General features: G+C 48.6%; 1 protein-coding gene, 1 long non-coding RNA gene and 1 pseudogene across 4 annotated transcripts; 2 read left to right on the top strand and 1 right to left on the bottom strand.

The window, feature by feature from the left end:
* Positions 1–31,535: 31,535 nt before the first annotated feature.
* On the bottom strand, positions 31,536–34,740 carry LOC103634874 (uncharacterized). Its single transcript, XR_556976.3, has 2 exons — positions 34,544–34,740; positions 31,536–33,649 (listed from the first exon to the last, which is right to left on the bottom strand). It is a non-coding gene; the product is annotated as an uncharacterized lncRNA (long non-coding RNA).
* A 223-nt stretch (positions 34,741–34,963) lies between these two features.
* On the top strand, positions 34,964–36,532 carry LOC100281890 (PCB2). Its single transcript, NM_001154810.3, has one exon. The coding sequence runs from the start codon at positions 35,097–35,099 to the stop codon at positions 36,300–36,302; it is 1,206 nt and encodes a 401-aa protein (NP_001148282.2). The 5' UTR covers positions 34,964–35,096; the 3' UTR covers positions 36,303–36,532.
* Positions 36,533–37,147: 615 nt separating this feature from the next.
* LOC100273629 (Phosphatidyl serine synthase pseudogene) lies at positions 37,148–39,909 on the top strand (annotated as a pseudogene). Of its 2 annotated transcripts, NR_158602.1 has the most exons (3): positions 37,148–38,045; positions 38,283–38,368; positions 38,529–39,909. The product of NR_158602.1 is annotated as a Phosphatidyl serine synthase pseudogene, transcript variant 2 (transcript). The 2 variants fall into 2 exon arrangements; NR_158601.1 differs by lacking the exon at positions 38,283–38,368 and having other exon boundaries at positions 37,227–38,045; positions 38,529–38,780.
* The last annotated feature ends 32,180 nt before the right edge of the window (positions 39,910–72,089 follow it).

The following is a 72,089-nucleotide window of genomic DNA, read 5'->3' as shown; positions in this document are numbered from 1 at the left end:
GCTGGTAGACCACACAGCGATACTCGACGGACCAAGTATGCCGGTCAAATGCCCGACGTAGCAGGGTGTCGAGCGCATCGTGGAAGTGACACCCGCGAGCAGCGTCGCGAGTGATGGGTCGAGCAACCCATCCTTCCGGCTCAAGGTTAGCAGAGAAGTCGGTGTCGTGGCTCGAGCTGTCGTCGCCATCTCCGTCGTCTGGGTCTCCTCCAGCAGCTACTCCAGAAGCTGGGGCGCCCAGTGGTGGTGCAGGGGGCGCCTCCAGGGGAAGCACAGGGGAGCAGCTCCTCACAGACTCTATCTCCTGGTGGAGCGAGAAGGAAGAGCTCTGCTGCTCCTGTCGTCGACGCTCCTGCTCCTCACGCAGGCGGTGGTGTAGTCTCTCCAAGTGGCTGGACTGTCCGGCCACGGGACGGCGAAGCGGACGCTCAGCAAGGTGGGAGGGTAAGAAGGGGATGACTGACTTTCGTGCAGTGTGTCTAAGTCGAGCCATCTACAAAAGACATCGCAAGCAAAAGGGGTGAGAATAGAATTAATATGACCAGCAAGTAATGAATCATAAATAAATGAAGGATCAGAATAAAACATAATTTTCAGCAAGGTATAATATGTAGTAGAACATAGGTTTGGTCAGTAGGACCAACTTTTGAAGGGATATCAAAGTCAAGGAAGAGACAGAGGTCTATAGTCCTTAGAACGACCATTCTACTCTAGGTTAGCGGTCCTACAGTCAGCACGGCTTTGATACCACTTATGTCACACCCGGTTTTAGAAGGCAAACCGAATGCGAACCATGTACGTGCCAGGATCAGTTATTCACGTACACAGCAGTTACATAACATGGACATCATCACACAGTGCTCAAAATAGTATTAATAAGGGAAATAGTCGATTACATCATACGTCTGAGACGTCCATATAGTTCTTACAATAAATCAAAGTGCGGAAAAGAAACGTAGATAACGCGGCCTTCACAGGCAGCCGACTGGGGGTTGCCGCTAACCCACACCTAGAACTCGTCGTAGTCTTGGAACTCCTGGAAGTCTCCTTCCACAGCTTCATCTTCGCCTGAGCAGTGGTTGCAATGCTGACAACCTGGGGGGGGGTTTGGTGTGTAGAGCAAGGGTGAGTACACATCAACATACTCAGCAAGTATCCTGTTTGGCTGTAGTGGACTAGCTTTATGTGGGGATAAGTCAAGCAGTTGCTTTTAGTTGGTCAGATTATTATTTACTAGTAGAAAGCCAAGTTTTAGCATTAACCCAAGTTATTAACCCGATGTACCCTTTCCAAACGGAAAGAATACCACTTACCAATACCATAATCATAACCAGAACCATCAATCTCATAACCACCTGTACCACAATGTCTCTGATCAAGTACCACTAATCACTGGAGCTCCCTTGGCCGCTCATAACCGTGAGCACGGCTGATATATCAGTTTCATAACACTCTGCAGAGGTTGTGCACTTTACCCACAAGCCGTGATTCCCTCTTGCCTCGGGCCGATCAAACCCTTAAACACTACCAAGGTGAATAGGCAGGGTTTCACTACGTAGCCTTTACAAAGATTCCCCGGGACTGTAGCCACCCGTTAGGTTTCCTAAATGCACCGCACTCCTCCCCAAGGGGCGAACCCAAACTTGGCAGAGCGAGCCGCATACACCGAGCCCCATTGACGGCACGACGGCTAAGTGAACTACATCCCGGATCCTCTAATTATTCAGCTAAGGGCACCCCATTCCACCCTCATGGTTGCATTGTTTTCCCGGGCGGTCATCCATAGAACAGGTCCTTACGGAGAGGCACTCGAGAAACCGCTCGAGTCCCCTTGAAAACCACAAGTATGATCATAAAGAAGAACGGGAAAACAGCGTATCATAGATAACCACATCATGTTCATTGATTAGAGTTGAGCAATAGCATAAAGCTAAACAGTAATAATCCAACCCAGATAGGTAAACAAGGACATGGATAACAAAAGCTAGTCAATCCTTAGGCATAAATGTGTAAGCGGGAGGTGAATTAAATAATGAATAGGACAGAGATAGGTCAAAGGACACTTGCCTCCACCAACCGACTGCTGCTCAGGGGCTTCTCCTGCGAATTCCTCGGGCTCTTCGACCGAATCGTTCTCTATGCGAGCGCAAACATACATACATCCATCCACATATTTAATACAAAAGAACAGTACACCATACAAGATAACAAATAAAGTGAATATGCATCCAGTATGACATTCGATATCGCATTTGTTATGGTTAGAAAGAAACAGGAAAGGGTCTCGCAGGGGGTTAAATCTTATGCACTAATGACACAATTGGTTTTTAACAAAATAATTCTGTTATATATATTTATATATACTAATGGAAACCTAATCACTTTTAGTTGATCAACATTGCACAGGGTAAACAATTAACTACGTGAATCAATAGCATAACGGAATTTTAAATTAAACTTCCTATTTTCCCATAGCATGAACAGTGATTAGCCTACTTAAAATACAGTAATTATAATCACAGAAAGTAAATAAAATAAAATAAAAAATAAATAAAAAACAGAGGGGGGGGCGGTTGAACCGGCCCTAGGGGCGGTTGAACCGGCCCGGGGGCAGGCGGCCGAGCTGGGGCGGCCGAGCGCGGGGGGCGGCCGAGCTGGGGCCGGGGGCGGCTGAGCCGGGGCCGAGGCCGGCTGAACCGGCCCGGGACAGGGGGGCGCGGCCAGGGGGCCAGGCGGCCGGGGCGCGGGCTAGGGGCGGCTGGCGGCCGGGCGGGGCGCGGCTGGGGGCGGCCAGCGGCCGGGCCAGGGCGGCCAGGGGAGCGGCCGGGGCGGGCCAGCGGCGGCCGGGGCCGGCTGGGCGCGGCCGAGGGCCGGCCAGCGGCGGCCAGGGGCCACGGCGGGGCTGGGGCGGCTGCCGGCGCGGCCAGGGGGCGCGCGGGGGTGGGGAGAGAAGAGGGGAGGGAGGAGAGGGAGGAGGGGGAGGGGGCTCACCGGCGGGGATCGACGGCGAGGGGCGGCCGGCGGCAGGGGGCGGCGCGGCGGCCTAGGGTAGGGGGCAGGGGCGGCGGCGGCTTAGGGCAGGGGTAGGGGCGGCGCTAGGGAGAGAATGAGAGAAAATGAGAGGGAGAGGGAGAGGGTTTGGGGAAAAAGGGGAGGTGGGGGGGCGGCTTGGGCCAATTGGGCCCAAGGGGGGGGCGCCAGGGGGCGGCTGGGCCGGCCGGGGTCGGCCCAGGGCGCGGGAGAGAGAGAGAAAGGGGAGAGAGAAAGAGAGAGAAAGAAAGATAAAAGATTTTCCGCTTGTTCTCGAAATCCGATCTTTTAGATGAATGCGATTGCACTTTCAAACAACCAAAAATGCAAGGGCGGCATGGTGCATCAAACAACATAAAGTATTTAGGGTTTTTATACATACGGGAATTCCAAACCGAATCCCGCTAAACTTTGAAAAAGGTCAAGGTTTAGCGAGGGGAAAAAGAAAAAGAAAAGGTAACGCCCGAATTTTGGCGAGTAAAGAAAGAAAAAATTCAACTGCAAAAAATTCGGGGCGTTACAAGGGGTCCTTGGAAACACAAGGGAGACACCCCCATCTTGGTAAGATATGATGTATTTCAAAATTATCAAATGTGATCGTCATGAATCTCCTAGTGTGGACTCATATCTATGACATCCTGGTGGGCATGATGACTAATTCCTTTGTTCGAGTGCTTGGCAAAAAGAAGAGTCCTATTCTAGAGGTTGTGGAATTCATAAATGATTCCAAAAGAGTGAAGATCAACCTTCCCTTGGCTGATCCACTAAATAAGAACATTCATATCAAGGTGAAGTGTTGTGGTGTCATGGAGATATGGTTGAAAGGACCTTGGTAGCTAGAGGGGTGTGAATAGACTATAAAAATTATATCCACATGGCCACAAACACTATAGCAAAGTGATTAGTATAATATGAGGCCGTAATAGCTTCTACTTTGCACTCTATGTAATTCACCAAAAGAAAGCCCCTACACAAAGCTAGTAGCTTGGTCTCTAGTCTATGCCACACAAACAAACAAGCTAGTAGCTACCATCTAGAAAAAATAGGTACAACTAATAATAGTAACTACAACTAGTTACAGCTACACAATAAGTATGGATGTGAATGTAAGAATGAGTAGATTGGAAAGCAGAAGAAGCAAGAGATGACACAAGATGTATCCCCTAGCTTTAGTTGCATGCTTGCCGACAACCTATATCCTTGTTGTGGTGAGTCACCACTTAATGATTCGTGAGCTAATACGCATGACAACCTTGAATGACTAACAGTGCCACAAGAATCACTCAAACTGTGCACACCAACTAGTCATGATTCCATGAGTTGTTCTTCGTGATCTCCTATGGGGACAAGCATAAGAGCCCCTTACAATTGACCCATTCGAAGTCGGCAACAATCACCTCTCTCTAGTCATGTAGATCCTTTCAATAGAGTAGTCCATGAACTTGTCCATTTAGCTACGCATAACATTCTGACCGCTACATGTGTTAAACAAGGGCGTGCATGGGTTGTATAGCTCTTAAACAATGCTTATAGTTCTCGTGCTTGGTTAAATAAAATCCATCTTTTATCCCTCATGAAAATGATTAGATTTTATTTAACCTAAATGCAACATATCTAGTGTAAAAAGGATTAGGGTGCTAACATATTAACACCAAATCATGTCCATCGGATCCATGTTACGACTGAGTGCAATCCCACCTCCTCTATTACACTATTTTCCAAAAAATACGTTTTTACAAAATAGAGCAACCATCTGCAGGTATGATAGATTGCACTTAGCCATAGATGGTGAATCCGAAAGACAAGATCTGATGTTAGCATCTTAATCCTTTTTATACTAGATACATTGCTCAGCCTAAAATCCTACAAACTTTCACGCCCTTCGGCTGGTTTTCTGATAGCAGCAGTGTTGCAGCTGATGAAACCACTCTATCTAGAATCTACATGATTTTGTGTCAGTCTAGCTGTCCATACAGCTAGATTTAAGTCAAGCCGAATAGCTTGTTTGAATATATTCATAAATACTCGTGTTAAATTAATTAATCTTATATCAAAATTTGCGGAAGAATGATTCAACCTAAAGGCAACTATTATGTTATGTTATGTCTTGTTTTGTGCTCTATTGAACTTTAGTGACTATTATATCATGTTATGATCTAAAGAGCTCTATCCAACTTTAGCTTTAGCTCCTTCGTATACTATTATAGCAAGAAACTACTTTCATCGATTTTTTTCCAAAAAATAAAGTAGTCGCTAGTGAATATTTCAGTAATTCTTTAATTTTTTACTGGTTTCATCTCTTTCGTGCACCCTATTACAAGAAACTAAGTCGTTCCAAGTCATACTAAATAGAGAAGTAAGTTACCTTGAGGCTATCTCCGTCCGTTTTTCTATCTCACTCCCTATTTTATAACTTATTTTAAATTTTAATATATAAATAATATAGTCTATAGTGTAAAATAATATTTTATATGACTATATGTCTGAGTGAGTCGTGTGCTACGTTTTTCTACAGCGTGCTCGGTTTGCGGGTGCTGTAGTGCTCTCCACCCAGATGAACAAAAACCTAACAAAAAAACTAGGTGCAACCTTAATTTGTTGGCTAGGTGTTGCGGAAGAGACCGGGGCAGAGCCGCAGAGCCGATGGTGCGAGCAGTTCCGCCGGGTTGTGATGAATCATCCAAATAATTCAGATAATTCTTCACAAAATATCAATACTTTAAATAAAATTTAGTACAAAAATAAATATAAATAGATCTTAATGTAAAATCCGCGTAACTTCCGGTCGCTTCACCTGCCTTTTGTTCCCGTGCGTTTGGTCGTTCCGCGTCCGATCCATTGCGTGAACACTAGAAAGTTCCGCTTTCTTCAGGAACAGCAACCGATCAGCAGCGTGCATGTGTTTTTATCGTCATGTGCAGCTGCAGTGCATCCAAATGAAAGGTAACGTGTGAAGCTCGTAATAGACTTACTTTGTTTTTTTAGAAGCTTGAGTACTTAAGGTGAAAAGCTAGTTTTAGAAATTGTATAGGCTAATGTCTTGTTTGAAAGCAATCTGGTTTTACAGAAACCAGTTTTTTTATCTAGGAGATGATACTATCTTGTTTTTTAAGAAACTATGAATCTAATCTGTATAAACTGAGTCATAAACTAATATGTTTAGAACCACCTTAGTTTCCATAAACCACTTTTTTAAAAATTGGGAGGTTCCAAACAAACCCTAAGTTACATGAGAGAATTCCATGTGTGCCATTGGAAAAAAACTCAACTTTTATGTGCCTCTAAAAATATTGACTTCTCTTATGTGACAGTAGATCAATGTTTACCGGTCCTTCAATGCGCCATCCACATAAACTAAGGAGCTAGAGTGACTAATTTGCTCTCATTGAAAAAACATATGATTTTTTTGTTATTCCCTTCCATGCCACTGTTTAGAGAGCATCTCCAAGAGTTCTCTTAAAATGTCTCCTAACTTAAAACTAAAGAAAAATAGAAAAAAATCAAGCCTCCAACAGGTCTGCTAAACCTTCTCCAATTTTTCATAGCCCCAGAAATTCTCCAATTCATAGCTCAAATAGGGGAAGTTTTGATCCCCAAACGTCTCCTGCTCGCCCATTCAATTAGAGTTGGAAAAGATCAGGGTCTTTGTGGTCTCCTCAATGGGGAGTAGTGAAAGAGAAATGTGCCCTTGAGCCATTTCTATTTGTTTTGGTGATTAAATGCTCAACACATTACTATAAACTAGCATATCCTCATATGAGCATAAGCACATGTGGTTGTAAAGCAAATTGAGAAATATAAGAAAAGGCATCTTTGGGCTTGACAGTGGGCATACTACAAATCTTTATGGTTCGAAGTGATAAATGTATGTTTCTAGTACTTAGTCAATTGTTTTAGATACTAATCATGTTTGTCTAAGTGCTAGGAATCATATGAAGTCAAGCCAAGAGAAGCCAAAGGAATTTGGAATGAAAAGCAAAAAGACGGGCTGGTCTGGGCAGCACTGGATAGTCCGGTGCCACCCACCGGATAGTCCGATGTACGTCCGGCCGTATTGGCCACTCTCAGGATCGACCAGGTCCCTCTGAATAAAATTCACTGGATGGTCAGCAAGGAGCTGTGGATAGTCTGGTGTGAAGATAGCCAATGGCTATCAGCCATGTCAGCAAGCAGCCAACGGTCAGATGCAGCATCAGACAGTCCGGTGCCCCCAACGGATAGTCCGGTGCCCATCTACAATGAAAAGTGACCGAGTAGGGACATGTTGACTGTTGCAGTATGTAGTGTCCGGTGTGCCACCGGACAGTCTGGTGCACCCGCAGATATGTAAGGCTGGGTCCAATGTCTCCTAGGTCCCTTGGGGCTATAAAAGACCCCCTAGGTGCCTTGGAGCAGAACCCAAGCATACTTTGAGCACACTACAACTCCAAAACTCTACGACCATGCTTTTGATTTGTTAGAGAGAGATTTGAGCGTGTTCTTGAGATGTGACTCTATCATTTTGATTCGTGTGCTCTCTTCTTTGCTTGTGTGCGTGTTGTTGCTACGTTATGCTCTTGTGTGCGTTTCTACTCCCCCTCCTTACTCCAGATTTGATTGTGATCATTTGTGTAAGGCGTGAGAGACTCCAATTTAAGGAGATTCCTCACAACAGGATATTGATATAAGGAAGACAACTGTGGCACTCAAGTTTGATCTTTGGATCATTTGAGAGGGATTGAGTGCAACCCTTGACCAAAGGAGGTCACCACAACGTGGAGTAGGCAATGGCCGAACCACGGTAAAAAATGTTCTCTTGTTCATTTTACTTATGCGATTATTATCTTCTTGAGTTCTCTACTTACTTGCAATATTGCTTCTAAGTTTAATACTCATCTTAAAGGAGCGATAAAGTGAAGAGTTCTCATTTCTTCTCTCTTCTCATCCTACTTAGTTTTAGTTCTCACTTACATTTTGTATAAACTAAGTTTGTGTTGTTTAGAGTTAATTTCGTAGGATCACCTATTCACCCCACCCCCTCTAGGTTCTCTCAAGTAGGACACCTTTGTGGTGTGACCAAACCTTGAGATAAATCTCGTGCCTTATGTTCTTGCTTGGATTCGTGGTTGTGATTCATCTTTGGCAAGGAAGGCATCGTGTGTGGTTCTTGGTGTGGATCTTGTGGAGCCTCTCCACTTGTATTTCTCACCATCCTGCTTAGTTTATCCCCTGTGCTCTTATCTTAAAGAAATCTCTCATTGTATCTGTCGGGGACCATAATTAGGGGTACCCCCAAGACTCCTAACCTCAGCTGGTAATCCCCATCAGCACAAAGCTGCGAAGGCCTGATGGGTGCGATTAAGTCAAGGCTCGGTCCACTCAAGGGACACGACCTCGCCTCGCCCGAGCCCAGCCTCGAGCAAGGGCAGCCGACCCCGGAGGATTCACGTCTCGCCCGAGGGCCCCCTCAAGCAACGGACACACCTTCGGCTCGCCTGAGGCCCAGTCTTCGCCGAGAAGCAACCTTGGCCGGATCGCCACACCGACCGACCGTATCGCAGGACCATTTAATGCAAGGATGGCCTGACACCTTATCCTGACGCGCGCCCTTCAGTCGACAGAGCCAAAGTGACCGCAGTCACTTCGCCGCTCCACTGACCGGCCTGACAAGAAGACAGCGCCGCCTGCGCCACTCCGACTGCTGTGCCACTCGACAGAGAGAGGCTGACAGCAGCCAAGTCCAGCCTCGGGCGCCATAGGAAGCTCCGCCTCGCCCGACCCTAGGGCTCGGACTCGGCCTCGGCCCTGGAAGACGACGAACTCTGCCTCGCCCGACCCCAGGGCTCGGACTCGGCCTCGGCTCTGGAAGACGACGAACTCCGCCTCGCCCGACCCCAGGGCTCGGACTCGGCCTCGGCTCCGGAAGACGACGAACTCCGCCTCGCCCGACCCCAGGGCTCGGTCTCAGCCTTGGCCTCAGACGATGGTCTCCGCCTCGCCCGACCCGGGGCTCGGACTCGACCTCGACCTTGGAAGACAAACTCGACCTCGACCTCGGAGGAGCCTCCGCCTCGCCCGACCCAGGGCTCGGACCGACCACGTCACAGGGGGGGCATCATTACCCTACCCCTAGCTAGCTCAGGCTACGGGGAACAAGATCGGCGTCCCATCTGGCTCGCCTCGGTAAACAAATAATGATGGCGCCCCGCGTGCTCCATGACGACGGCGGCTCTCAGCCCCTTACGGAAGCAAGGAGACGTCAGCAAGGACTCGACAGCCCCGACAGCTGTCCTTCCGCAAGGCTCCAGCGCTCCTCCGACGGCAACGACATCACATGAACAGGGTGCCAAGACCTCTCCGGCTGCCACGACGGCATGTACTTAGGGCGCTAGCTCCTCTCTGCTAGACACGTTAGCACACTGCTACATCTCCTATTGTACACCTGGGCCCTCTCCTTACGCCTATAAAAGGAAGGTCCAGGGCTCTCGTACGAGAAGGTTGTCCGCGCGGGGGAACGGGACGATGCGCAAAGTCTCTCGCTCTCTCCCACGCGGACGCTTGTAACCCCCTACTGCAAGCGCACCCGACCTGGGCGCAGGGCAACACGAAGGTCGCGGGTTTCCCCTTTCCTGCCTGTCTCCCTCTTTCTTGCCCCCCTTCGTGCTCCGCCTCGCGCCGACCCATCTGGGCTAGGACACGCGGCGACAATTTACTCGTCGGTCCAGGGACCCCCCGGGGTCGAAACGCCGACAGTTGGCGTGCCAGGTAGGGGCCTGCTGCGTGTTGACGAACTGCTTCCCGTCAAGCTCCAGATGGGTAGTCTCCAGCAACCTTTCCAGCCCGGGACGGTGCTCCATTTCGGGAGTCTCAAGTTCATGTCCCTCGACGGCAGCTACGACATGATACTCCTTCCTCCGCCGCGCGACAGCGACAATGGCGGCCGACAACCCGCCCGCCGGCGGCGGAATCAACGACGTCTTCCCCACATGGCGGAAGAACAACAACCGGGTTTGTCCCGTCGCCTCCCCCGCCGACGGAGGAGGAGGCGGGGCAACCAAGGCCAAGCAGGAGGCGGCACCTCGTCGGCTGTCGAGCGAGTCGACGACGCCGGCGCCCCAACGGGGGACACGTCGGGCGTCGACCTCGCGTCTGAGACAAAGACGAGCGTCGTTTCCCCGCAACGCGCCAACTCCAAGCGGACGGACGACGCCAGCACGCTCGCGAGGGATTTGCTGGGCGTCACCCTCGTACCTGAGACGACGGTGCAGTCTGCCCCTGACGCGACTTCGTCACCGCTCGTCGACCAAGAGGTACCAACTGATTCCCATCTCGTTCCTTTCACATTCAGTCTCGACCCACCAAGCGACTTCGCTTCGGTGGAAGCCTTCATAGAGGCATGTCCAAACCCTCCGGGGTATCATATGCGGTCACCCTGGGACCGGCTGACGGCCGTCTTGACCTACGGACCCTCGGGTTTCGAGGAAGATGACGAGCCCGACTTTTGTTGGGATTTCTCCGGACTCGGTAACCCCAGTGCCATGCGGGACTTCATGACTGCATGTGACTACTGCCTTTCTGATTGTTCCGACGGTAGCCGCAGCTTCGGCGACGAGGACTGCGGCCCAAGTCGTGAATGTTTCCACATCGATCTAGGGGTCTCGGCGAAGGCAACCATCTTGGTATACCGGAAAACGGTGATCCTCCTAGGCCTGCGCCTCGCGTTGACATCCTTCGGGAGCTAGTTGTGGTCCCAGTCCCTGCGGGGGGTCAGGACTCACAGCTCGAGCAAATCCGCGAGGGGCAGGCCAGGCTCGACGAGGGAGCAGGAACGCTTGAGCAGTTCCGGCGGAACACTGGGCAGGAATGGGCAGACCGAGCTCCGCCCGGAGAAGCGCGTCATCTGCCCCAGGGCATCCAGCTCCGTTGCCGACGACGTCAGGGCAAGGCCGCCACCGGCTTCTAGTGGGGTCAGCCAGAACCTGGCTGCAGCAGCAATACTACTCCGCGCGATGCCGGAGCCATCGACCACCGAAGGGCGGCGTATCCAGGGAGAGCTCAAGAATCTCCTGGAGGATGCCGCGGTCCGACGGGCCGAGAGCTCTGCCTCCCGAAGGCAGGGATACCCCTCGAAGCATCGCGCCGCGACTTCCCGATTCATGCGGGAAGCCTCGGTCCACACCGGGCGCACGCGCAACACAGCGCCTGTGGCCCCGGGTCGCCTCGACAACGAGCACCACCACCGCAACCGTTGAACCCACCTCGACGAGAGGGTGCGCCGAGGCTACCACCCCAGGCGAGGGGGACGCAACGACAGCGGGGAGGATCGGAGTCCCTCGCCCGAACCACCCGGTCCGCAGGCTTTTAGCCGGGCCATACGACGGGCGCCGTTCCCGACCCGGTTCCGAACCCCGACTACTATCACAAAGTACTCGGGGGAGACGAGGCCGGAACTGTGGCTCACGGACTACCGGCTGGCCTGCCAACTGGGTGGAACGGACGATGACAACCTCATCATCCGCAACCTCCCCCTGTTCCTCTCCGACACCGCTCGAGCCTGGTTGGAGCACCTGCCTCCGGGGCAGATCTCCAACTGGGACAACCTGGTCCAAGCCTTCGCCGACAAATTCCAGGGCACATACGTGCGCCCTGGGAACTCCTGGGATCTCCGCAGCTGCCGCCAGCAGCCGGGAGAGTCTCTCTGGGACTACATCCGGCGATTCTCGAAGCAGCGCACCGAGCTGCCCAACGTCACCGACTCGGATGTCATCGGCGCGTTCCTCGCTGGCACCACCTGCCACGACCTGGTGAGCAAGCTGGGTCGCAAGGCCCCGACCAGGGCAAGCGAGCTGATAGACATCGCCACCAAGTTTGCCTCTGGCCAGGAGGCTATTGAGGCCATCTTCCGGAAGGACAAGCAGCCCCAGGGCTGCCAGCTGGAAGATGTCCCCGAGGTGTCCACTCAGCGCGGCACCAAGAAGAAGGGCAACAAGAAGTCGCAAGCGAAACGTGACGCCGCCGACGCGGACCTTGTCGCCGACGCGGACCTTGTCGCCGCCGCTGAGTACAAGAACCCTCGGAAACCTCTCGGAGGTGCCAATCTCTTCGACAAGATGCTCAAGGAGCCGTGCCCCTATCATCAGGGGCCCGTCAAGCACACCCTCGAGGAGTGCGTCATGCTTCGGCACCACTTTCACAAGGCTGGGCCACCTGCGGAAGGTGGCAGGGCCCACAACAACGACAAGAAGGAGGATCACAAGGCAGAGGAGTTTCCCGAGGTCCACGACTGCTTCATGATCTACGGTGGGCTAGTGGCGAACGCCTCGGCTCGGCACCGCAAGCAAGAGCGTCGGGAGGTCTACTCGGTAAAGGTGGCGGCGCCAGTCTACCTAGACTGGTCCGACAAGCCCATCACCTTCGACCAGGGCGACCACCCCGACCGCGTGCCGAGCCCGGGGAAGTATCCGCTCGTTGTCGACCCCGTCATCGGCAATGTCAGGATCACCAAGGTCCTCATGGACGGAGGCAGCAGCCTCAACATCATCTGCGGATTGATCTGTCCTCGCTCCGGGCGGGCGCTGCGCCTTTTCACGGGGTCATCCCCGGGAAACGTGTCTAGCCCCTCGGACAACTCGATCTGCCCGTCTGCTTCGGGACTCCCTCCAACTTCAGAAGGGAAACCCTCACGTTCGAGGTGGTCGGGTTCCGAGGAACCTACCACGCAGTGCTGGGGAGGCCATGCTACGCCAAGTTCATGGCCGTCCCCAACTACACCTACCTCAAGCTCAAGATGTCGGGCCCCAACGGGGTCATCACCGTCGGCCCCATGTACCGACACGCGTACGAATGCGACGTGGAGTGCGTGGAGTACGCCGAGGCCCTCGCCGAATCCGAGGCCCTCATCGCCGACCTGGAGAGCCTCTCCAAGGAGGCGCCAGCCGTGAAGCACCATGCCGACAATTTCGAGCCTGCAGAGACGGTCGAATCCGTCCCTCTCGACCCCAGCAACGATGCCTTCAAGCAGATCCGGATCGGCTCCGAGCTCGACCCCAAATAGGAAGCAGTGCTCATCGACTTTCTCCGCGCAAACGCCGAAGTCTTTGCGTGGAGTCCCTCGGACATGCCTGGCATACCGAGGGAGGTCGCCGAGCACTCGCTGGATATCCGAGCTGGAGCCCGACCCGTGAAGCAGCCTCTGCGCCGATTCGACGAAGAAAAGCGCAGAGCCATAGGCGAGGAGATCCACAAGCTGATGGCTGCAGGGTTCATCAAAGAGGTATTCCATCCTGAATGGCTTGCCAACCCTGTGCTTGTGAGAAAGAAAGGAGGGAAATGGCGGATGTGTGTAGACTACACTGGTCTAAACAAAGCATGTCCGAAAGTTCCCTATCCTCTGCCTCGCATCGATCAAATCGTGGATTCCACTGCTGGGTGCGAAACCCTGTCTTTCCTCGATGCCTACTCAGGGTATCACCAAATCAGGATGAAAGAGTCCGACCAGCTCGCGACTTCTTTCATCACACCTTTTGGCATGTACTGTTACGTTACTATGCCATTTGGTTTGAGGAATGCAGGTGCGACGTACCAAAGGTGCATGAACCACGTGTTCGGCGAACACATTGGTCGAACGGTCGAGGCTTACGTCGATGACATCGTAGTCAAGACGAGGAAAGCTTCCGACCTCCTATCCGACCTTGAAACGACATTCCGGTGTCTCAAGGCGAAAGGCGTAAAACTCAACCCCAAGAAGTGTGTCTTCGGAGTCCCCCGAGGCATGCTCTTGGGGTTCATCGTCTCCGAGCGGGGCATCGAGGCCAACCCGGAGAAAATTGCGGCCATCACCAACATGGGCCCCATCAAGGACTTGAAAGGCGTATAGAGGGTCATGGGATGCCTTGCGGCTCTGAGCCGCTTCATCTCGCGCCTCGGCGAAAGAGGCCTACCTCTGTACCGCCTCTTGAGAAAGGCCGAGTGCTTCACTTGGACCCCCGAGGCCGAGGAAGCCCTCGGGAACCTGAAGGCGCTCCTCACGAACGCGCCCATCTTGGTGCCCCCCGCCGACGGAGAAGCCCTCTTGATGTACGTCGCCGCTACCACTCAGGTGGTCAGCGCCGCGATCGTGGTTGAGAGACGAGAAGAGGGGCATGCATTGCCCGTCCAGAGGCCGGTCTACTTCATCAGTGAGGTACTGTCCGAGACAAAGATCCGCTACCCACAAATTCAGAAGGTGCTGTACGCGGTGATTCTGACATGGCGGAAGTTGCGACACTACTTCGAGTCTCACCCGGTGACTGTGGTGTCATCCTTCCCCCTGGGGGAGATCATCCAGTGCCGAGAGGCCTCGGGTAGGATTGCAAAGTGGGCGGTGGAAATCATGGGCGAGACAATCTCGTTTGCCCCTCAGAAGGCCATCAAGTCCCAAGTCTTGTTGGACTTTGTGGCTGAATGGGTCGACACCTAGCTTCCGGCAGCTCCGATCCAACCGGAACTCTGGACCATGTTTTTCGACGGGTCGCTGATGAAAACGGGAGCGGGCGCGGGCCTGCTCTTCATCTCGCCCCTCGGGAAGCACCTCCGCTACGTGCTGCGTCTCCATTTCCCGGCGTCCAACAACGTGGCTGAGTATGAGGTTCTAGTCAACGGGTTGCGCATCGCCATCGAGCTAGGGGTCCGACGCCTCGACGCTCGCGGTGACTCGCAGCTTGTCATTGACCAAGTCATGAAGAACTCCCACTGCCGCGACCCGAAGATGGAAGCCTACTGCGACGGGGTTCGGCGCCTGGAAGACAAGTTCTACGGGCTCGAGCTCAACCACGTCGCCCGACGATACAACGAGACTACGGACGAGCTGGCTAAGATAGCCTCGGGGTGAACAACGGTTCCCCCGGACGTCTTCTCCTGAGACCTACATCAACCCTCAGTCAAGACCGACGACACGCCCGAGCCCGAGAAGGCCTCGGCCCAGCCCGAGGCACCCTCGGCTCAGCCCGAGGCACCCTCGGCCCCCGAGGGTGAAGCACTGCGCGTCGAGGAAGAGCAGAGCGGGGTCACGCCTAATCGAAACTGGCAGACCCCGTACCTGCAATATCTCCACCGAGGAGAGCTGCCCCTCGACCGAGCCGAAGCTCGGCGACTGGCGCGGCGCGCCAAGTCGTTCGTCTTGCTGGGGGACGGGAAAGAGCTCTACCACCGCAGCCCCTCCGGCATCCTCCAGCGATGCATATCCATCGCCGAAGGCCAGGAGCTCTTACAAGAAATACACTCGGGGGCTTGCGGCCACCACGCAGTGCCTCGAGCCCTTGTTGGAAACGCTTTCCGACAAGGTTTCTACTGGCCGACCACGATGGCCGACGCCACTAGAATTGTCCGCACCTGCCAAGGGTGTCAATTCTATGCAAGGCAGACCCACCTACCCGCTCAGGCTCTGCAGACAATACCCATCACCTGGCCGTTTGCTGTGTGGGGTCCGGACCTCGTCGGTCCCTTGCAGAAGGCACCCGAAGGCTACACGCACCTGCTGGTCGCCATCGACAAATTCTCCAAGTGGATCGAGGTCCGACCCCTAAACAGCATCAGGTCCGAACAGGCGGTGGCATTCTTCACCAACACCATCCATCGCTTCGGAGTCCCGAACTCCATCATCACCGACAACGGCACCCAGTTCACCGGCAAAAAGTTCCTAGACTTCTGCGAGGATCACCACATCCGGGTGGACTGGGTCGCCGTGGCTCACCCCATGACGAATGGGCAAGTAGAGCGTGCCAACGGCATGATTCTGCAAGGACTCAAGCCGAGGATCTACAACGACCTCAACAAGTTCGGCAAGTGATGGATGAAGGAGCTCCCCTCGGTGGTCTGGAGTCTGAGGACGACGCCGAGCCACGGGCTTCGCACCGTTCTTTCTAGTCTATGGGGCCGAGGCCATCTTGCCCACAGACTTAGAATACGGTTCCCCGAGGGCGAGTGCCTACGACGACCAAAGCAATCGAACAAACCGAGAAGACTCACTGGACCAGCTGGAGGAGGCTCGGGACTAGGGATGGCAATGGATGTCATTTATCCGCGTACCCGCGGATAAAAAAACCCGTTGGGCACGGTTTTGGGTACGAGTCTGTACCCATGGATACGGATACGGATAGCACTTGATATCCGCGGATATTTTTAAAACGGATACGAAAAATCAATATCCATACCCAAATACCCGAATATCCGTTAAAATTACACCCGTCCCACGGGCCACATCGCCACAGCCCACAACGCCACAAGCGTTCTCTAGGCTTCCAGCAATCCAGCGAAGCCCTCGCTCGGCTAGTCGGCCTCCATCTCTCATTCTCTCCTCCTCTGTCCTCTCCCACTCGGCCATTCCTACCGCCGCCGCCCACTCCATCTCACCTCTCCCAGACTCCCGCTGCTGCTGCCCCGCTACCGGTCTGGGTCCCTGGCTCCCTGCGCGGCTCCCGGGCACAGAGCGCAGATCTCCAGCTCGTCCTTAGTCCCTGCATCGCTGACTCCCTGCACGCTTGGCCGCCTGCGGCCTGCTCCCCTCAGTCCCTGTGTGTGCTACCTCCCCTCAGTCCCCGGCTCCTGCGCGGCTGTCCCGGTGTAAAGTACAGGTTATTCCAGATGCAACGACTTGTTGATTGTTTTTTTCACCCAAATGCAAGTATAGGTTATTCCAGATGCAACGACTTGTTGATTGTTTGAATTTGCTGGATTTAAATATTTTGTATGTGTAGTGGGCAAACGGATATACCCGCGGATATCCGTTACCCGCGGGTAACGGATGTGGATACTGTTTGTTATCCATGGCGAGTAACGGGTACGGGTTCGGATATCGGATATAAGTCGCGGATATGGATGTCCAGAGACACTATCCGTGGATATTTTATCCGTTGCCATCCCTACTCGGGACATGGCCTTACTACACTCGGCGCGGTATCAGCAGTCCCTGCGACGCTACCACGCCCGAGGGGTTCGATCCCGAGACCTCCAGGTGAGCGACTTGGTGCTTCGACTGCGACAAGACGCCCGAGGGCGGCACAAGCTCACGCCTCCCTGGGAAGGGTCGTTCGTCATCGCCAAGGTTCTAAAGCCCGGAACATACAAGCTGGTCAACAGTCAAGGCGAGGTCTACAGCAACGCTTGGAACATCCTACAGCTACGTCGCTTCTACCCTTAAGATGCTTTCAAGTCGTTCGTACACCTCGTTCACATACAAAGTCTAACCATCAAGGAAGGGTCAGCCTTGCCTCGGCAAAGCCCGACCCTCCCTCGGGGGCTAGAAGGGGGGAACCCCCTCTGCGTCCAAATTTTCCTCGGAAAAAGTCTTTTCCGCCAGAACGCCTTTCGTGCTTTTTGACTACTTCGAAAGTGGGATCCTGAAAACGACGGAGTACACGTAAGCAGCCAAGGCTGACCGAGCCGAGGGACTCCTACGCCTCCAGGATACGGATACCTCACACATCACCTTCTACGATAAGTAACTCACGCTCGGATAAGCGATTCTACGGACCGAACAAGTCTTAACGCTCGAAAACTCTTCTCCTGAAACGATTTTTCGTACCTTCTCGACTATATCGATAGCAGAATCCTACGGACGAGTAAGAGTACATGTAAGCGGCAAGGCCGACCGAGCCGAGGGACTCCTACGCCTCCGGGATACGGATACCTCACTCATCACCTTCCGTGAAAAGTAACTCTTGCTCGGACAAACAATTCTATTACCGACGAATAAGTCCAGATACTCGAAACAAGAGGAAAAGAAACACAGCTTTACAACGCGACGACAGTATGTTTGGGCCTCGGCGGCCACAGAAAACATACGCACACTACAAGATGAACCGATCCCGCAGGCTCAGACGTCGACGGAGGGGGAGTAGCAGCACCCTCGGCGTCAACTCCACCTTCGGCGAAGTCCGACCGAGCCTCGGACGACAACGCTGTCGGAGGATCTCTGCTCCGAAGGACGACATCGGCACTGCGCCTGGGCCATCGCCGCCAGGGTCTTCTTCAGGAATCCAGCCCGAGCAGACGCCTCGGCCGGCCGCCCCGAAGCCTCAGCCAGCTGTCCCCCGAGGACATCGGCCCGGCTCATGGCCTTGGCAACCCGACTCTGGCGCCGGTCCCACCAGTGGACGGCCCGGCCAGGCTCCGGCCGACGAAGCCTTCTTTTCGAACCAACTCTGCCCCTGTCCATGCTAACACTGCTGCCTCCGGCTTCGGCTCATCGAGGAGCGGCCGAGGGTTCCTTTAACTAAGCAAGAGAAGCCTCGGGCGGCAAGGCCGACTGAGCCGAGTGTTGGGGGCCTTCGGCTTCCGAAGGTCCTCAAAAACGTGATTTGACAATGTTTTCTAAGTATGCGAGCAGGTATCTTCGGAATCAGGTTGTGGGTATACAGAAGCATGGTCAAGACGAAGTTTGACTGAAATGGAAGACGATCATGACGAAGGATGAAACGATCACGAAGCTATGTGTAGAGGAGCTTCGGCATGACAGCAGAAAGGGGAAACCGACTTAAAGATGAAAAGTCGAATCAGCCCTCGAAGAATTACTATAGAGTTATTGATAAAAATAAAGGGCATTAATGTAATTTTATACGGGCTGCGCCCCGTGCCTATAAATAGATGAACAGTACTCCTGTACTGTTCACGCTGACTTGGCATTGGTATCACGCTTGTACCCTTACTTTCCTTCAAGCCGAAGGTACATTTGTTATTGTCGTTTATATAAGCGAAATAAATGAAAATGAATTAATGTTTAAAGTAATCATATTATTTTATGCACGAATCCTCCTTATTTTTTCATTATGATTATGAAGGTATGACCTTCATAACCTTCGTCCGAAATCCATTATATCCAAAGGGAAATAATGCTTCGAAGGACGAAGGGATCTGATATTTAACATTTTATGTTGCCTTGTTCTTAATTCATAGCATTTGAGAACAAGTCCCCAACATTGGCGCCCACCTCCGGTGAACTCACTTCCATTTTTTGAGCTCTGAACACCTACGGCAAGCATCACCTTCGTCATGCCGCCGAAAAAAGCTTCAGCGACAGGGGCTGCTACTCTGCAGCCGTTGGATCCCAATCAGGATGTCCTTTCTCTTAGGGAGGCCCGAAGCCAGAAGAGGAAGGCTGTCAGCCCAACGCCTCCGGAAGATGACTTGGATCAGGAGATCCAAAACCTGGAGATCCTTCAGCAACAGGTACAACGAAAGAAGGAGAAGATGGCTCGTTTAGCTGACCTTCAGAGACAGATAGATGAAGCTTCCGAAGAGGTTCGTCATCTTGTTCAAGATGATCAGAACCGAAGGCCTCCGCGCAGAGAGCTCCATCAGGAAGGCTTCTACAATGAGGACGACTGGTATGAAGATTTCCATCATGGAAATTTTGCTTTCGATGATGCTTCTCCTCTATCAACAGAATTGCAGGCTACGCCATGGCCCCAGTCTTACAAGCCACCCCAGCTCCCCATGTACGACGGTCATACAGACCCGAAGCAATTCTTGATGAGCTATGAAGCAACCATATCTTCGTATGGTGGCAACACTGCAGACATGGCAAAGTCTTTTGTCATGGCCGTCAAGAGTGTCGCTCAGACCTGGTACTCCTCTCTCCGGCCAGGGACAATCACCTCTTGGCAGAAGCTGAAGGATATGTTGATAACCAGCTTCCAAGGGTTTCAGACGAAGCCAGTTACTGCTCAAGCTTTATTCCAGTGTACCCAGGACCACGAAGAATATCTCCAGGCGTATGTCTGAAGGTTTCTCCGTCTGAGGGCACAAGCGCCAACAGTGCCCAATGAAATTGTCATTGAGGTCATGATTAAGGGGCTTCGGCCGGGACCTTCAGCGCAATACTTTGCCAGAAAGCCACCACAAACTTTGGAGAAGCTGCTCCATAAGATGGACGAGTACATCCGGGCCGACAATGACTTCCGCCAAAGGAGGGAGGAGGCATTTAGGTTCTCTGAAATGACTAGGGGCTTCGGAGGAAGATTTCATACGAGGCATGTCAGGTCAATCCATAACTCCACTCAAAGTGATGATAGGGGGAGCCAACAGCAAAGGCCACAATACTCTTCGCAAGCTTCGGGACAACAACAAAGCTCTGTTCGGCCGCCAGCGCCAAGGGGCAGAGGCACCAGGGGCTTCGGGGGAAGATTTGGGGATCAGCCAAGAAGAATTTACTGTCTATTTTGTGGTGAAGACAAGGGTCATACCACCAGGATGTGCCACGTCACCATCCAGAAGCAAAAGGAGATAGCAGAAGCTGCAGCACAACAGAGTCAGCCGAAGCAGGTCATGCACACTGCTTCGTACCATTCGCCTTACATCCCAGAATATGTAGGCAATCACTCTGCAGTTTCTGTTGCTTCAGCAAGTCAACCCCAAGCACCTTGGCAACAGCCTCCACCGCCACCACCAACGCAGCGAGGACAGCAGCCAGAAGGGAGTCAACACACTCACCTTCAGAGGGACTTCAGAGAGGAGTCCGAAGCTCGCACAGTCAATAGCACTGTGCCAGAGTCGAAGCACATTTATTGACAAATATCCTACCTCGACAGCAGTTTTTTCGCATTTTTACATTCAGTATTACTTTTTTGTTAACAAGGAACAATTATGGGAAGTCTAAGTGTCGTTTATCGTTTTCAGTTTCTTGTAACAGTTTCGTCTTTTATCATAATAAAAATATGTCTTCTCCATAGGATTGAGTTCCCGAAGCATACGAATTTATGGTGGCATGAAGGACCTTTGTATTATCAAAAATTTGTTCTAAGAGACACACTGCAATTTATTCGAAGCAGTAAAAAAGTCGTTCCTAAGGGAGCGCAGTGTAAGTTTTCTGAGCCTACAGCGAAAAGTCAGCGCTGATTCCGCCGAAAGTAAAAGGCGAAGAAGCTCCTAAGGGAGGCTTACAGCGAAAAATAAACGCTGATTCCGCTGAAAGTAAATGGCGAAGAAGCTCCTAAGGGAGGCTTACAGCGAAAAATAAACGCTGATTCCGCTGAAAGTAAAAGGCGAAGAAGCTCCTAAGGGAGGCTTACAGCGAAAAGTCAGCGCTGATATAAAAAGTGTGTGTGCTCTATTGCAGGGATGTGTATCTTCGGCACAAATATTATTTTGCATAACATAACATCATCACATCATTTTGCATAACATAAGCATCATACAACATATTGCATGTGGAACAAGAAGGGGATACAGAATTGAACTTCGGAGAATGTTTTGAAAAAGAGAAAAATGTGCTAAGGCACAGGATAAATTGAGAAGTGCAGCTTCATTAGAGAGACAACATAAAACTTTTTTATAGCTTCGGAGAATATTTTCACGAAGCTTGGATATTACTCATCAGAGAAGTATGGAAATTCTTGTGATATATAAAAGATTTTCTTCACGAAGCATGAAAAGAAGGGAAGATGTTTTTTCGCCGAAGGCTCAAAAAATGGTATGTATGCAAGATTTCATGCATCGTAAAGAATTGAACTACAAATAAATTATATATTACATTCAAAGTTACAATATATTATACATGTTACATTCCAAATATTTTTACAATAGTATCTAATCTTCCCTAAGAACTACTTCTGCAGCTTCGTTCAGTAGCTGATCGACAACCTTGTCCATGATGGCTTCGACCATTTTTCTAATTTTATCGTCTCCCTTCGGGTGGGGGCCCGGAGGTGCCTCAGCAGGTTCTGAGGGAGGAGAAGATACGGCTATATCACTATTACAAACCGCGAACAAAGTCTGGAATCAAAATTACAACAGAATAAAAAACCACTAGTTAATACCTATTTGCCCTTCGGGCTCTGCGCCTTTCTCAGCAGCCTCTGCTATTTTCCTAGCATCATGGATGCCTTTTTCGCTCCTTTGAATGGTCTCTTGAGCCATTTATCGGCTGCCATTGTCCCAAATGTCGGTGAAAAATTTTCCACCAACCAGGCTTGATTCGGCCGAGGGGTCCTTTATGTCTTCGGGGGACAAGGCGGTTTCAGTTTGTGCTAAAGATGTCACATGATTACATCCCTTTCTTTCCAACACAGTAGCAATCCCCCTGGCGCCTGAAAAAGCACATATATCTCCACGGCTATTCAGGATTTCTTCGAAGGCCTCAGCTTCGTGACTGATCCATTCAATCGGGCCTTCTGGATTCCCCCTTGTGAAATTCTCTTCGCTAGAGAATGCGCCAACGATGGCGAAGCTGGATTTTATCTTCTTAACACACTCTATGGATTTATCATAATATCTTTTCTTGGAAGCACGAAGCTCTTCAACATTTATTTCCAAATGATTGGCCCATTGATCACTAAGTTCTCGTCTTGTTTCTTCTAGTATGCGTTCTTCTTTAGCCCTGGCCAGTTGTTTCTGAAGATCTTGAATTTCGCGTTTTTGGGCTTCAGCTTGAGCCTTAGAGGTAGCTTCGTCTTCCTTTATTTTATCCACTAGTGTAAGCAGAATTTTATCTTTTTCCAGAGCTTCGTTCCTCAGCTTGATAACCTCTGCTCGAAGGTTGTTGAAAGCAATATTATAACTTTCATCTTCAGCATTCTTTTGCGCTCTCAAAGCGTTGCTTAGTATTAAACCCTATATGAAAAAAGAATTACTATAAGAATAAAAGAATGATTCAAAAATTGTAAATTTCTAAATATACAATTCTCGCACCTTCAGACTATTATATGCAAGGCTATCCGCAAGATCCTCCTTCGTCATAGCGCATAGTCCAGCTTCAAGCTTCGGAAACCCCATACTCCTAGTCATCTCCTGGCAGACAGATAATTCTTTGTTGTCAGGGAGGCAGTATAGGAAGTCATCTTCGTCTGTCCCATTGAACACTAGTGCCCCCTTCGGATATTTTAATTCTTTGGCATAGTGATTAGCTTCATAAATCTCTTCTTCAGATAGTTTCTTCCACGAGGCATGTCGCACAATGTAATCGCGTATGTTGGAAGGTGCTTCGGGGGCAGCAGTGTCAATTTCTTCAACCGAAATTGGCTCTGACATTTTTATTTTTTCGGCTTCCAATGCTGCCTTTGTAACCTTTGTTTCTTCGGTTTCCAAAGGTTGTTCCTTGGTGGGATCTGAAGGCCCAGCTTCAGCTTCAAGTTGTTGCTTCGAAGTTTCAGCAACAAAGGCTTCAGTAGACACTTCAAAAGTTTCAATGGTTTTCTTTGGAGTTATGCTTGAAGATTTAATTGTATCCAAAACATCTAACACATTAACCATCCTTTTTCTTTTCGGGGTCACTGTTGGACCCTTCTGGCTTTTTCCTGACTCAATTTTTACTGAAGGACTTAAAACTTCTAATGTTTTTGCTTCTTCAGTCTTTGCTTCTTCTATCTTTTCTATTGCTGGCACTTCGGCCAACTGTTCGATCTCTGGCAGCAGCGTTGATTTTTTAGCTTCGGTGGCCGAATAGGTCTCACCGGCGAACTCAGGCACTGTGGCCAGTTCAATATAACGTGGCCGGTGTGTGAGAACCTTTACCCTTTTCCTCTTCGGCGCCGGCTCACTAGGAACGGCTGAAGTAGTCTCCTTCGCAGAGGAAGTATTTTTTATTTTTTGACCCCGTACTGGATAATGGTAGTCGGGGTAGACGAACCCAATTGCGTCAAACACTCGGTTCAGCCTCTTCTTCTTTCGGCCTCCGAAGGCTGCTGACAATGCAGTATCTTCGGCCTTTGAATATACCCCAAGCAGTTCATCGCTTACAGTTTCAATGCTTTTTAGCCAGTCATCATCTGGCTCAACGAATTTATCTCCAAACTTAAATGTGTATTTCAGCCTGACTAGTCCACCTTCGTCAGTCTCTTTAATGGTCTCCTGCGGCATTTCCCATTTTTCCACAAGTGGCCATACTCTGAAGGCAATGTGCTCTTGGACCAAATCCCTCGTCCCAATAAAAGAGCAAACAACTCCGAAGGCTCTCTGGCATTCTTCCGCTGCTTCATTCATTTCCACCTTCGGCCTTCGCAGGCCAAAGCGTTGCCAAATGGGACGCATAATGATCTTCTTTATATCTTCTCATGATTTCAAGTCATTCTTCACGTAAAACCATTCCGTCATCCAGTCACCAGGCCACCTCTTTCGAAAGGTCGGCACGGGGCAGCTTGACCCAGACCGGGAGCCGAAGCTGTAGCAGCCAAAATTGTTGTGATGCTGTTCCTTACCCCATGGTTTTGTTTCGTACAACAATTCATGTATGTTGCAGAAGCTTTTCGCATCAGGTTCCAAGCCTTGGCTTCTCACGGCCCACACGAAGATATTCATCCTTATGATTGCTTCGGGGGTAAGTTGGTGAAGGTAGATTTCAAATATCTTCAGCACCTCTACAACAAAGCTGCTTAAGGGAAATCGTAGTCCAGCTTTCAGGAAGCTTCGGAATACCACGACTTCATTTCCTCAGGAGTTGGACAAGTCTTCTCTCCTTCATCAGCTCTCACAACGGACAAGTCCCGGAAATATCTGCCCCTCATGTTGACAAGATGATTTTCTTTAATACTTGATTTGCCAAAAAACCGCATGGCTTGGTCGCCATGGTCGATCTTCGGAGTCTTCACCACCACTATCCACATCATAGCTGTCACTGTCACCAGTATCTTCAGATAAACCCTCCAAAATTTCTTTAGTAATCTTCTCTGTATTAGTCTTCGACATAGATTGAAGAAAGCCCAGATGCATCTCTTCAGAAAGACTTAGCTTCGAATCACCAACAACTTTTTTATCTTCAGACATCCTTGCAAACGCTGAGAAAGTGCTCTCGATGCCGAAGCTTTAAAATCTAAAAGGCCAAGCAAATGTTGTTGCGCGCAGGCTAAAAGTTGGGTGAGTAAAAACAGTTGGCAAGAGAGCGTGCCAAATAACTCGGGATGAGCTCTTATTTATACGCCCAGAGCGTTGAAAACTGGAGGGTCCCGCTTGTCAAAGACTGTTGCTATTCTAGCAAAGAGAAGGTGTTTTTTCGGACCTTCGGCTTAAGGCCTTCGTCCATATCGCAATATGAATTTATCATTACAACAAATTAATATTGCGAGGGGCTACTGTTGGGGGCCTTCGGCTTCCGAAGGTCCTCAAAAACGTGATTTGACAATGTTTTCTAAGTATGCGAGCAGGTATCTTCGGAATCAGGTTGTGGGTATACAGAAGCATGGTCAAGACGAAGTTTGACTGAAATGGAAGACGATCATGACGAAGGATGAAACGATCACGAAGCTATGTGCAGAGGAGCTTCGGCATGACAGCAGAAAGGGGAAACCGACTTAAAGATGAAAAGCTGAATCAGCCCTCGAAGAATTACTATAGAGTTATTGATAAAAATAAAGGGCGTTAATGTAATTTTATACGGGCTGCGCCCCGTGCCTATAAATAGATGAACAATGCTCCTGTACTGTTCACGCTGACTTGGCATTGGTATCACGCTTGTGCCCTTACTTTCCTTCAAGCCGAAGGTACATTTGTTATTGTCGTTTATATAAGCGAAATAAATGAAAATGAATTAATGTTTAAAGTAATCATATTATTTTATGCACGAATCCTCCTTATTTTTTCATTATGATTATGAAGGTATGACCTTCATAAACTTCGTCCGAAATCCATTATATCCAAAGGGAAATAATGCTTCGAAGGACGAAGGGATCTGATATTTAACATTTTATGTTGTCTTGTTCTTAATTCATATCATTTGAGAACAAGTCCCCAACACCGAGGGACTCCTACGCCTCCGGGATACGGATACCTCACTCATCACCTTCGCACGAGGCAACTCACACTTGGTTAAGCGGTTCAGTTAGCCGACAGGCGAGTCCTAGTGTTCGAAATGAGGAAAAAACACGGCTCCGTGCCAAAAATACATACATGTTCAGGCCCCGACAGCCACAATGAACAAGACACCGGCATTCAAGGTGCCATTACAAACGGAACTCCGGTTCCGTCCCCGCGGGTATGAACAACCTCCACACCGGGGAGCCTGCGGGGCGACAAGCTCCGGGCGACTCGCCAGCGACCTCTGCAGCAGCAGCCATGGTCCCACGACGGACGTAGCCACCGGAAGGCTCTCGTTCGCGTCCCCACTCAAGGGACGCAAACCAGACATTAAAGCCAAAGAGCTGGAGGTCGGTCCGCAGACAGCGCTGACAGCCTTGACGGCGGAGAAGCTTTCTCCAGCTGCCACCACGTCAGCACCGACGGCGGCATCCGCCTGTCCGCCAACGCCGCACCAGCGAGCGCAGGCCGCTCCAAAGCGCACCGGCAGGTCCTCGCTCCCGTCCTCGCCACGAAAGCGAGGACAGAAGACGGAATGTTGCATTCTAGCTAGGCAGCAACAGTTCGCCTTCCCCGGCATGGCTGGAGGACGCCTCCTCTGCAGAGCTGGAGGATGGTTTCCACCACCAGAAGCTGGAAGAAGAGGTGGCCAGCCGACCCGTGCGGGAGGTAGAGCCCCGGCTCACCTCGCTCTCCGCCCCAGCAAGGATGATGAAGATCCTTGAAGCTGAGGGCGGGGCAGAGGCCGCAGCCCGGCTTGCTTCTCCCCACCCTGGAACTGGTGGTCACCGTCTTGGGTGACCACCGGCGAGGGGATGCAGTCGGGCTGCTTGATGAAAATCCTTGAAGCCGAACGATGGCTGAAAGGTACCAACTTCTGCGAAGTTGCGTTCCTCCGACGATGGCAAGACGAAAGCAACGCGAGTGCTCCCCATCCGGGGGCACGGAAGGTGGAAGGACGCGAGGCATGAAGGGAGCGCGAAGACATGGTTGCCTTTCAAGGGGGTCACCCTCCTTTTAAAGGCAACTCTCCCCACTTGCGTCCTCAGCCGTCGCGGGCTGAGTCTTCTCCAACATGCTCCAAGGTCTTCCCCCTACGACACGGGGGCTGGGTCCCACGCGTCATACAAGCTGGCCCAGGACAGAAGAAGCCAAACCGCCGCGCGCGGTGCGTGCAACTGCCCGGCGGTTACGAGCATTCCTCCACTTTCGCCCAGACCAGCGGGTGAAAGGACGGGCCGCCATGCAGGCGGCATGCAACCGCACCAAGGGGGCGCACCCTTTCGGTTTCGACGCGTCCAGCATGGAGGCCCAGGCCCACACGTCATGTAACCGGCGCGCCGGTTGCTACGTGCGAGAAACTGCACCGCCACTTGCGCCAGTACCGTGCCTCCTCGACTGCGGAACCAGTACCGCGACTCGAGGCGACCCTGCGCACGGCCCAACAGTGCCAACCGAGCACATTGGTCATGGGTCAGTCAGCCGCGGGAGAAGGCGCGACGGTCGATACGGCCAGAAATGGGCCGGCAGTAATGGCGGTGGCAGGCGGGCGGAAGCAGCGGTCAAGTCGTCAGCAAGCTCACGTCCCCTCCTGGGACAGCGAGAGAACCCTCTCCCGCGACGTGGAGACGACGCGCCCGTGTTCCGTTCCTCGAACGGCTCGCGCACGCATAACGGTCGCCCCGCGAGCCACTCGTCCCGTCGCATTAACTCCGCGGCAGGACAGGCGGCACCTTTGGCAGGCGAAGCAGACGACGCTTCACCTCCGCCATAATGACCGCGTCAAAAAAGGTGCGCCACATCGTTCGATTTCGTATCCTTTTCCTTTTCCTCTTTCTCTCTCTTACAACAGGGACCGGGAAAGGGGATATTCTGAAAGGGATCCTTCTCCGTGAAGGAAGCGGGCCCCGAGCCCCCCTACTGATCAGAGGTTCGAAGGCTGGCCCCTCGGAAGGGTTCAATAGCCGCCTCAGAGCGCTCGGGCTCCACGCCCACTACTGGTCAGAGGTTCGAAGGCCGGCCCCTCGGAAGGGTTCAACGACCGCCTCAGGCCACTCGGGCTCCGTGCCCACTACTGATCAGGGGTTCGTAGGCTGGCCCCCGAAGGGTTCGACAGCCGCCTCAGACGCAGAGTGAGGGATGACCCTGGGTACGTTCTATACATAACCAAGGCTCGGGCTACGCTCCCGAGGTACCCTAGGACATTTCTGAGACCAACGGGAACGATCTTGTAACGGAATCCCATCAAAGGGAGGCATCGAGCCCTCGGACCCCGTCAAAAGGGGACCGGGTCCGGCAAATCACCCGCATGTACTTTTGGAGCACGCCTCCGGGCCACTAGCCGACCCCTAACGAATGGGGCACGGGCGTCCACTCGGATTACCCGTTAGCAACTCACTGGAGACACCATGTTTGGCGCCCTCCGAGGGCAACATGGCGTTTTCCCCCTCCTCCTTGCGAAAAAGCGACACAGGGGCGTATGTAAAAAAGTCGAGTCTGTCCTTGACCGTCCTCTCGCTCTGTGCGGAGGCTCGGGGGCTTCTCTCGCAAACCTGGCTCTGCCAAACCGTTGACAGCGTCAACATACCAACCCGAGAACTTGGGACTCGACTGTGCACCCGGGCTACGGCAAGTTCGCATGAGGGAACAACCAGACCGGCCAAGGCATTACGAAACACGCTAAGACCTCGAAGGAGTCAAACCACTCCTCCGAGGCCTCGGGGGCTACACCCGGCGGGTGCACTCGCGCGCACCCACCAGAACGAAGCGCAACCGAGAAAGGCCGGTCCCCTTGCAAAAAAGTGCGACAAAAGCCTCCAAGCGAGTATTAACACTCCCTTCGAGGCTCGGGGGCTACTGTCGGGGACCATAATTAGGGGTACCCCCAAGACTCCTAATCGCAGCTGGTAACCCCCATCAGCACAAAGCTGCGAAGGCCTGATGGGTGCGATTGAGTCAAGGCTCGGTCCACTCAAGGGACACGACCTCGCCTCGCCCGAGCCCAGCCTCGGGCAAGGGCAGCCGACCCTGGAGGATTCATGTCTCGCCCGAGGCCCCCCTCAAGCAACGGACACACCTTCGGCTCGCCCGAGGCCCAGTCTTCACCGAGAAGCAACCTTGGCCGGATCGCCACACCGACCGACCGTATGTAGGAGCATTTAATGCAAGGATGGCCTGACACCTTATCCTGACGCGCGCCCTTCAGTCGATAGAGCCGAAGTGACCGCAGTCACTTCGCCGCTCCACTGACCGGCCTGACAAGAAGACAGCGCCGCCTGCGCCACTCCGACTGTTGTGCCACTCGACAGAGAGAGGCTGACAGCAGCCAAGTCCGGCCTCGGGCCATAGGAAGCTCCGCCTCGCCCGACCCTAGGGCTCGGACTCGGCCTCGGCCCCAGAAGACGACGAACTCCGCCTCGCCCGACCCCAGGGCTCGGACTCGGCCTCGGCTCCGGAAGACGACGAACTCCGCCTCGCCCGAACTCAGGGCTCGGACTCGGCCTCGGCTCCGGAAGACGATGAACTCCGCCTCGCCCTACCCCAGGGCTCGGACTCAGCCTTGGCCTCAGACGATGGTCTCTGCCTCGCCCGACCCGGGGCTCGGACTCGACCTCGACCTCGGAAGACAAACTCGACCTCGACCTCGGAGGAGCCTCCGCCTCACCCGACCCAGGGATCAGACCGACCACGTCACAGGGGGGCCATCATTACCCTACCCCTAGCTAGCTTAGGCTACGGGGAACAAGACCGGCGTCCCATCTGGCTCGCCCCGATAAACAAATAATGATGGCGCCCCGCGTGCTCCATGACGACGGCGGCTCTCAGCCCCTTACGGAAGCAAGGAGACGTCAGCAAGGACTCGACAGCCCCGACAGCTGTCCTTCCGCAAGGCTCCAACGCTCCTCCGACGGCCACGACATCACATGAACAGGGTGCCAAGACCTCTCCGGCTGCCACGACGGCATGTACTTAGGGCGCTAGCTCCTCTCTGCTAGACACGTTAGCACACTGCTACATCTCCTATTGTACACCTAGGCCCTCTCCTTACACCTATAAAAGGAAGGTCCAGGGCTCTCGTACGAGAAGGTTGGCCGCGCGGGGGAATGGGACGACGCGCAAAGTCTCTCGCTCTCTCCCACGCGGACGCTTGTAACCCCCTACTGCAAGCGCACCCGACCTGGGCGCAGGGCAACACGAAGGCCGCGGGTTTCCCCTTTCCTGCATGTCTCCCTCTTTCTTGCCCCCCTTCGTGCTCCACCTCGCGCCGACCCATCTGGGCTGGGACACGCGGCGACAATTTACTCGTCGGTCCAGGGACCCCCCGGGGTCGAAACGCCGACAGTATCAAAGTGTTGTTCCTAGCCTAGATTTATTTCTATAGTTGGGCTGGTTTTGAGTGGTTCAACCTGCTCCCATAGCGGTTTAACTGGCCTGCACCAGCTGAACTGTTTATTTGATATTATTTCAAAGTCTGTGGTGAAAACTACAAGTTTAGCCTATTCACCCCCTAGACTACTTTCACGACCCCCTCCTACCTTTTGGCCCACCCAGTCTAGCACGAGCTTCGACATGAAGGTTGAAGCAAGGTGAGCACATTTAGATCCATTCTTTAGAGTAAGAGTTGAGATTTTTCGTATCTATTGTATATTTGCACCAAATTTTTTTATACGGCATACTTAGTTGTGGAATCCTAGCTCCTCCACTGACTTGCCATGATTTTGGTTAAATAAGAATCATAAGGCAACCAAACAGATCCTAAGAGAAAGGTTTATATTAAACCATGTAATGGATACCCTCTTATTATCAAAACCAAAACAAATTTAGTCATTTAACTAATTTTAAAGGTAGATTTCTATTTTTAATCAATAAAAAGGTAGTCGACGACGACCCTCCAGAGCGGCTCGGACAGCTTGCGGGTGGAAGCGGTGGATATGAAGCTAGAGCTAGAGACGGACTAGGGTAGGCGGTGGGACGGGACAGGCACGCGAGGGCAGAGTAGCACATGTTGGCGACACTCTAGGCTCCCTCCTGAAGCGACATGTGGAGGTGGAGCGATCTCGAGGATAGACAGGCTCACTCCCGACCCAAGAGACAGAGGCTAAGGAAGGGAAACCCTACTTCAGGCCAAGTATCTAGCTAGCCTAAATGTATGTCTCCTCATTCGTAATCCTCCTAACTCTTTTATCGATTAGGGTGAGGATGGAGGTGGCGGTGAGCGTCATCGACATTCGACTCTCGGTCTTAGGGTTGCTATAGTAGGTGGGCTAGGGCGTGCAAGCTCTAGGTGGAGGTAATGGCTAGGTCGTGGCAGAGCGAGGTCGTGGGAAGGGCTGAGTGCGGGAGGCACGAAAAGGTTGAGGTAGAAGAACAGTGACAATGGCGCTCTTAGTGCGGTTTGTGAGTGATGGTCACCTAGAGGGGGTGAATAGGTAAAACCTAAAATTTAACACTTAATACAAAACTTGATCCCAAATAATAAGATAGAACAAGATATGACTTAATCGGAGTATGGAGACTAGTTCTTCTTGCAATGTGTTGCTCTTAACAATGTGCGAAATAAACTTGAGAGCAATGCAAGTGATTTGAATGAAGATCAACGCAAGAGAACTTAGGGAGGGAGTAGGAAAACAAATCGCAAACAATCAAACACAAAAACACTATGATTTTTTTACTAGATTTAGGTTTCCAAATAAAACCTACGTATTTGTTGTGGTGTCCTAAAGGACGAGGTCTCTTTCAACCCTCTCAAATGATTCCAAAATTCAAACTTGAGCCTTATCACTTTTCTCGTTTGAGAGACCGAAGTCTCCGCAAGGAACTTCACACGTCGAAGCCTCTTGCTAGCATTACAATGAATGGAAGTCAAAACTTCAAGCTCAATGATCATAAGAACACAACACACACTCTTGCTTTAGCTCTCTTAAGTCACAATCTCAAATCACACACACAAGTATATCTCTTTGCTTGATTCACTCTTTTGTGACGCTTGGGAGGCTTCGATCAATTTGGAGTGTTGCTCTAGTGTATTGTATATGACTTGTTGCACAACTCTTATATAGAATAGGTTGATTCGGGGTCTATTTATAGCCCACAACAACCCATATAGCTGTTGGGATCAAATCCCAAAATCTGCACAGTCTAAGAGTGTACCAAACTTTGTAGAGTGTAGGTTTGGTGCCCACCGGACCTCTGCCACGCCTGCTAATTCAGTGATCGTTCTGATTCTGTTGACAACTTGCTAGGCACACCGAGCTAGGATGGTACACCACCAAACCTGCCATGTTGATGCCACGTGATCTAACCGTTGGACAAACCTCACCCGACCATTGGGTGTACGGGTGGTCCGGTGCTCCAATTGCTAGTACAAAAACGTCTCTGCATAATGGGTCTATTGCGCCAACACACACAAGCCCATAATTTTGTCTCTCTGTGTAACTGGTACAGTGACCCACCGAACTTAGTACGGTGTGTCGTAGAGCAGCACAGTTAAGTCATTTGGGGCTTTTCTTCTTTGTCTTAGTTTGGTTGTCTTTTTGAGCATTTCTATGATTTAGACAAACATATGTAGAGTTTATCCAACTAGGATAAGTCATAGTTCTTCACCTTTCTGATTTCTCTAACTCATGTTCTCATTTTTTGCTCAAACTTTGCTCCAAAGTATCAATATCAATTTCTAAACTTAGCCTCTCTTAGATGCTCAAATGTGTTCCTAAGGTAACTTAGAACCTATATTTAAACTACTCATAGTTCATCTTTTTCTAAAAAGTATCCTTTCTAGCTAGGATTTGAGTTATTTCAACTTCGAATCTTCTATTCCTATTGTTCATGTGACCATTGGTGTATTTGGTTAGAGAGTCAACTAGAATAGAGTGACTCCATTCTAGTTTTTTAAGGATGGAGTCGTTTTGCTCCGCTCCTTTTTTTTAGAAACCAAACATCCAAGAAATAGGAATAGAGTTGCTCCGCTCTCCTTCATTTCTCAATCAAACACACCCTTAACAAACTAGTTAGTCCATAAGGCTGTAATGGTCATCAAATATTAAAAGCAATATAGAAATGGCTTAATCCCATTTTTCCCTTTTAGTGAGGGCATATGAGCAAGGCGAGTATGGAGAGCGACGAGAAGGTAAGACGAGGATACGAGTGCCTATGCATGCAAACAGTTCAGTGAATGGGGGAACATAACAAAAAAAATGAACTAAGTGCATCACGCACTGATGCTTTATTGTAGTAGAGATTTGTTATACATATGACCTATCTTTTAAGCTAACACTATAGAGTTGGTTGTGGGTCCCTCTAGAGAGGTGTGACATTCTTATGTATTACAACCGAGTAACACTTAGACATACCAAGAGCCCGTTTAGGCAACTTTTTCTGAAGAGCTTTACTAAGAATTTGGATTCCTAAATAATCTAGCTATCAAGAGAATCTAGTAATCACAGGACTTGCATACAAAGAAAGATGAAGGGGTCTGCAAATTTAGGGTTTAGACGGCGATGGATTCCTCTTATCACTATGACTTGATATATTATGCTTTTACGTTGATTCAAGGGATTTTCACAACAACCATTCTCATAGATATAGACTATGAAACAAAGCATTCGATTATTAAAAACCCGTTATAACGGCCAAGGTACATCCAACAAAAAGAGACCATGTCCCTTATTCTCATGGGCTTCGAACCCCAAAGAGTTCAAAGCCCAATCGGTTTCATGAGGCATGGCCCTTTTAGGACTTAAGGAGCAGCGAAGGTCTCCAAACATCTATGTGGTTAGTGCTTGAGGGAAGAACTGCCTCAAGTAAATGTAATCATCATAACACCCTAAGACACAAGTCTTCATAACACCCCTAAAATCTTGATCAGCAAAGAGTATACATGATCCTGCAAAACACTATATTGTAATGTAGATTATACAGTTTAAAATAGTGAATCAGATCGAGAAACTGGAGACCACCTTATAGCATGTTTGTTTGTTAAAGGGGAATAAAGCCCTTGAACATGTTTGTCTGAGGTACATCATTAGAGAATATTTAATTGAGGTGTATGTTTTAAAGATTTTCTAAAAAGTTCTTGACTGCGAGGAACTAATTATAGCATTTCAATGAAGTTAAGTTCACAAAAGCATTTTTTTAGTTTTCATGTAAACTCATCCTTTCAGAGTTTCTGCAGTAAAGGAGGAACTTAGGCTACCCAGGGACTTAAATTATTCTAGCCTTGGCCCCGTCCCCGAGTTTTGAACGCTTGTACGGTACAAAAATCCAGATTCAAAGCATTCCTGTATCAAAAATCCTCAGATATTCTTAAAAAAAGATATGACATCGACACAATCCATCCAGAATACGAACACATCAACCTTTATGAGGTGGATCGCCCTCAAATGAATGATGCTGCAAAGACTTGCGTAAACTATATAGCAATGAGAATCCAGCCGAGTACAAAAATATGTTTGTTGCATTAAAAAATGCAGTATGTGTTTGGCCTCAGATTAGCATTTTGGCACATTAATCTTAGTCGCCGATAACTCGGGCAAAAGATTACCCGAAGCGCAAAATAGTTACCGAGACTCATGCCATACGCTGTCATCACCGGCAACGACATCGAAAGCCAACCCGCACATCAAACCAATCCAGCAAAATCCATAGTCGCTTAACTGTTTAGAATATGGACACGAGAAAAATAGGCGTTCGAGAGGGGGGGACACGAGAAAATCTATCCAACTCCCCGGAGATGTTGAAACGTATCGACAGGGAAGCGAAAAATCGGGAGGAATCAAACCTCAATGAAAACGGATCGACGGGGAAACAAAGAAAGGAACGAAACAGTGCCCCGAGCGATCCTAGTTGAGAGATGGAGGTCGGAAGTCTCTGGAGGTTGAAAGAAGCCGCAGCAGCACCCAGCAGACCAAGGTAAGAAACGGCGGCGGCGGCGGAAGCTAGGGCTTCTTCTGCGGAGACCGAAGAGGCGAAGAGTCACTAGCACTACGTCTCGCCTTTATTACGCTTCTGAACGTTGGGCTCTGATGGGCTACGTTCTGTGGTGGGAATCTTTGACTGCGAACCGGCCCATGGACTGAGAAAGATTTGGGCCCAAAACCACAGTCCTCGTCTTCTGTCGGAAAAAAGATCGCAAATGAAACGACCCCGCAGCTGACGTGATGTGATCCATCTGTTGCCCTGCTCTGCTCACCGGATTCCCCCCGACCTCGCCACCGCCACAAACGCTGTCCAGCTCCTCGCACTCTGACACTCCCTCAATCTCCCTCCTTCCCGTCCACGTCGCTCGCCGTTCCGCCTCCCGCATTCCGTCCAACACCCCCGCCGCCACTACCATGGCGACCATCCTCCTATCCTCCCGCCTCCCAACCACCGGTACAGCCACGCCGTCGCCCACCCGCCCCGCTCCGCGGTTCCTCTCCTTCCCCGGGACCGCCATCCGACGCCGCGGCCGGGGCCCGCTCCTCGCCTCCTCCGCGGTCTCACCGCCCGCGCCGGCTTCGGCGGCGCAGCCCTACCGCGCGCTGCCGGCCTCGGAGACCACGGTCCTCGTCACGGGCGCCACGGGCTACATCGGCCGCTACGTCGTCCGGGAGCTCCTCCGCCGGGGCCACCGCGTGCTCGCCGTGGCGCGGTCCCGGAGCGGCATCCGCGGCCGCAACTCCCCCGATGATGTCGTCGCGGACCTCGCCCCCGCCCAGGTCGTCTTCTCCGACGTCACCGACCCGGCCGCGCTGCTCGCGGACCTCGCCCCGCACGGGCCCGTCCACGCCGCGGTCTGCTGCCTTGCCAGCCGCGGCGGCGGCGTGCAGGACTCGTGGCGCGTCGACTACCGCGCCACGCTGCACACGCTCCAGGCCGCGCGCGGGCTCGGGGCCGCCCACTTCGTGCTTCTCTCCGCCATCTGCGTCCAGAAGCCGCTCCTCGAGTTCCAACGCGCCAAGCTCAAGTTCGAGGAGGAGCTGGCCGCGGAGGCCGCGCGGGACCCCTCCTTCACCTACAGCGTCGTGCGCCCCACGGCGTTCTTCAAGAGCCTCGGCGGCCAGGTCGACATCGTCAAGAACGGCCAACCGTACGTCATGTTCGGCGACGGCAAGCTCTGCGCTTGCAAGCCCATCAGCGAGGAGGACCTCGCCGCCTTCATCGCCGACTGCATATACGACCAGGACAAGGCCAACAAGGTGCTGCCCATTGGCGGGCCGGGGAAGGCGCTCACGCCGCTGGAGCAGGGGGAGATGCTGTTTCGGCTGCTCGGGCGCGAGCCCAAGTTCATCAAGGTGCCCATACAGATCATGGACGCCGTTATCTGGGTGCTCGATGGATTGGCCAAGCTGTTCCCGGGGTTGGAGGACGCCGCCGAGTTCGGCAAGATTGGCAGGTACTATGCCTCGGAGAGCATGCTGTTGCTGGACCCGGAGACCGGGGAGTACAGCGACGAGAAGACGCCCAGCTACGGCAAGGACACGCTCGAGCAGTTCTTCCAAAGAGTGATAAGGGAAGGGATGGCGGGGCAGGAGCTTGGCGAGCAGACCATCTTCTAGGCCTTCTCCATTACCAGTTTCCGGGAGAAAGAAACTTGTAGTAGATTATATGCCGACAATGTACTTGTAGAGATGTGAGCTTTTTGACTTGCTGATGATGTAAACACGACTCGCGATTCAATCATACCAAAGTATGATGATTGTCTAATTTGGAGGAAGAGAAATGTTTTGACTTGTTGCTTCAAAGAAGCTGATATCTTGTCTGCACATAATACATGTTTTCGCCCACAGTTTCTTAAGAGAGAAACCGAGAGTCTCTCGCAAATATGCAGAGTCTCTCACGGTGGTGTTGGTGTACATATATAGGAGTTGTTTCTAAGAGTTCTACATAAATACAATATGGATTTAAACTAGATTCTTGTTTATCTCGAAGCATCTCAAAGGGATTAGCTAAATGACTTGTCGAACCAAATTTTAGCTTTCCAAATTGACCCGTCTCTAGCTAAACTTGGCTAGCCACTCCGGCTAACCAAACTAACTTGCCTATTCGAGAGTCTGTTGAAATGCTACATATTTTAATACATAAATAAAGAGTCAAATAAAGATTTAAAAATAAAGTCCGTTGGAGATGCTATCATAAACGAAACATCTATTTAGTTACAACTCTTCATAATATCTCAACAGCCTCCCTTAATCTTCACCTTCTCTAATCTAGATTATACTTAGAATTTTCTATTAATCTTACATGTAAAGCTTCAGTAAATCCATCGACCACTTAATCATTTGAGAAAAAATCAATATCAACCATTCTTTTAAAAACTCTTTCTAAAAAAATGATAATCTCTACTACTATTATGTGAGCACTGTAGGCGTCCATCTCGCGGTGCACACGTTCTGCCGCTCCGCGCACGCCCGCGGCCGAACGCTCCCCGCACCTTCATCCTCCGCGCAGCCACGCATCCACAGCCGTGATTCCCGCCGCCCCGCCGCGCTCACCTTCCAGCCCGCGGCCGAACGCTCCCCCGCACCTTCCATCCTCCGCGCAGCCACGCATCCCGCAGCCGCGATTCCCGCCACGCTCACCTTCCATCCCCGCGCTCTCCCATCGACGTCGATGCTCATCCTCCGCGCAGCCACAGCCGCGATTCCCGCCGCCCCGCCGCGCTCACCTACCAGCCCCGCCGCGGATCCCTGATGTTGAGATCTGGGAGCTGAAGCTGAAGATCTCGCGGATGCGGGTGCGGCTGACGGAGCTGGAGCGGGAGCAGGGGCTAATGAAGCAGCAGGGGAGGATGCGCGGCGGGGACGGCGGCGGCGGCGAGCACGACCGCGCCTTCCTTGCGTCGCTCTCGAGGGGCATCGGCAGCATCACCATGTTCGGCGGGCCCGCGGCGGCCGACAGACGGCGCAAGAATTGTGGCGGCCGGAGCTCCCAGTGCTCCGACGGCAAGGCCCGCAGGCGGCAGAAGGCATCCTTCCCTATGACTGATGCTTCGCTGCTAGCGTCGACAGTGGAGGCGCGGCAGGCGGTGATCGTGGATGGATGCGGTCTCAGCGTCTGGAGGATCGGTCGGAGCTAAGCAGGGACGGTGGGTGCTGACAGCTGAGTGATACGTGTATTTCTAGGAAGATCAAGCCCAGAGCTGTCGCATAGCCAGAACTGCATCTACTTCCACGGCACCGTCAGCAAGGACAAGTTGGTCATCCAGCTCTCTAGGAAGATCAAGGACGGCATCTGAAGACTGAAGTACTTTGAAGTTTGATGAACAACAAGGACATCCTCACGCACAAGTTTGATGAACAGTAAGTACTCTAAAATACTCAACCCTGTTTTAATTTCTGGTGATACGTGTATTTCTTAAAGGCTGGTTATGCGATCATTTTTTGTCCAGCAGCAGTAATCAACAAAGTTATATCAGCTGCTTCGTTGCAAAGCAATCAACAACTTTTACTTTTCCTCTTTAATTTTAGCTTCTCAACCGTTCAGTAACTGCATAATGTAAAAAACACATAAAATACATTTTGCTTGCATGAATGCAGAGGGAGTTGCCGACCTTTCTCTAGGTTCCTGCCTGATGACTCATTTCTCCAGTTCTTTGATTTCACCACAAATTCGAAGGTTCAAGGTTGGTTTAGCCGTGTTGATTAGCTCTTACTTGAGCAACACATGGAGCACCTAAACATTAGCAACTAGAGAATTCAGTGTGAATTTGTATTAGAATTAGAATTTGAACGCAACCTGTGCAGACTAGCAGTCTGGTCTTACTCTATTAGCTTGGCTTGCAGGTCAACAAAATTCTTGAGCCAGTTCACTCCAACCCAATGGGACAAGGATCAGTGGTATCCTTTCATGGGGCCACTGCGGTCCATCCAAGTGTTGTTCATTTGTGTTGTCTTCGTGATCGTGGAGATCAACACATTCTTCCTTAAGCTTACGTCCTTATTGCCGAGTTCCTCAAAAGGACTAAGTCGTTACTGTGGTTCAGTCTCTACTTGAATGATATTAGTGACAAGGTAAAACTATTCCTTTATTGTTAATTATTTTCTATATGCATGATGGCAGTAACTAAAATATTGGATTGTGTTGGACATACAACAAGTTCTAGAAGCCATTAGCTAACCACATAATCATTGACCTTAACCCAGTGACCATTTAACAACGTATATAATATAAATTTACATTAGATGCTTTATTTTTGCAGTGTAGACCTATTGCACATATAAGTGCTCCTTAGAACTTAGGCTGTTATTTTCAGTCTCATTATTCCATTCTTTACTAAAGAATTGTACATCAAACAAATTTATGTAGTACATATATTGCAGAGGTCCTCAAAATCTACACCAAGTTATGTCAGGGACTATATCTCCACTCAACTCATTTTAACGTTGTACATTTCAATCAAATCCAAATACATGTGAAATAAATAATAATAGAAGCATATAGAAACCGATATACCTTATTTACTCATAACACAATATTAGGTCTAGTTAAGTATTACAAAGCTCCTACTACACGTCTATAACTTATGGCGTTATTTGGCCTTAGAGGATATCCTTCGTAATGTGATAACTTATCGCTTATTGAAAGTGGTGTGGCGACGTGACGGGTTTACAATCTGCCACCCCAACTTGTTTACGATGTTCAAAAGCATAATTTTCTTGAGTAAGTGTTAATTTTATACCAACAAAATAGTAAATATCTCATAAGTCCTTGAGAGCAAATCCTTTTCATGAGTCTCGCAACAAAGTTGTGGTGGTGTTCTTTGATGAAATAGTAACAACAATATCATCCATATATACCAACACAAAAATCGTTATATTGTTCTTGTTATAAAAGAATAAGGATATATTTACCTTTGATGCATGGAAGAGATTAGTTTATTACTTAGCCGAGAGAGCCATGCTCTAGAGGCTTGTTTCAAATCATGTATTTCTTTATCAAGTTTGCAAACATGTACAGATCATGACAGATCTTGATAGTCACGAGGTTGCTCTATTTGGACCTCTTCTTCTAGATACGCATGTATGAATGCATTTTGTACATCAAGTTCACGCTAGCTCCAACGTCTTGATACAGAAACAGATAGAAAATATGAACAGTAGACATTTTAACAATCGGACTGAATGTGTTATTATAATCAATGTTATATTTTTGTTTAAAACATTTCACCACTAGTCTAGCTTTATATCGATCCAAACTATGATCTTGCTTCAGTTTATTTTTTATAAAGCCACTTGCATCTAGCGATATTATGACCTTTCATAAGATGGATTGAATAACATTTCTTATTTTTAATGATTTTCAAGTCTATTATAGTTTTCCAATCTTTAGTTGCTAATGCTTCAACAACTGAATTAGGTTTCCCAATTTTTCTAGTAAAAAACAGTTAGGATTGTATTGTGTGGTGTCATCCTTGTAAATCCTAGATTGCACGATACCACGTTGAATCCTTTCAATACGATGTTGAGCATCATCAACTCTGATTTCCACACTGGATGTTATAGAATATGAAGCCATAAAAGATTAGTTGTTTTATTGTGTATGGGATCCTTAGTTTGTGGTATGACTAGATTTGTAGCAGTCACTCTAGAATCCATAGTAGATGGTGTCGTAGAAGATCATGTCCCCGTCGTGTGCATAGAAAACGAAGGCAAGTCGCACACACACGTCATTCGTGACTAACGTAAGTCCTAGAGATGATATGGAGGCGGGTTGCACATGAGAGTTTTTCGCATCAAGACGAGGCACGGGGACGTAGACTTGGTACATGCATCGATTCTAGTGCTATCAGCACTAGATTTGGTATCAAATTCTTCTTGGGTTCTATGTAATTTTCACTTGTACAAGTGTTCCTTCCTCAACTTCTATAGCTTCGTTTTGTACTTATAGTTCTTCCTGATTTACATGCTCAAAAATAAAATTACTAATTTTATGTGAATAATCACTGAAAGGATCATGATGCCCAAGAGGGGGGGTGAATTGGGCTTTTCTAAAAATCAACACTAATTAAAACCTAAGCAAGAGCTAAGCAAGAGCCCAACTTCACCCCAACAACTAGCACTCAGAATATAATACTAGAAATGCAACAATGCTAAGATAATACTTCAAATACTTGCTAAACAAATACACAATGTAAAGTGCTTGAATTAAGTGCGGAATGTAAAGCAAGGTTTAGAAGACTCCTCCAATTTTTCCCGAGGTATCGAAGAGTCGGCACTCTCCACTAGTCCTCGTTGGAGCACCCGCGCAAGGGTATCGCTCCCCCTTGGTCCTCGCAAGAACCAAGTGCTCACTACGAGATGATCCTTTGCCACTCCGGCGCGGTGGATCCCTCGAGACCGCTTACAAACTTGAGTCGGGTCACCAACAAGATCTTCACGGTGATCACCGAGCTCCCAACGCCACCAAGCCGTATAGGTGATGACGATCACCAAGAGTAACAAGCCGTAGACTTTCGCTTGACCAAGAGAAGCCTAATGCAAGTGGTGTGTGCTCTAGGTGGCTCTCACTAGCGCTAATGAGGAACAAACGCGGATTAAGATTCTCTAATCTCCTCACTAGGCTTTTGGTGCTTGCAATGCTCTAGCAATGTGCTGGAATAAATGTGGAGTGCAAGACATTGAATATGGTGGGTGGAAGGGGTATAAATAGCCCTCACCCACCAACTAGCCGTTACATGCAACTTTCTACGCATTGGCGCACCGGATAGTCCGGTGCGCCACCGGTGCGCCAACGGTCGTTTCCAACGGCTAGTTCTGACAGCTAGCCGTTGGACTCATGGCACACCGGACAGTGAACAGTCACTGTCCGGTGCACACCGGACAGTCCGGTGCGATGTCCGGTGTGCCACTAAAATTCAACTCTGAAACAGACGCTCTCGGGTTTTCTATGGAGGAAGCTTCTTCCTCGGACCAGCCTGGTCCCACCTGGCAGAGGGTGCACCGGACAGTCCGGTGCCCCCAGGGACAGAAACCCTACTTCTTGTTTTTCAGCTAATTTTCAAATCGGTTTTCGTTCTAACTTGTGAGTGAGTTCTAGAGTGACACCTAGCACTGTATGTGAGTGTGATTGTGCACCAACACTACACTAGAACTCTCTTGGTCAAACTACTCATCGACAACCCCTCTTTATAGTACGGCTAAAAGAGAATAAAAGACCTAACTAAATCGCGAGTGTCCACATCTCCTTGACACTCGGACTCCGTAGACCTTTGCCTTTTGTTTCGTCGTTTTAGCCGTCGCTTTGAGTTCTTATCTCCGGGACTGTTTTCACCGTTGTAGTACTTCTACCTGTCATGCGACCTAACTTATCATTTGTCTCTGCAAAACACACGTTAGTCACATATAATATTAGGTTGTCATTAATCACTAAAACCAACCAGGGGCCTAGATGCTTTCAATCTCCCCCTTTTTGGTGATTGATGACAACCCTACAAGTTTTGTGAGAGTAGTTTGTTTTGAAGTTTCTGTCAATAGAAAGGATGGTTAGTTATACTCAGTAATCTTTGACAGAAAGAACGTGTACCATAATAATAAGAGTGAGCGCATACACATCATAAGATTCTTGTTCATATAAAAGTGAAGTTAAACCAATGAATCAAGAACTAGAAGACTGGTGATAAAATATAAGGTGAAAACATAATACACACAGTCAATCATAAGCAACGACAGTATATATCGAGTTTGTGAGCCAAAAACATCAAGCTAGTACAGAGAGTAGCAAGCACATATATTAAATCAAAATGACTCTCTACTAACTCTCTAACTCCCCCTAGCTCTCACAACTCATATCTCTCCCCCTTTGGCGTCAAACACCAAAAGGGTACCCGAACCTAAACATCTGAAGCAGGAGGAGGCGGCGGGGGCGCATCCGGTCGCGGTCGAGGTAGCAGAGCGAACGCCGGCGGAGGGTCAGAGTCAGTCTCGGATCCAGGATCTGCGGTAGAAGCTGGAGCTGGTACTGACTCGGACTGAGGCCGCGCTGCAGGAGCTGCCGGAACAGAAGTGGTCACAGATACTGCCACAGCAGTAGTGGTAACAGCAGATGCTGGTGGCACTGGTGGCTGCGGGCAGACAGAGCTGAGAACCGGAGAGGTGAACGCCAAAGTGACCGGCCGGAGCGGAGAAGTACCAACAGGGGGTCCTGACAAAATCGATGGCACAACTGGAGCGTGAAGCGGAGGAGGTGGAGCAGACTGAACTGGAGGAACTGAGACACCAGACTGCTGTAGCATAAGAGCCATGAATGCCCTGCTCTCAGCCCGATCCTGAAGTAGCTGCTGCTGAAGCGCATCCTGCCTGTCCTGCATGTTCTGAAACATCGAGAGCATCCTCTCGGATAACCGGGCCTGCTCGGCTGCCAGGTGAGCCTGCTGCTGAGTGATAGACTGGAGAATCGAAGCAAGAGCAGGGTCCATAGCCTGAGGGGTAGCAGGGGCAGCACTAGAACTCCCAGCCTCATGATCATGTGAGCGTGGAGGCATAGGAGGCGGAGGAGGAACCCCAAAATCATCATCATCATCATCATCATCATCAACTGCTGTAGCCTGAGTGTCGAACTGATGAAGAGCTGCATCCTCGGCCTGAGAGGCAAAAACAGGAGCAGAAGCTGGCACAGGAGTCTCAGGAGCAGAAGCTGGCACAGGAGTCTCAGGCGCAGGACGGTAGGATCCAAAAACGAGGCGTGAGGCCTCAAGTGTGCCCTGAAACCGAGGAGGCTGAATCAGCTGCGCAAAGATGTGGCACAAGTAGTGAGCATAGGGCAACTGCCGACGAGCACGAATCCCATCCAAAACGGTGTCCTCGATCTCACAAATAAGGAAGTCCACGACGTCGAACTCAGAGTGAGAGACCAGGGCACCAAGGAGCCAAAGTTGAATATGTGTGGTAGCCTCCCTGTATCCCATCCTCGGCAGAAGAGTCCGTCTGATAAGCTCATATAAATACTTGGCTGCTGTAGTAAAATCTGCCGATGAACGTCGCGACCCATCTGTGAAGGGCGAGCGGAACAGAGCTGCGACGTGAGCTGTACCCGGAGCCACACCGCCGTGAGGGCGACGAGGAGGGTCAGAAGTGCCGTAGCAGAGGCTGTGAAGACGAGTCGTCGACTCGGGGAATCCAAAGAGCTGGCGGATCTGACTGGCAGTAATGGTGACATCCTCTCGCTCAAAACGAAACCGCATCCAGTGATGATCCGGGTCTATCCATACAGAGGCGTAGAAGACTCGTACCCACTCCTCAACATACCTGCCGCTGGTAGTCAAAAGGGTCAGAAGGCCAGGCAGATATGTGAGGTGCGCCTCAGAGTCAGCACCGGCTGCAAGCAGAAAGGCTGGAAGATCCAAAAGCCGGTGCACTCGCAGAGCTATCTGAGCAGACATCTGAGCTCTGAAAAACGACTCCTGAATATGTGTGCTGAATAGGTCAACTACTGCAGAGTCCCTCTGAGCTGGTAACCAAGACTCCACGGGTACGTATCTGAACCTACGTACCCGTGCCGCTGTAGCACGCTGAAGGTCAAATAGTATAGGATCCGCAGCAAGTGGTTGTACCTCAGTCTCATCACGCTCCCGGAAACGAGGTGGAGGGACAGGAGGAGCTGTAGCGGGAGCGGGAGGAGGAGCAGTGGAAGCTGGCGTAGTGGAGGTAGCGGGTATGGCTGTGGTGGTGGATGGCGCAATAGGGGTGACGGGAGCAGGCAGAGTGGGTGGTGGAGTGGAAGCAGTGGTGTGAGAGGAGGAGCGAGGCCGGGAGGCGAGACGACGAACACGGTATGCAATCTGATCTGACGGAGTCTGCGGCTGATCTCCAAGCTCGGCCTGCGCAGCGGCTGCTGCTGCTGCTGCTGCACGGGCTGCTCTATCCGTACGCCGCTTCTTGCGGCCTTCCTGCTGCTCCAAGTAAACTGTCTTGCCCTTGACCTGCCTGAAGGGGCGACGAGGATCCTCATCATCGCCTCCCCCTGGCGCCGACACATTCTTCGTGCGCGGCATCCTGAACTGATGTCTGCAAATGAGAGAGAGTGACTAAGCACAGAGCGAAAATGTCCGATAGATTAGCAAAGGATGAGATGACTACCTGGAAAGCTCACACGAGAGGTGACGATCCAGGCAGGACGGGAGACGGCACACGGGCAATCAAGGTCACTGAAATGACAGAAGAGGTGAGCACGTATTAGTCACATAGTCATAAGTATATGAAATGTGAATAAATACATACACAGAGATATATGGCACAGAAAACACGAGACGAGACGATCGATAAGTCAAACGGCGTGAAAACGACGTTTGAACGATAAATAGTGCCATAGGAGGTTTGGAATTTGAATTGAGGCACAAAACGACAGGGAATTGAGCCGATACTTCACGAATAGGTTTATATAGGTGAATATGAGTGAAGTGTGTGCTTGGTTTGAATTTAGGCGAAGAAAAATAGATTTGGGCACTCGGCTCGAAAGCGATCGCTCAAAACGGGGAATTGAGTGAAATTGAAGCCAGGAATCTCGGATTGGCGTGAAATTTGGCAAATATGTTACTGGAAGTGTTGCGAAGGTGCCTGAAAAATTTGGGTTCAATTGGAGCATTTTTGGCTGGTTTGGGCATTTCACCGAGCACGTGGAGGGCGAGGAATTAGGGTTATAGGGAAATGGCCATTGGAGGTATGAAAACCCTCCCGAAGGAGCTAGAAACCTGCAGGTATACTCAATGGGGACAATTGAACACATTTCACCATTTGGATTTACTGGATTTGACAGGAATTGGAAAATTTCACAAAAGGGGTGGCACAGCCTCTCACAGCTAGAGGAATGGATTGAATAGACAGAGGGAGAGAGCTGCTTACCGAGCGAGGGAGAGGCACCAGCGCAGGCACAGGGCGCCGGAGGATCGCCGCCGGGGAGAGATGGTCGCCGGCAAGGGGAGAAATCGCCAGGGACAGAGAGAGAGAGCGCTGGCGGGGAGAAGAAATGAGCCTCTGGCTCGGTCTCGGGCTGGAGGCCTTTTTTTTAAACGCGATATGGGCGCACCGGACAGTCTACAGTGCATGTCCGGTGCACACCAGACAGCGCACAGTAGCTGTCCGGTGAACCACCGGACAGCGCACAGGAGAAAGGATTTTTAGCGCGCGGCTGCCGGTGCACCGGACATTGCACAGTGCAGTGTCCGGTGCACACCGGACTGTCCGGTGAGCCCAGACAGAGGGAAGATTGGAAAATTTTGAATTTTTCTATCTAACTTCCAACCAAACCAAATCCCAACTTATAATCACACAAAATAACACTTGTTGGGACAGGTATTGGCACCCTCATATACTTTTCAAAATATTTTGCCATAGGCTAGATAATTTTTAGAGAAAATAAGCAAATGGTGAAATTTGCATTTTGGCTTGCACTAGGGGTTTTCATGAGTGATTTGAGTTTTGAATACTCCCCCTAAGTGCAGTACCTCATGCATATTTCAAGAACCAACAATTGCATAACAAGTAAGAATTTAAGTGCTAAAAGCTTAAAACTAAGACTTGTCAAGTTTGACCCGAGTTAAGCTTTTTCACTCGCTTTGTTGGCGGTTATCTCAACTAGGTTAGACAAGCCCTAGATGCAATACAAGAAATTTAAACATGCAATGCAAGCTTGACAACACCATTTGACATTTTACATAAAATTTCTGAGATCAAGAATATTTAGTTCATTCCTCAACATGCAAAAGCGGGTCTTATCAAGTGGCTTAGTGAAAATATCCGCTAATTGATCTTCCGACCTCACTCCTTCTAGAATGATATCTCCTTTAGCAACATGATCTCTAAGGAAGTGATGACGGATATCAATGTGCTTGGTGCGAGAGTGTTGTACAGGATTATTAGCAATTTTAACAGTACTCTCATTATCACACAACAAAGGTACCTTTTCTAGAACTACGCCATAGTCTAGAAGAGTTTGTTTCATATACAAAATTTGTGTGCAACAAGCACCTGCGGCAATGTATTCCGCTTCGGCAGTTGACAAGGCAACACTATTTTGCTTTTTGGATGTCCATGAAACTAGTGATCTACCAAGCAGATGGCATCCCCCAGAAGTACTTTTCCTATCAATTTTGCAACCGGCATAATCCGAATCGGAATAGCCAATTAAATCAAAAGTAGCTCATTTGGGATACCACAGACCAACGCTTGTGGTGTGCCTGAGATACCTAAGAATTCTCTTAACAGCGCGAAGATGAGCTTTCTTAGGATTAGATTGAAATCTAGCACACATGCAGACACTAAACATAATATCGGGCCTAGATGCGATAAGGTACAATAAACTACCAATCATAGAACGGTAGAGAGTTTGATTAACCGGGTTACCTCCCTCATCTAAGTCGAGATGTCCATTTGTAGGCATGGGGGTCTTGATTGGTTTGCACTTCTCCATGTTGAACCTTTTCAACAAGTCTTTGGTATACTTCTCTTGTGAGAGAAAGTTACCATCTTTCATTTGCTTGACTTGAAAGCCGAGGAAGTACGTTAGCTCACCAATCATTGACATCTCGAACTCCTTCGACATCAACTCACCAAATTCCTTGCAATGATAGTCATTTGTCGAGCCAAAGATTATATCATCAACATATACTTGACAAATGAAAATATCACCGTTATGTTTCTTTGTGAAAAGAGTTGTGTCGACGGTCCCGATCTTGAAGCCCTTTTCGATGAGGAAGTCGCGAAGGCGCTCATACCAAGCCCTTGGAGCTTGCTTTAGCCCATATAGCGCCTTGGACAACCTGTAAGCATGGTTAGGATATCTAGGGTCTTCAAATCCAGGTGGTTGCTCAACATATACAAGTTCATTTATGAAGCCATTTAAAAATGCACTTTTTACATCCATTTGAAAAAGTTTTATATCATAGCATGATGCATATGCAAGTAGGATACGGATGGCTTCCAGTCGAGCAACCGGTGCAAAGGTCTCTCCAAAATCTAAGCCTTCAACTTGAGAGAATCCCTTTGCAACAAGTCTTGCCTTGTTTCTTACAATCACACCTTGATCATCCTGTTTGTTTCTGAACACCCACTTTGTTCCAATGATTCTTGCATCTTGTGGGGGCTTCTCCAGGGTCCAAACTTCGTTACGGGTGAAGTTGTTAAGTTCTTCATGTATGGCATTCACCCAGTCCGGATCCTGTAGCGCCTCATCTATACAAGTAGGCTCAACACAAGAAACAAAGGAGTGATGTTCAATAAAAGAAGCATGTCTATATGATCGAGTAATAACCCCTTGTGAAGGACTCCCGATGATTTGGTTTTGAGGATGAGCTTGAAGTAGTGATGAGTTTCTCCTGTCAACCACTTGGGAAGAAGATCCTGGAGCATCAACATCTTCGGCTTGTATCCTTGCTTGTTCATGAGAGACAAATGTATCTTCATTTGCATGCCTCTCATCTTTTTCATCATCTTGTGGTACATTTGATGAAGAAGGCATGTCAATGATTTGCACCTCTTCTTCATCTTCTTTTGGTTTGATAGCTCCAATAGGCATGTTCTTCATTGCTTCCCTAAGTGGCTCATCACCTACATCATCAAGATTTTCAAGTGCTCCTTGGGAGCCATTAGTCTCATCAAATTCCACATCATATGTTTCTTCTACCACACCAGTGGTATGGTTGAATACTCGATATGCTTTGGACTTTAATGAATAACCCAAAAGAAAACCAATATCACAACGTCTTTGAAACTTCCCTAGGTGATGGCGTTTCTTGTAGATGTAGCATTTGCACCCAAACACCCGGAAGAAGGAGACGTCTGGCTTTTTCCCATTTAGCAGTTCATAAGGAGTCTTCGCAAGTAGCCGGTGAGGAAATAGCATGTTTGATGCATAACAAGCAGTGTTGACAGCTTCGGCCCAAAACCTCTCCGGTGTGTTATACTCATCAATCATGGTTCTTGCAAGAGTGATCAAGGTCCTATTCTTCCTTTCAACAACTCCATTTTGTTGAGGTGTGTATGTTGCAGATACTTCATGCTTGATCCCAATTTCATCACAGTACTCATGAATGTTGGTGTTGTCAAATTCTTTGCCATTGTCACTTCTAATTTTCTTGATCTTGCAATCAAATTCATTTTGTGCTTTCTTGGCAAACTTCTTAAATATAGATGCAACTTCAGATTTGTCATGGAGAAAGAACACCCAAGTGTATCTTGAGAAGTCATCAACAATCACTAGACAGTAGAGGTTGCCACCGGCACTTACATAATTTGTAGGTCCAAATAAATCAATATGAAGTAGTTCCAGTGGCCTTGATGTTGACATGAAAGCTTTAGTAGGATGTGTATTAGCAACTTGCTTTCCAGCTTGACATGCACTGCATGGCTTGTCTTTTTCAAACACCACATCCTTTAATCCTCTAACCATATCTTTCTTTAATACCTTCTTGAGTGTGCTCATCCCAACATGTGCAAGCCTCCTATGCCAGAGCCATCCAAGTGAAGCTTTGGTGAAGAGGCAAGTTCTTAAGTCTGCATCTTCTGAAGTGAAATCCACTAAGTAGAGGTTGTTGTACCTAAAGCCTTTGAACACCATTGATTCATCATCCATCTTTGTTACAATAACTTCTGTTGGAGTGAATAAGCATTGAAGTCCAAGATCACAGAGTTGACCCACTGATAATAAATTGAAGCTCAAAGGTGCAACTAAGAGAACATTTGATATTGATAGATCATTTGAGATTGTCACCTTGCCAAGTCCTTGCACTTTTCCTTTTGAATTGTCTCCAAATGTGATTTTATCTTGACCATCAACATTTTCATCCAGTGAGGTGAACATCCGTGGGTTGCCTGTCATATGTTGTGTGCATCCACTGTCAATAACCCAATGACTCCCATCGGTCTTGTAGTTCACCTACATCCACAGACAATTCAAGCTTGAGTTTTGAGGGCCCTATATTGCATAGGACCAGTGACTCTCTCTCAATTAAGGACTTTGCCACCCAGATTTGTCTAGGTCTATTCTTGTTTGGTGGACCTAGGAATGTAACTTTAACCTTTCCATTTGCAACCTTTCTTAGAACATAATGAGCATTGAAAGCAAATGGTCTTGAGTGCTTAGGCAAGGGAGTTGGTGGTTTGGCTTTGCAGTTGTGGGCAAAATGACCTTCATTTCCACACTCAAAGCATTTGACTTGTGAGTCTGCTTTGGCTTGTATTGAGTGGTAGCTTTCTTTTGCACAAAAGCATTGTATCCAATACCACTCTTGTTGTTTTTCATAACAGTGTTCATAAGCAGCTCATTTTGGAGGTATTGACCCTTGTTGAACTTTTGCACACTTGTTGCAAGATGTTCATTTTCACTTTTTAGTTTCTTGACCTCATTTTTAAGCCTTTGATTATCCACTGCCAACTCATTGTTGAAATCATTGTTCTCAATAGCAACCTTTCCTCTAGTAGTTGCATCAGTCAAGTAATTCTTCAATTTTTGGTTGTCTAAAGTCAGGACTTCAACTTTTTCAGTCAATTCAGCATGTAGACTAGTTTGCTCTTCTTGACTCAAATCATCACATGAGGTTGCCACATCAAACTTAACAACAGGGTTAATAGTCTCATGTGTTTTGCAAGATAAAAGTTCATTTTCAACAAGAAGATTGTCATGATCAAATTTAATTTGAGTATAGTCTTCCTTGATCTTTACTAGTCTATTTTGCAACTCCCTATTAGCTTCATTTAATTTGTCATATTTTTCCTTAGCATCTTTTAGGGAGTTTGTGAGCTCATTTATAGTTGATGACATAGTTTTATTCTCTTCTTTTATTTCATCACTAGCCTTTATAACTATGTCATATTTGGCATTTAAAGATTCATTTTCATTTTTCAACCTATCACATTTAGCTTTTGACTTTCTAATGATTTGAGTATATTCTTTAAGCAAGTCAGCTAACTCATCATATGAAGGTGAAACAAATTCCTCATCACTATCACTATCACTATCATCAGCAATATTAATATCATTTTGTACCTTCCGTTCACCCCTAGCCATGAGGCATAGGTGAGAAGTTGATGATGGCGATGGTGGCGGTGAAGAGAAGTCCCCGGCGATGGCGGCAACTTTTTCATCATTCTCTTCTTCACTTGAAGAAGACCCACTTGATGATTCGATGTCGGTGAGCCAGTCGCCAACAATATATGCCTTTCCATTCTTCTTCTTGTGGAATCTCTTTTGCTTCCCATCCTTCCGCTTGAAGAATTTCTTTTCCTTCTTTTCATCATCGCTGTCATCTTCTTTCTTGCCTAACTTATTCTTCTTGGGCTTGTTGCATTGATGAGCAAGATGACCGAGCTCACCACAGTTGTAGCAGTCCATCTCAGAAATGGGCTTTCTTTTGTTGGAAAAGAATTTCTTCTTTCTTGAATCAAATTTGATGCCTTCTCTATTTAGCTTCTTCAACATCTTGGTGGTCTTCCTTACCATCAAGGCAATGTTTGCATCAAGGTCATCATCACTTGAGGATTCTTCCTCAACTTGTATTTTTGCTTTTCCTTTTCTTTCATGATTTGCTTTGAGAGCCAAATCCTTTCTTTTGGAAGATGATTCTTCTTTGTCGTTGATGTGCATGTACATTTCATGGGCATTGATCTTTCCCAAAATCTGTGTAGGTGTGGTAACTGAAAGATCCATTTGATGTAGCACAGTGACAATGTGTCCATATTTGTCTATTGGGAGGACACTGAGAATCTTCCTCACAACATCCGGTTGTGAGATTTGAGTAAGCTCCAATCCATTAACTTCCTCTACAAGAATATTGAGACGTGAGTACATAGCATTTGCATTTTCATTAGTAAGCATTTCAAAAGAATTTAACTTTCGCATGGCTATGTGATATCTCTCCTCACGCTCACTTCTAGTTCCTTCGTGTAGAGCACAAATGTCCATCCACAAATCATGAGCATTTTTATGATTTCTTACTCTATTGAACACATCTTTGCAAAGGCCTCTAAAAAGGGTGTTTTTGGCCTTAGCATTCCATTTCTCATAATTGAACTCATCACCTACAAGATTTGTGCGATCTCTAGGTTCGGGGAATCCTTGTGTGGCGGCTTTATAGACACCAATGTCTATAGCCTCTAAGTATGCTTCCATACGAATTTTCCAATAAGGAAAATCGTCACCATCAAAAACGGGAGGAGGTCCATCCCCACCGGACATCGTAACTCTAGCGGTTAAGCTAATCTATGAGCAACAAGGCTCCGATACCAATTGAAAGGATCACGATGCCCAAGAGGGGGGGGTGAATTGGGCTTTTCTAAAAATCAACACTAATTAAAACCTAAGAAAGAGCTAAGCAAGAGCCCAACTTCACCCCAACAACTAGCACTCAGAATATAATACTAGAAATGCAACAATGCTAAGACAATACTTCAAATACTTGCTAAACAAATACACAATGTAAAGTGCTTGAATTAAGTGCGGAATGTAAAGCAAGGTTTAGAAGACTCCTCCAATTTTTCCCGAGGTATCGAAGAGTCGGCACTCTCCACTAGTCCTCGTTGGAGCACCCGCGCAAGGGTATCGCTCCCCCTTGGTCCTCGCAAGAACCAAGTGCTCACTACGAGATGATCCTTTGCCACTCCGGCGCGGTGGATCCCTCGAGACCGCTTACAAACTTGAGTCGGGTCACCAACAAGATCTTCACGGTGATCACCGAGCTCCCAACGCCACCAAGCCGTATAGGTGATGCCGATCACCAAGAGTAACAAGCCGTAGACTTTCGCTTGACCAAGAGAAGCCTAATGCAAGTGGTGTGTGCTCTAGGTGGCTCTCACTAGCGCTAATGAGGAACAAACGCGGATTAAGATTCTCTAATCTCCTCACTAGGCTTTTGGTGCTTGCAATGCTCTAGCAATGTGCTGGAATAAATGTGGAGTGCAAGACATTGAATATGGTGGGTGAAAGGGGTATAAATAGCCCTCACCCACCAACTAGCCGTTACAGGCAACTTTCTGCGCATTGGCGCACCAGATAGTCCGGTGCGCCACCGGTGCGCCAACGGTCGTTTCCAACGGCTAGTTCTGACAGCTAGCCGTTGGACTCATGGCACACCGGACAGTGAACAGTCACTGTCCGGTGCACACCGGACAGTCCGGTGCGATGTTCGGTGCGCCACTAAAATTCAACTCTGAAACAGACGCTCTCGGGTTTTCTGTGGAGGAAGCTTCTTCCTCGGACCAGCCTGGTCCCACCTGGCAGAGGGTGCACCAGACAGTTCGGTGCACACCGGACAGTCCGGTGCCCCCAGAGACAGAAACCCTACTTCTTGTTTTTCAGCTAATTTTCAAATCGGTTTTCGTTCTAACTTGTGAGTGAGTTCTAGAGTGACACCTAGCACTGTATGTGAGTGTGATTGTGCACCAACACTACACTAGAACTCTCTTGGTCAAACTACTCATCGACAACCCCTCTTTATAGTACGGCTAAAAGAGAATTGTCACACCCGGTTTTGGAAGGTAAACCGAATGCGAACTATGTACGTGCCAGGATCAGAACTCACGTACACAGCGGTTACATAAATGAACATCAACGCACATTGCTCGAATGATAACATAAAAGAGTATTAACTTATTACATCACAGAGTCATAGACATCCACATAGTCATCAACTTAACTGATAAATCAAAGTGCTAGCGAAACGCAGTAAAGATAAGGCCTTCACAGGCAGCTGACTGGGGGTTGCCGCCAACCCACACCTAAAACTCGTCGTAGTCTTGAAACTCCTGGAAGTCTCCTTCCACGGCTTCACCTTCTCCTGAGCAGTGATTACAATGCGGACAACCTGGTGTTTGGTGGTAAAGCAAGGATGAGTACACATCAACGTACTCAGCAAATGTCCCGTTTGGCTGAAGTGGACTAGCTTTATGTGGGGTTAGGCTCAAGCAGTTGCTTTTAGTTGGTCAAGTATTTATTATTAGTAGGAGCCAAGTTTTATCATGAAACCCCAGTTATAATCCCAAAAAGTACTTCCTCAGAGAAGAAATACTAGGAAACATAATTAAAGTCACCATCGTTAACCATCATCATTAATATCATCACCTGAAGTGTATCCGGAGTATCTCTAATCAAAGAGGATCCCAAGGCTGCTCTTAACCGTGAGCACGGCTGATATACCAGTTTCACTACCCTCTGCAGAGGTCGCACACTTTACCCATGAGCCGTGATTCCCTCTCTAGCCCGGGCTTGCAAGACCCTTATTCACTCCCAAGGTGAATGGCCAGGGATTCACTACGAAGCCTTTACAAAGATTCCCTAGAGGTCATAGCTGCCCGTTAGGTTTCTCCAGTTTGATAAACACAGTACTTCTCCCCGCAGGAGGGCGACTAAAAAGCAAAACGAAAGAACCTCGGCACCCAGCCTCGGCAGAGCAAGCACTGTGCCTGGACCCCATTGACGGCACGACGGCGAAGCAACTACACTTCTAGTTCATCTAATTAATTAGCTAAGGGCACCCCATTCCACCCTCATGGTTGCACTGTTATCCCGGGTGGTCTCTCAACGAACAGGTCCTTACGGAGAGGTACTCAGGAAACAGCCTGAGCCCCCTAGAGTATCACAAGATCATCAACATCATCAGGATAACAGTATCATAAATAGTCTCATCATGTTCATTGATTAAGTTGAAGCAATAGCAGGACGCTAACCATGATAACCCAGAGGTAAACAAGGATAAGATAAATAGAAAACTAGTCAATCCTTAGGTTTCAATTGAGTAATGCGGGACAATAAATTATAAGTGAATGGGACATAATAGGTCAGAGGACACTTGCCTTCACCAAACAGATGCTCAGGATCTTCAGCCTCGTAGAACTCGAAAAGTTAGATCTCTTGGTCGCCGAAGCTTGACAGTCGATTCCTCGAAGCTCAGAAACGAATCGCGATCTAATCGCAACGCAAAATGAAGATGAACTAGTACAAGCAAATAAACATATATATGCATAAGAACATTACACCATACAAGATAAAGCATTAAAAAACATGTAGAATAAAATAGAGCTCGCTTCTACGGCCACACGAGGGAAAGAAACGTGTCGATCGAAGCTACGGCCGACAAGTTATCGCGTTTCCGCTAAACAAGTACTAGTTAAAACATTTGATTTGACGTGATTATATTAATCGACCTTTATTAAATAAAAACTACTACTTAGTTTCGATTAATCTTCTATTCTAATAGTTGTCAGATTAAACAAGTAATTAATTAATTAACACAAGTGATTATATGCGACACAGTTTAATTACGCCCACAGACAGAGCATGACGTGCGTGAGCGACGCGTGACACGCGAAACAGCACGCGCGATACGTGAAACAACACGAACGACACGCGAAACAGCACGAACGACGCGCGAACAATGCGACGACGACGAGCGCCACACGTGTGAACAGCGCACGCGACAGGCGAGAAATACTAAATAGGTGACACGTTTATACCAAATAAGTGTTAAATAAATAGAAAGTAGTTAAGTTAATATTGGTCATGTTAATACTTATTATAAAAGCCCAAGTTGAACACTACACATTTAATCTAATTAGAATATTAATCTAATAAATATTAGTCGAGTGAACCTTAAGTTAAGTATCTAAAATATATGACCTGACAAATTAACGTTATTAACATGAGGCCTTATAAGCGAAAAACAATTTATTATCACATGCAGACGTCGCGCGACACACGCGAATCGCGTGCGACAACACGTGCAAACGGCAGGCGCGACACTCGCGAACGACACGCGACGGCATGCGCGAAACAGCACTACGGTACGCGAGACAATGCACACGACAGCGCGCGATACGCGTGAGTCAACGCGACTACGCGCGAACAACACGATGACGCGCAAACGATGTCGTGCGCGAACAACAACCAACAAATAATTAATTAAAAGTATTTAAGCCGGTATTAATCAAGTAATTAACATTTATATTTATAAAAGTCCGAGTTAAAAACTACATCCTAGTTTTAATTAGAAGGTTGTTTTTGAATAACTATAGAATACCGAAAATATAGATAATTAATTAATCAATTAAACTTGCGACATGACTAGATAACATTACTACTACAAAATCGACGTTGCTATAGAGTTGACGCGACTGAAGCGAATAGAAACGAGTTTATGGCGTATTATATATTGAATAGCTAACAATTCGTGGCTAATAAACAATTTCCTTAAAGCGCCCGAATCGTGACTCGCGCGAACGACGACACGTGAACAGCACGCGCGAACAACACACAAATCGCGACGACGGCATGTGCAAACGGCACGACGACACGCAAACGTCGACACGCAACATGCACGAAAGACGCGACAAGCGGGAAATTATTAACATATGTCGTGTTTATGCTAAAAAAGTATTAACTCAAAAACATTTGATCTGATATTAATCATGCTAACATTTATTATAAAAGTACAAACTAAAACTATAGACTAGTTTTAATTAGAAAGCTATTTTAATAACTAATATAAACAAATAATTAATTACATAAATAAAACATGCTTCAAGACAAAATAATGTTTTAACATGTGTATAATATTATTACGGAGCTAACGCAACTAAAACAGTATAAAATAGATTTATAACACACCATATATTGAATACTTATGATTATGTGGATTTATGGCGATGTGGCGTGACGCGATCGGCCGGATCGAAGCCATGCAGAGGGCTTTAGGGATCACGGTCGCATAGGATCACCAGGATCTGATATGGGTGCGACGGAATCCGGTGCGGGATCGCAGAACACGAAACGCGGTCGCACGGGCCAACTATGCAACGAAACGTGGAGGGGAGCAGTTTCCCACTGCATGGCTGCATGCATGGAAGACAGATCGTGCGTGGAGGCTGGACCGCTGGAGGGTGGGTGTCGCATGCGAGAGGGCCTTGCAGGTTGCATGCGGGATGGTTTTTTTTTGCAGGCATCGGTACTAGAGGCGGGGTGGGGCTTCACCGGATGGCTTTCTGCTGGAGCTCGTAGCGGCATCGAGGGGACGACGGCGGCCCTCTAGTGAGACAGGGACAGGGTCTCGACTGAGGGACCCGCCGTGGAGGGGTGGCGCGTGGCCGACCATGGAACCATCATGGCGTAGCTACCAGATCTCACTAGGCGCGGCTGCCATGCGCAGCGGACGAGCATGCATGGTTCACAAAGGCAGGCTACGCGGCTCACCATGGCGGGTGCCAGGGCACGGACGACGATGGCCTGCCACAGAGTGCTACAGGGCGACATGATGAAGCCCGCAACGGTGTGGCCGGACGCGGCATGGGCGTGAAGCTACGGTGGTCAAGGACGGCGAGGCCGGCCCACGGCGACGCGATGCCGAGGCCGGAGCAGCACGGTGGAGCTATGTAGCAGAGCACGGCCCCATGGAGGGAAGCTCTCGCCGAGCAGCACAACAACGGGGAGGAAGGCAGGCGAGGGAGGAGAGGATCTCTTACCTGCGCACGACGAACGGCAGACCAAGCAAGCGAGGAAGACAGCGGTGTTTGGACAGATGCTCCTCCGGCGATGGCGCAACACACACGGAAGGACTTAGGGGAGACGATGTGGGCTGGTGCGGTTGTGGGAGAATAGAGAGGGAAGGGGCTCACGAAGGTGGAGTGTGTATATAGAGAGAAAAGGGTGCACGAGACGGTTATCGATTTCGTCGCGGATCATGTTAGAAGGCAGGGTATGACGAGGTGGTTGCAGCTGCGTTCGAGTGAAACGCGCGCACAAAACGTGTGACAATTTAAGAAGATGAAGTTGACACATGGGTCTAGGATTACAGCGAAAGGAATGGGTGAGGGAAAAAGGCGGTTGCAGGCACAGCATATGGGCATTGCGCATCGAGACGAGGCAAGAAGGGTAGATAGGAGTAGACGCAAGCGACACGCCGATTGCGAGGAGTGATGTTTTAACGACACCGCGAAAAGGACATGAGATCTAGAACGAACTCGACGAAAGAAAAATATATACATATATTATCGAGTTTCTAGAATTTTATAGTTCTTCGCAAATGCTAAATTTTAGATATTTAAATAATATTAGAATAAAAACTGAAATTCATATTTACTACCCAAAGAAACGTTCCGAGAATTCCAACAACTCTTGGGAATACCCTCGAGATATTTTAATCTGTTCTAATAACATTTCGCACTCATAAACACTATGCAGTGGCATAAATGCAACAATCAAAGCCTCCCTAGAGTTTTATTATACTAAGCTAAAAATTATATATATAATAAAATAACTCTCCATTATTTAGAAAAAACAAAGAAAAACAAAAAAAAGAGAGGGTAACCGCTGAATTTTGTGGATATTAGAAAAGAAATTTTATACCCCTAAATTCAGGGTGTTACAAATCTAACCCCCTTAACAGAATCTCGCCCCCGAGATTCAAGAAGCGAATAGCAAGAATGATAAGGTTGGTTCATAAGTTGTCCAAGGCTTTCTTGAATTGACTTTGACTCTGCAAGCTTAACTTGCGGACTGGTTGCTTTGACCTTCATATGCTTGAGACCAATTGATGCAATTCTTGAGAATCTCTTGGACCTATGGGTTAGGACCCACACACGCTTCTGTTGCGCCACTCTGACCTTGTTGGTTGAGGTTGAACATATTGTCTTCATTGGGGTTAGCGGCTAACCCCCTTAACAGGAGCATTGGTATGCACTTGATGACGCTGCTGCCGACTCTGATCTTGACTGATGTCAATTGGATAGGTGCAAGAGGAAAAGGTATAGATAGAAATGGTAAGCATAGATGGATTAAAGAGAGGTAAGGGAGAGCACCCAACTACTTAACTCTATGGCACTCACCTCGTAAACTGATGCCATTGTGGACCAAAGGCCACAACACACCAACACTCATCACAAAGAAACAAATCAGTCATAACACAAAGACAAACAGCACAAGCATACAATAACAAACATCTCGTTGCTATACGTTCCTTTTAATAAAATGGTGGTCTTCCTTGAAAAGGGAATAACTACTCTCTATGGTTGTTGAAGGACAAGGAGAAGAACAAGACGTGTAGGATAGGGACACGAGCACAATAAGGGATGGAGTTAAAGCAAGCATTGTGAGTGACTAGGGAAAGGTTACGACCAAGGGCATAATGGGTAGAACACCACTCCCGAGTTGAGATAGAAAAGGGGAGATTTCCAAAAGCAAGCCCAAGATAAGCATCAAGGTAAGATCTAGTGATTACAAGGGTAAGGGGGGTATCAAACAAAACCTACGACTAGCAGCGCGACATAGGAAAAGGAAACGACCGAGAGCGGGATGGGTAAGACAACACTCTTGAATTGAAATGGAAGGGGAGGCATTATTCTTGAACAGGGATGAAAAATAGGAGGCTTTGAAGAGTAGGTTCAAGGTAAGCATGAAGATATGGGTATAGATATTACAAGGGTTTAAAGGTGGTAACGGACAAGGATGCAGAAAAAAGGGGTAAATTAGCATGAGGACATAGGATATAAGTGCCATAAATGATGGAGTTGGGACATGACCTGCAAATGGAAAAGGAGAGGGTACGTCCAAGGGCCAGACAGGTAACTTGCCACTCTCAAATTGAGGTGGAAGAGAGGAGATTTTTAAAGAGTAGGAATAAATATGAGTGTAGGCAAGATCGATGGACGATAAGGTGAGGATGATAGCAAACAAAAACACAGCAAGGGATGGAATTAGGACAAAACCTGTAAGACGACAAGTAGTGAAAAGAAATCAAGGGAGAGATAGGTAACTCGCAGCTCCCCAAATTGGGTTGAAAAAAAGGGGAGGCTTTTAAAGGATAGGTTCAAAGTAAGCATTTAGGTAAAGACATAAATATGACAAGGGCCAAAGGCGATAACAGACAAGGGTGTAAGAGAAAAGATGAAGGCATAGAAGAGCAAGTGGTACAAGTACAACAAGGAATGGAGTTAAGTCAAGGCTTGCACACCATAAAGAAGAGGATGTTGTCAAGGGTGAGATAAGTAAAACACCGCTCTTAAATTGGGATAGGAAATTGGAGATTTCAGATAACGGGCATAGGGTAAACACCAAGGTAAGATCGAGAGATGAGAAAGGTGGAGGCAATAAGAAACAAAAGCACAACAAAGGACGGGATTACAAATTCGCGAGCCAAAGAAGAGGATACGACCAAGAGAAAGAAGGTATGAGATGGAAGAGGGGCAATTTTAAAGGGCAGGTACGAAACAAACATCAATATAGGATATAGAGGTGTCAAGGGTACATATGATAATAATTAAAAGAATAACAAAGGGTATAGTTAAGGCAAGACTCGTGAAGTGACAAAGTGGAGAAAACAATCAAGGGTAAGATAGGTAAGGTTCCAACAGAAGGGTTGATGTAAAGATTCCTTACCGAGGGAGATAAAATGATCGTTCATGGATTGTTAAGAAACAAGGGTAGTCAAGGGCATGTTGAATGAAATATCTTAAACAGACATTGGGTTATAAAGGTAAGCATAGAAAGATAAGAGTATGAAAGATTTCAAGGAGATGAGCATACCAATACCAAGAGACAAGAAATTGCCAAAAGATAGCGACTTAACAACAGAGGAGGAAAGGGTCTCAAAAGACAGGAAGGTCATGGACATATAAATTGAAATGTTTAAGTAGAGAGTGGAGAATCAGATGTAAGTATTTGAAACACGAGTATTGAAGAATCCAGGGATATGTGCATGTCAATACTAAGGGAATAAAGATAGTCAAAGGGTAGCAATTTAATGACAGAAGAGGAATAAATCCCAAAAGGCAAGAAGGTTATGGTCAGGGGGCATCTACAAAGATGTCCCAAGCACAAGAGTGAGATCAGATCTAATAGATTAAGAGAAGTATAGATCATACTAGAATAAAATACTTTTTGGCAAGGGGGCATATAGGAGCACAACAAAGAATTAGTCGAGGTGACTAATATTTTGAAGCTGAATCAAGGATAAGGTGAAGTAATAGTCAATAAGTCCTTAAAACGGCCAATGCTACTCGAGGTCAGTGGTCCTACAGTCAGCAAGGGCTTTGATACCACTTATGTCACACCTGGTTTTGGAAGGTAAACCGAATGCGAACTATGTACGTGCCAGGATCAGAACTCACGTACACAGCGGTTACATAAATGAACATCAACGCACATTGCTCGAATGATAACATAAAAGAGTATTAACTTATTACATCACAGAGTCATAGACATCCACATAGTCATCAACTTAACTGATAAATCAAAGTGCTAGCGAAACGCAGTAAAGATAAGGCCTTCACAGGCAGCTGACTGGGGGTTGCCGCCAACCCACACCTAAAACTCGTCGTAGTCTTGAAACTCCTGGAAGTCTCCTTCCACGGCTTCACCTTCTCCTGAGCAGTGATTACAATGCGGACAACCTGGTGTTTGGTGGTAAAGCAAGGATGAGTACACATCAACGTACTCAGCAAATGTCCCGTTTGGCTGAAGTGGACTAGCTTTATGTGGGGTTAGGCTCAAGCAGTTGCTTTTAGTTGGTCAAGTATTTATTATTAGTAGGAGCCAAGTTTTATCATGAAACCCCAGTTATAATCCCAAAAAGTACTTCCTCAGAGAAGAAATACTAGGAAACATAATTAAAGTCACCATCGTTAACCATCATCATTAATATCATCACCTGAAGTGTATCCGGAGTATCTCTAATCAAAGAGGATCCCAAGGCTGCTCTTAACCGTGAGCACGGCTGATATACCAGTTTCACTACCCTCTGCAGAGGTCGCACACTTTACCCATGAGCCGTGATTCCCTCTCTAGCCCGGGCTTGCAAGACCCTTATTCACTCCCAAGGTGAATGGCCAGGGATTCACTACGAAGCCTTTACAAAGATTCCCTAGAGGTCATAGCTGCCCGTTAGGTTTCTCCAGTTTGATAAACACAGTACTTCTCCCCGCAGGAGGGCGACTAAAAAGCAAAACGAAAGAACCTCGGCACCCAGCCTCGGCAGAGCAAGCACTGTGCCTGGACCCCATTGACGGTACGACGGCGAAGCAACTACACTTCTAGTTCATCTAATTAATTAGCTAAGGGCACCCCATTCCACCCTCATGGTTGCACTGTTATCCCGGGTGGTCTCTCAACGAACAGGTCCTTACGGAGAGGTACTCAGGAAACAGCCTGAGCCCCCTAGAGTATCACAAGATCATCAACATCATCAGGATAACAGTATCATAAATAGTCTCATCATGTTCATTGATTAAGTTGAAGCAATAGCAGGACGCTAACCATGATAACCCAGAGGTAAACAAGGATAAGATAAATAGAAAACTAGTCAATCCTTAGGTTTCAATTGAGTAATGCGGGACAATAAATTATAAGTGAATGGGACATAATAGGTCAGAGGACACTTGCCTTCACCAAACAGATGCTCAGGATCTTCAGCCTCGTAGAACTCGAAAAGTTAGATCTCTTGGTCGCCGAAGCTTGACAGTCGATTCCTCGAAGCTCAGAAACGAATCGCGATCTAATCGCAACGCAAAATGAAGATGAACTAGTACAAGCAAATAAACATATATATGCATAAGAACATTACACCATACAAGATAAAGCATTAAAAAACGTGTAGAATAAAATAGAGCTCGCTTCTACGGCCACACGAGGGAAAGAAACGTGTCGATCGAAGCTACGGCCGACAAGTTATCGCGTTTCCGCTAAACAAGTACTAGTTAAAACATTTGATTTGACGTGATTATATTAATCGACCTTTATTAAATAAAAACTACTACTTAGTTTCGATTAATCTTCTATTCTAATAGTTGTCAGATTAAACAAGTAATTAATTAATTAACACAAGTGATTATATGCGACACAGTTTAATTACGCCCACAGACAGAGCATGACGTGCGTGAGCGACGCGTGACACGCGAAACAGCACGCGCGATACGTGAAACAACACGAACGACACGCGAAACAGCACGAACGACGCGCGAACAATGCGACGACGACGAGCGCCACACGTGTGAACAGCGCACGCGACAGGCGAGAAATACTAAATAGGTGACACGTTTATACCAAATAAGTGTTAAATAAATAGAAAGTAGTTAAGTTAATATTGGTCATGTTAATACTTATTATAAAAGCCCAAGTTGAACACTACACATTTAATCTAATTAGAATATTAATCTAATAAATATTAGTCGAGTGAACCTTAAGTTAAGTATCTAAAATATATGACCTGACAAATTAACGTTATTAACATGAGGCCTTATAAGCGAAAAACAATTTATTATCACATGCAGACGTCGCGCGACACACGCGAATCGCGTGCGACAACACGTGCAAACGGCAGGCGCGACACTCGCGAACGACACGCGACGGCATGCGCGAAACAGCACTACGGTACGCGAGACAATGCACACGACAGCGCGCGATACGCGTGAGTCAACGCGACTACGCGCGAACAACACGATGACGCGCAAACGATGTCGTGCGCGAACAACAACCAACAAATAATTAATTAAAAGTATTTAAGCCGGTATTAATCAAGTAATTAACATTTATATTTATAAAAGTCCGAGTTAAAAACTACATCCTAGTTTTAATTAGAAGGTTGTTTTTGAATAACTATAGAATACCGAAAATATAGATAATTAATTAATCAATTAAACTTGCGACATGACTAGATAACATTACTACTACAAAATCGACGTTGCTATAGAGTTGACGCGACTGAAGCGAATAGAAACGAGTTTATGGCGTATTATATATTGAATAGCTAACAATTCGTGGCTAATAAACAATTTCCTTAAAGCGCCCGAATCGTGACTCGCGCGAACGACGACACGTGAACAGCACGCGCGAACAACACACAAATCGCGACGACGGCATGTGCAAACGGCACGACGACACGCAAACGTCGACACGCAACATGCACGAAAGACGCGACAAGCGAGAAATTATTAACATATGTCGTGTTTATGCTAAAAAAGTATTAACTCAAAAACATTTGATCTGATATTAATCATGCTAACATTTATTATAAAAGTACAAACTAAAACTATAGACTAGTTTTAATTAGAAAGCTATTTTAATAACTAATATAAACAAATAATTAATTACATAAATAAAACATGCTTCAAGACAAAATAATGTTTTAACATGTGTATAATATTATTACGGAGCTAACGCAACTAAAACAGTATAAAATAGATTTATAACACAACATATATTGAATACTTATGATTATGTGGATTTATGGCGATGTGGCGTGACGCGATCGGCCGGATCGAAGCCATGCAGAGGGCTTTAGGGATCACGGTCGCATAGGATCACCAGGATCTGATATGGGTGCGACGGAATCCGGTGCGGGATCGCAGAACACGAAACGCGGTCGCACGGGCCAACTATGCAACGAAACGTGGAGGGGAGCAGTTTCCCACTGCATGGCTGCATGCATGGAAGACAGATCGTGCGTGGAGGCTGGACCGCTGGAGGGTGGGTGTCGCATGCGAGAGGGCCTTGCAGGTTGCATGCGGGATGGTTTTTTTTGCAGGCATCGGTACTAGAGGCGGGGTGGGGCTTCACCGGATGGCTTTCTGCTGGAGCTCGTAGCGGCATCGAGGGGACGACGGCGGCCCTCTAGTGAGACAGGGACAGGGTCTCGACTGAGGGACCCGCCGTGGAGGGGTGGCGCGTGGCCGACCATGGAACCATCATGGCGTAGCTACCAGATCTCACTAGGCGCGGCTGCCATGCGCAGCGGACGAGCATGCATGGTTCACAAAGGCAGGCTACGCGGCTCACCATGGCGGGTGCCAGGGCACGGACGACGATGGCCTGCCACAGAGTGCTACAGGGCGACATGATGAAGCCCGCAACGGTGTGGCCGGACGCGGCATGGGCGTGAAGCTACGGTGGTCAAGGACGGCGAGGCCGGCCCACGGCGACGCGATGCCGAGGCCGGAGCAGCACGGTGGAGCTATGTAGCAGAGCACGGCCCCATGGAGGGAAGCTCTCGCCGAGCAGCACAACAACGGGGAGGAAGGCAGGCGAGGGAGGAGAGGATCTCTTACCTGCGCACGACGAACGGCAGACCAAGCAAGCGAGGAAGACAGCGGTGTTTGGACAGATGCTCCTCCGGCGATGGCGCAACACACACGGAAGGACTTAGGGGAGACGATGTGGGCTGGTGCGGTTGTGGGAGAATAGAGAGGGAAGGGGCTCACGAAGGTGGAGTGTGTATATAGAGAGAAAAGGGTGCACGAGACGGTTATCGATTTCGTCGCGGATCATGTTAGAAGGCAGGGTATGACGAGGTGGTTGCAGCTGCGTTCGAGTGAAACGCGCGCACAAAACGTGTGACAATTTAAGAAGATGAAGTTGACACATGGGTCTAGGATTACAGCGAAAGGAATGGGTGAGGGAAAAAGGCGGTTGCAGGCACAGCATATGGGCATTGCGCATCGAGACGAGGCAAGAAGGGTAGATAGGAGTAGACGCGAGCGACACGCCGATTGCGAGGAGTGATGTTTTAACGACACCGCGAAAAGGACATGAGATCTAGAACGAACTCGACGAAAGAAAAATATATACATATATTATCGAGTTTCTAGAATTTTATAGTTCTTCGCAAATGCTAAATTTTAGATATTTAAATAATATTAGAATAAAAACTGAAATTCATATTTACTACCCAAAGAAACGTTCCGAGAATTCCAACAACTCTTGGGAATACCCTCGAGATATTTTAATCTGTTCTAATAACATTTCGCACTCATAAACACTATGCAGTGGCATAAATGCAACAATCAAAGCCTCCCTAGAGTTTTATTATACTAAGCTAAAAATTATATATATAATAAAATAACTCTCCATTATTTAGAAAAAACAAAGAAAAACAAAAAAAAGAGAGGGTAACCGCTGAATTTTGTGGATATTAGAAAAGAAATTTTATACCCCTAAATTCAGGGTGTTACAAGAATAAAAGACCTAACTAAATCGCGAGTGTCCACATCTCCTTGACACTCGGACTCCGTAGACCTTTGCCTTTTGTTTCGTCGTTTTAGCCTTCGCTTTGAGTTCTTATCTCCGGGATTGTTTTCACCGTTGTAGTACTTCTACCTGTCATGCGACCTAACTTACCTTTTGTCTCTGCAAAACACACGTTAGTCACATATAATATTACGTTGTCATTAATCACTAAAACCAACCAGGGGCCTAGATGCTTTCAATCACCACACTGATCTACACTACAATATTCTCCATAGTATATACATGAATTTACCAAAATAGGATAAATGAGCTGAATTTCTGAGCAAAGGCAAGCACCTCCATTTTGACTTAATTTGAAAAAAGGCATAGTATCTTCATCAAAGATAATATTACAAGATATATAAACACGTCAAGTAAAAATATCAAGACACATGTAGCTTTTACGAAGATCATTGTAAGCCAAAAACACATGTTTTGGTTTGAATTGAAGTTTTCGAGCATTATAAGGGCAAAGGTTGGGCTAACATGCACACCCAAAAGTGTGCAACGAGGCGTAATCTAGTTTGACTATGCAAACACTCAAAAAGTAGGATTTGGGATTACTTTCCTAGAAAGCGATTAATCAAATATGCGGGAACAAGAAATGTTTGTTCCGATACTTAAGAGGTATAAATGCATGCAAGAGAAGGGTCAAGCCAACTTCAACTATCTGACGATGTTTGTGTTCCACTATATCATTTTATTGATGTGCATGACAACATGATAATGTGAGATGTGAGACTTAGTAAAAAAATAGTTAAGCTTTTGGTATTCGCCTTCCTGATTTGATTGTATGGCAAGAATCATACGATTAAATTATCGTTCTACAAGAGTATGAATTTATTAAATTTTCTAAAAAATCTAACTTAATCTTTATGAGATGTACCCAAATAACCTAAAATAATCATCGACAAAGCTTACATAATATTTTTCTTGACCTATTGATTCTGGTGATGGCCCTAGACATCAGCATAGTATGCACAAGTTACGACAAAAAATTAGACACACTGGTAGACTTAGGATATGACTCTTAGATTGTTGGCAAACATTGTGATTAGACTCCCTCATAGACTCTTGTGAACATAACAAATTGTCAGTGCTAACAACTTGCTCAACAATACTAAAAGATGGGTGGCCAAGACAAGTATGTCATGTTTATCGATGACCTCCAAGCGTTGTAAACTTTCTTTCTCATTGACATTAAAAGCGGATATAGCTCTCATGCATGTCCTTCCAAGCTGAATCTTAGTTTTCTAATCTTTAATGAGAAAGAAAGTAGGACATAGTTCAATAATTATTTAATTATCAAATGTAAGTCAATGAATGGAGACAAGGTTTTTCTTGGATTTGGGAACATACAGAACATATTTTAGTACGAAACTACGACTAGGAGTAGTTAATGAAGTATTACTAGCATACATGATCCACCGGTGTTGTAGACTTAATCTCATGCTTTATACTTGTTTTCTGATAGCAGGCTTTTCTAGCTCTCGAGTGATGTGGTCGATGGCGCCATAATCTATGCACCAGCTTGAATTAGTTTGATAAGAATATGACAGAGGCAACAAGTTTTTTATCTGGGACAAAAAATTATCAAACTTGTGCTAGCATTCACAGTTGTATGATTTTTAAGCAAACTTGAGATATGAGTTGCTCCTCTTATCTACCACGGTTATGATTAGAACTATTAGGGTTGTGGCCCCTATTATTATCGTACCCAAAACCGCCATGCCCAACTAAGCATTTGCAAATCCCACCTCGTTCTCGAGTACCGCCATGTCTTTGGCTCATGGCTTTGATAGACCTACTATCCGAGACGAGATCAACATGGGTCTCAAAATTCAGAAGTTGGCCAAATAGCTCATTGACAGTAATTGGCTCCTTCCTAGTGTAGATAACAGAGACTAGTGAGAGATAGTGTGATCAAGGCCTATGAGAATGTAATGCACTAATCCACAGTGGTGGATCCATGATTGATCCAAGATGGGGGCTACTAAGCTAAGGCTATAAAAAATTAACCAAACAAAAAAATATAATTGATGTTTAATGTCACAAGAAGCAAGATATAATTTAAACATTCAAGAAATATGTAGTCCAAAAATAAGTCGATGCAAATTCTAGAAATAGAATAATCTTGCACATATCGTTTACCGTGTGCGCGTCGGAACCAAGGCAAAGGTCGAAGGAGGGAGCGTGGAGCGGCGTCTGGACAACGGCGTGGTCGCGGGCTCGCGGCGGTGCTCCGGGCGGGGCGACGCCGCTGCGGCGGTGCTCCAGTGGTCCGGGTCCGGCCTCCGGGCGAGCGGTGGTGCGGCGGTGGTGCTCCGGCCTTCGGGCATGGGTGGCTCACCGGCTGTCCGGCTGGCGGGCCGCGGCTAGAGCTGGATCCTAGAGGGTAGATCGGTAGAGGGAGGCTGGTAGAGGGCGGGGGCTGGATCTAGAGGAGTGCAAGGTGGAGGGTGTCTGCATCTCGGCGGCTCAGCGGCTGGAGGGTAGCATGGACACGGCAGGCTGACAGTGATGGGCCTCTTCGCTTTACTGGGCCACGAGCGGGGCCGCAGCCCAGGCAGCCTCGGTCAGAGATCCGCCCCTGCCAATCCATCATCTTCTAGGGTCGACCAACTATTCCCATCACATCACCTAGTTATTTCACCTTTCCAAAGTATTAAAAAACAGATAGATCACATTTTTTGGTACTTGTTAGTTGTTAGGGCCAACCGTACTGTTGGTGTCTTGACCGGAGGATCCTACCAACTAGTGAACTAGTGTTGCATGCCTAGACTCAGATGGTGATGAAAGGAGACACAAGCCTATATCCAGGTTCAGGCAAGAGAAGGCCCTTCTTCCAGCAGAGGAGGTGAGACTTATATTACTTGTACCTAAGTGCTTGTAGTAGGGGATACAAACCGGTCAGGACATGCAAAAGTTCCCAAGTCACTGGTGGTGATTGAGGCAAGTGCCAATATCAGTCATGGAGGTGAAAAACCGTGAAGTCTTCTCCTCTTTGAACGAAGCACTGGGCTCCTATAGACGGTATGGTCATCGGTATGGCCTTTGTACTTGCTGTTGACTTGAGATGAGAGGAGGATGTTCGATTCCTGTATTTGCATCTTTGACCGTGCAGAGAGTCGAGACCAAGGTATGGGGCTCAAACGCGTACTGGAGCCTATCCTATGGAGACGCTACCTGAGTCGTAGTTGTTGACACATTGGTAAGTGTCGGAGAGGAAATCTCCGGCCGGGTGGCGGAGTGCACCCGCCCTAAATCCTAAGATGAGGAGGTGCCTAAGCGTTTTGCTCGTTAGTTGGAAAATGGGAAGAACACAAGAACACACAAGGATTTAGAGTGGTTCGGGCCGCCGGGGCGTAATACCCTACTCCATTGTGTGATGTATTGCTTGAGAGATTGAGTTGTCTAGAATTACTTGGGTCTAAGTGAGCCTGTCTTGTAACGTTGCATGCCTCCCCTATTATAGCTAAAGGGGGGCATGTACAAGAGTGCTGAGCCCCGACATGTGGGCCCAGGAACATAGCGGATGTAGCCACTGATATCTCCTGCTGGAGCAATCTTCTTGCGCCCTGACACCCGAGATCTTGTATAGTCTCGGCGTGCAGGGGAAGCTTCTCGCACAAGGGATGGTGAGCACAGTGCACTGCATGGCACGGGCACACTGTTTGACAATAGACTGGACATGTGCGCCGTCTGCAGGATGACCCTGACGTCGTCTGCCAGCGGAGAGGACTGGACGCATTAAATGCCGAGAGGGCACATCGTCTGTCAGCATGGTGGCAGGCGGTGCGTCCTCTCCGCAATAAATGCAGAGACCTCCTAGCTTTAGAGGCCTTACGTCAGGCTCCGCCCGTTGGCTTATGTCACGGGCCACAAGCCACACAGCAGCAGCGGGCCTCCACCCTCGCGGGTAGCACAAGCACGCAGGGTAAGGCCTGGACACGTGCCAGCACCGGACCCTTACTTATTCCAGGGTTTCCCCTGCCCCGGGTCCTTGCTGTGGTCCGGACCTCACTCGGAGGGACCTAGGGCCCATCCAAGGAACCCAGCATGCCTTCTTGGGAGTCCCGAATCGTAATAGTGGATCTGGGTTGTGCGTACAGGGGTCCGGTATTCATCCGTGGAGGTCCGGACCCAATGATGCATCCTAGGGTGCATCATCTTCCTTTGCCGCGCGGCGCCCCTAGACCTGCCCATGTGGTGGGGTCGGGTGTCGTTCTTCGTGCGGCCAGGAGACGTCGTACGTGTACAACGTCTTTATACTGTAGTAGAGGGTACCCCTGATTCAGGGTACCGACAGTGGCCCCCGGGCTCGCCTCAGGGGAGGATGCGAGCCTGCAGGTGGGGCCAGAGTCTGATTGGCGATTGGCCTGCTGCTCCTCCGCGCCTGTTGATGCAGTTACTGCCGGCCTGCCTATGGTCACGCTGACTGCCACGCCTGCTTCCACGGTTGACTGGCCCATGACCTTCGTACTTAATGTCACTGATGGGCCATGCGCGGGGTGTCTCGAGTCGTTGCACTGGTTCTGAAAACTTATCTTTTCAGTCTTCCACGACGGCCCCGAGGAGATGTGGCATTGGCGCGAGCGACGATGCGATTTTCTGCACCCAGTAACCGGCGCGCCGGTTGCATGACATGTGGGCCTGGGCCCCCATGTTGGACCGTCGGTTGCAGCGAAGCTGAGGGGGCGCACAAGCACGAGGCAGTTGTACACTTCCTGCACGGTGGTTCGCCTTCTTGACCGCTGGTTTCGGCGAAGATGAAGGGGCGTATAACCGCGGGGCGGTTGCACGCTCCTCGTGCGGCAGTTCGTCTTCCTGACCGCTGGTTGCGGCGAAAATAGAGGGGCACATAACCGTGGGGCGGTTGCATGCTCCTTGCGTGGCGGTTTTCTTCTTCGCGCTTTGGGTCAGCCTGTATGACATGTGGGGCCTGGCCCACGTGTCATAGAGTGGGAACCCCGGTGCGCATCGGAGGAGACCTTGCCCGTGACGCTTTGGGGCGTGAGTGGGGAAATCCGTCGTTAAAAAGGGGTCCATCCCCCGGGCAGTAGCCATGCCTCGCTCCTCTTGCATTCATAGCACCTTTCTGTCTTCCGGGCCTCTGGATGGGGTGCACCGGTGTTCACTGGAAGAATCCGTGTCGGGGCCACCCTCTCCGGCGGTCTCACCGCCGGAGAGCTCGCGCTCTTCGTTTTCTGCGCAGTGGTGCTGTCGTCGGTGCTGAAGTGGCCACCTCTGCTGGCGAGTCGCTCGGAGCTAGCTACCACGCGGCCCTACTGGTGTGGAGGTAGTTCATACCTGTAGAGTAGAGATGGAGCTAGGGCTCTGCTTGAAAGCGGATGTAATACTTTTGCTTTTTGTAAGGTACTTTTGAGTACTATTTATCAAGCTGTCGGGGACCATAATTAGGGGTACCCTCAAGGCTCCTAATTCTCAGCTGGTAACCCCCATCAGCATAAAGCTGCAAAGGCCTGATGGGTGCGATTAAGTCAGGGATCAGTCCATTCGAGGGACTCGATCACGCCTCGCCCGAGCCTAGCCTCGGACAAGGGCAACCGACCCCGGAGGATCTCCGTCTCGCCCGAGGCCCCCCTCCAGCGGCGAACATATTTCCGGCTCGCCCGAGGCCCTGTCTTCGCCAAGAAGCAACCCTGACCAAATCGCCGCACCGACCGACCAAATCGCAGGAGCATTTAATGCAAAGGTGGCCTGACACCTTTATCCTGACGCGCCCCCCAGCCGGCAGAGCCGAAGTGACCGCTGTCACTTCGCCGCTCCACTGACCGGCCTGACAGAAGGACAGCGCCGCCTGCGCCGCTCCGACTGCGGTGCCACTTGACAGAGTGAGGCTGACAGGCAGTCAGGCCCGGCCGAAGGCACCATAGGAAGCTCCACTTCGCCCGACCCAGGGCTCGGACTCGGGCTATGTCCCGGAAGACGGCGAACTCCGCTCCGCCCGACCCAGGGCTCGGACTCGGGCTAAGTCCCGGAAGACGGCGAACTCCGCTCCGCCCGACCCAGGGCTCGGACTCGGGCTAAGCCCCGGAAGACGGCGAACTTCGCTCCGCCCGACCCAGGGCTCGGACTCGGGCTCAGCCCCAGAAGACGACAAACTCCGCTTCGCCCGACCCCAGGGCTCGGACTCGGGCTGAGCCCCAGAAGACGACGAACTCCGCTTCGCCCGACCCCAGGGCTCGGACTCGGGCACAGCCCCAGAAGACGACGAACTCCTCTTCGCCCGACCCCAGGGCTCAGACTCGGGCTCAGCCCCCAGAAGACGACGAACTCCGCTTCGCCCGACCCCAGGGCTCGGACTCGGGCTCAGCCCCCAGAAAACGACGAACTCCGCTTCGCCCGACCCTAGG

The sequence above is a fragment of the Zea mays genome, chromosome 1 (assembly GCF_902167145.1).
Source record: "Zea mays cultivar B73 chromosome 1, Zm-B73-REFERENCE-NAM-5.0, whole genome shotgun sequence".
Classification (NCBI taxonomy): Eukaryota; Viridiplantae; Streptophyta; class Magnoliopsida; order Poales; family Poaceae; genus Zea; species Zea mays.
The sequence above is the reverse complement of the archived record's forward strand: the minus strand, read 5'-3'. Positions and strand labels throughout refer to the sequence as shown.

Bases quoted from the DNA above. Each gene is read 5' to 3' on its own strand.
- LOC100281890 (NM_001154810.3), top strand. From the start codon at position 35,097: ATGGCGACCATCCTCCTATCCTCCCGCCTCCCAACCACCGGTACAGCC.